Below are 69430 nucleotides of genomic sequence, written 5' to 3' on the forward strand. Positions count from 1 at the left end.
AGTAAAAGAAGGTAAAGAAAGGCTCTATAAAAATAACACTGTAGACAGCTATTTCAAGATTAAAGAATGTTCTCATCTGATGGTTAAATCAAACTTTTCCTTGTAATTTTGACAGGTTCCTGCACTATCTTGAAGGGATTCATCTTAACATTTCAAAAGAGACTGTGAACACTTTGGCAGCTGGCTTCCCTTAATGTTCACATTACCAAGGCCTTGTACAGATTGTTATGTACTCCTCAAGATACATTTTTATATGGATTCGTGGAAGAATTTATTTCTTACTGTACATTTAAAACAGGCTCTTTGTATATTTTTTATTAGTGTGCAGATATTTAAAGTGAAAAAATTTGAGTTCCAAATTGTATTTATGATTATGGTGGTATTTTTTCTGAAGTTTTTTGTATTATCTGACTTAGCTTTGTTGTAGTATTTTTGCATGTGAGTGAACTGTTTCTAGAAGAGACAGTTCACTAGGATATTACTAAAGATGTATCAGTGTTAAATAATCCATAATTTTTCTCTTTCCTGATAGCTTTAATCCACCTGTCTCCAACCCAACCCTTAGTAGTCAGTCAAGCTGTATATATGAATCATCTAGGTGGTGATCTTTAAAAAATAAGGTTATGCAATACAAAATTACAGAACACACAGAAAACTTCCTAGGGAAGAAATTATGCTTCGGTTTTCAAAAAGTAATATCTTCCTGATAAATTTATTTTTAGTGTATTCCTCCGGCATATTTTACCGTTGGATCAGCATGTTGACAAAGTGAAAACAAGATTATGAATTGTCGTTTTCATAAATCTTTTTTAGCAACCATACACATGTGATATCTTGTATATTTTTGCCAACTCAAATAATTTGCCTTGTACATTTTTCTTGTATTTTTATATCAGTGATGTTTTATTTCATAAAGATATTAATGATGTTAATATATCTATTTTGGACAAACTGCTACCCATCAAAATTGTAACAAAGGAGGAGTCTACCATATATAGGCTTTCTAGATCATAGCCATCTCCATTGAAGGTGATGCTTTTGGAGAAAGTGTATCTTTTTAATTACAAAATTGTGAAATCCCACATTTCACTTAAAATCTTTTTTGCGATCATATAATCAGGTTTATCTGAAAATAGTTTCCTATTCCACGTGTTTATATTATGTTAGCCTAGAATTCAGTTACATTATCTGGTGAATTATGTTTTCAGCCAAAAAGGTAAGGATCCTAATTTTGTACGGATGGAAAATATTGATGTATACCTGTTTACAAATGTGTACGAAGATATGTTTTTACCTCGTTTGTTCAGTTTACTTTTTGTTATTGATAGTATATGGATTTAATTAAAGGCTAAAGCTAAGAGGCTTTATGCAATGTTTAAATAGGTGTTCCAGGTGCAATCCTCTGGGTAAATATGGCTATTTTATAGGTTTGGATATAAGCTCTTAACAGGTTTTGTGCTTGTACGAGAGAGAATAGATCTGAAGTTTTTGGGTTTTTAAGTATATGGATTTCTTTCTACTGTGTACTAGTGTTCATTCACTATTTGTAGAGCACTTACCTATTACTTTGGTCTTTTATTATTAGAAAATTCTGGTAATCCTCAATAATTGAGAACCAAAGTAAAAGGATTATAGAATTGTATTTAATAAGGTCAAAAATTAAGAAACAGTGGGGACATTTTCCTCCCTAATGGTATACATTTAAGACTTTTTTTTAGGTTTAGCATGATTTGGGGAAAAAATTAGGAATTCTTAAAGGTGATAAAGTCCTGTAAGATTTAGATTCACTTTTGAGATAATGTAACCAACTTCTGATGGCTTTTCAATACTTAGCATCTTACCCTATAAAGTCCTAAAATGAGCACATTTTCACTTAAAGCGATTTCCAGGAATAGAAGGGAGGTAGAATGCCATACATCTGGCATGAACAACCAGATGGCTGGTGAAGCTATTTATTCAAATATAGAACAATGGCAAAGGGGGGGGCAGGGATTTGAAGGAAAGAAGATTTCAGACATGTGTTGTTTGGGATATCTACAACATATCCAGGGTGGAGAGGTTCTTATACAACCATGTAGGTAAATGTAGAGATTTACAAGAGTGTGCTAATAGGTGTAGAGTGCATCCCAGATTCCCCATATTTTATATATTTCTGATTATGAGTTTTTTTCCCATCAAGTATATTTCACTTTTTAAAGGAAAGATATATTGCTTTGACATCAGAGATTTGGGTTCAGGATTGGTGAGATATGAGGGCCTGAACTAAGACAAATAAAATATAATGGGAGATGTGGGGGGGAAATTAGGTGCTACTTTTTAAAAATGTTTGAGAGAGCGCGTGCACACACACAAGTTGGGGAGGGGCAGAGAGAGAATCCTAAGCAGGCTCCATTCCAAGTGTGGGGCTCGATCTCACCACCAGGAGATCATGACCTTGGTTGAAATCAAGTCAGACACTTAACTGACTGAGCCACCCAGGTCCCAGTGCTACTTTTCTCAAAAGATGGTCTGTCCAAGTAAAATATTTCAAAGTGAAAAAAAAAAAAATGAACCTATGAGACAAAGCCTCTTTGTTCCGGGTTTCATAGACCCCGTTGATGAAAATCACCTTTGGAAGCAGTACATCAAACCACATGCTACTTCCAGAAAAAGAGGACTTACGGGGCGCCTGGGTGGCTGTCAATTGGGCGTCCGACTTCGGCTCAGGTCATGATCTCAGGTTCGTGGGTTCGAGCCCCACGTCGGACTCTGTGCTGACAGCCAGCTCAGCCTGGAGCCTGTTTCAGATTCTGTGTCTCCCTCTCTCTCTGACTCTCCCCTGCTCACGCTGTCTCTCTCCCTCTCAGAAATAAAACATTAAAAAAAGTTTTTTAAAGAAGAGGACTTAAAAGTTGTGTTCTCTGTTATAATCAGTGTTATTTCCATGATGAGCACCGCCCAGAAAAATCATGACACCCTATTTTAACAATATAACAATGCAAATCCTTTAGGATGGAATTTGCTTTTCAGAGGAGATAACTTTGTTTCTTGTTTTGGCTGTTAAGGGGTCATCTTCTCGTTTAACACTAAAACCCGAAAGGCACACATTCTCCTCTAAGATCTTTATTGGTCTGGCCTAGGCTTATTATTGTGTGACCAATTCAACAGCTGAAAGCCTGGCTTTAAATATCTGAATACAAACATGTTTTCTTCTCCATAAACATTGTTAAAAACAGTTGGTTTTACAGCTTTAGAGGTAATAAATACAATTTAATATACATAACATTAGAGCTCATGACGGTAACCTCAGAATTTTAAGGTTCGGTGTCAAAAACTGCTAATTCGTAGAAGGCAATAGCTTGTAATAATGAATCATAGAACTCTTCTGATCTCTGTTGTTCAGTAGATGAAAACATCTGTCTGTAGCGGACGATCTTCTCTGATGGGAAGACGACCCGAGGCCCCTCCTTCAGCACGGACTCTGAGAGGAGTTGTTTTACTAGCTCTTTTCCACTAGTCCGTGTGTCACCAATCATCAGTTCCAAGTGCTTCCCCACTCCATTTCGATTCATGCTCAGTACCCGGTGCTGGCCGTCCTGGGCAAAAGTACTATTTAATAAGGCGTACAGCATGGCTTCCATGATATGAAAATGTAACACCAAGGGAAACCGAGAGGAGTTCTGAATTGAAAGTCCTATTTTTTCCAGAACATAGAAGTCAGCGTTAGGCATCTTTGAAATGACTGAAGAGATCTTTAAAAAGGAAAGAAAAAAAAAAAAGATAATTAGTGACAAGAAATAATTAAGTTTTGTTTTGTTTAGGTCCCCTCTCCCATTTGTGTTTTTTTTTTTTTTTTTTTTTTTAATAGGACTTACATTAAACTCCTGCTAACAGTTCTGAAGTAACTGAAAAGGCATTTAATAGAGGCATCAGGACAACCAAGTTCTGGTCATCTTTCTATCAGGAAGAAGTGGAGCTAAGACAGACAGACCATTTCATCCTCCCAAGTACTAGTTTCTTCATCTGTAAAATGGGCTTCATAATTCTTTTTTTAAATGTTTATTTTTGAGAGAGAGTACGTGAGTAAGCAAGTGAGCTCAGGGGAGGGGCAGAGAGAGAGGGAGACTCTCAGAGGATCTGAGGCAGGCTTTCTGCTGTCATTGCAGAGCCTGATGCTGGGCCTGGAACTCACTAACCATGAGGTCATGATCCAAGCCAAAGTCGGATGCCCAACCGAGCCACCCAGGCACTTCATAATTTCTAAAATCTGTGTTAGACAACATAACAGGGTCCTGGGTGGCTCAGTTGGTTGAGTGTCCAACTCTCGATTTTGGATTAGGTCATTATCCCATGGCCATGGGTTTAAGCCCTGTGTCAGGCTCTATGCTGTGCATAGAGCCTGCCTGGCATTCTCTCTTTCACTCCTGCCTTTCCCACTTGCTCTCAAATGAAAAATCTTTTTTTGTTTTTTTTTATTTTAAAAAAGATTAGACAAATTAAAACTTTTATTAACCTTTTTTTTAAAAAAATTTTTTTTAATGTTTTATTTATTTCTGAGAGGAATAGACAGTGTGAGCAGGGGAGGGTCAGAGAGAGAGGGAGACACAGAATCCAACAGGCTCCAGGCTCTGAGCTGTCAGCACAAAGCCTGACGCGGGGCCCAAACCCATGAACCACGAGATCATGACCTAAGCCGAAGTTGGACGCTTAGCCCACTGAGCCATCCAGGTGCCCGAACTTTTTTTAACCTTTTAAAAATGTCTAGGCATGGGGTCTCTGGGTGGCTGAGTGGGTTATGGATCTGACTTCTCACAGTTTGTGAGCTCAAGTCCCGCACTGGGCTCTCTGCCTTCAGCTCAGAGCCTGTTTCACATCCTCTGTATCCCTCTCGAAAATAAATAAGCATTTTAAAAAATAAATAAAATAAGGGGTGCCTGAGTGGCTCAGTCGGTTAAGTATCTGCCTTCGGCTCAAGTCATGATCCCGCGGTTCATGAGGTCAAGCCCTGCTTTGAGCTCTGTGCTGACAGTTCAGAGCCCAGAGCCTGCTTCGGATTCTGTGTCTCCGGCTCTCTACTCCTCCCCAACTCCGCGGTCTCTCAAAAATAAACATTAAAAAAAAAGTCTTTAAATAAATAAAATAAAAACATCTAGGGTAGAGCAGAGGGTTAGAATAACTAGCCTATAATCAATCATCTGCAAGTGATTAATTCTATCAGATGCTTGATTATACCAGTTTTCATATGTGTAATCAAATGGTAATTATTCCCCATCTCACAAGGTTTTGAAGACTCAAATGAGGCAATTAGTGATAGCATTTTTGAGAAACAAGCTTTATATAGTGATAAAACTCTTAACGTTCAGAAAATCATATTTTAACACTAATCTTTCTCAGGATCTGCCTTTGATACATGAATGTATTTCATGAACTAAATGAAGAGTCAACTTTTAAAAATCATAGGTGACAAAAACATGGGTGAATAATAAGCACCTGGGAGAGCCCATCCTTAGTCCTGTGTTACATTCCTCTTAGGACTAGAGGATTAAACTGCACAAGGAGTTCTAGAAGGTGGGAATTCGGAGGTGCAGCCGCTTTACCTCTTGTAAATAGACAGATGATAAGTATGTTCCTTTCATCAGCTGGCAACACTCACTTTGCTGCCAGTCCAGCACTGCCAATTTACGATCCATGTGCACCCAGGCAATTCTTCTAGTTCCAAAAACGATGGATACGATACTGTTAACTGCCTAAAACAAAAGGGCTGGTTTAATTACAAGTATAAACATTTTAACAGATACAAAATTGAAGCTGTAAACTCAGAATGCCAGATTTGTTTCTGTAACAGAAATGTCTTTACAGTTTATGAACTGAGAATTGTTAGAGAGATGCAGGAGTGATATTAAGAGACCGCCAGTAGCAGTCAGTTTATAAACAAAGAAACTTTACTTATTCTCAGCACCTTGTCCGAGGTCGGCATTCAAATATTCACCTGCTGCTGCGGACGGCACGCGCTAGGTCCTGGGAAACAAGGAACACACCCGTCCGTTGTAAGAAATGCCAGCACATGACAGTTACACTGTAGGGAGGAGACCTGGTCCGGGAAGACTGACTGGAGGACCAGGACAATGCGTAAATGCTAAGTGGGCCGTTATTTCACCCCATGTCCACACAGATAGGCTGTGGTACAAGAGCAAGTGGGGAAAGTGCAGGGGGATGGGCAGATTTCTGCAGAAGTATCTTGCTTTATCCTGAGAGCTCCAGGAAGCCACCAAAGCATGTAACCTTCAGGTACCAGATGAGACATTTCAGCACCATCACAGATCGCTGTGTGGAAGATGGACTATAGAAGGCTAGACTAGAGGTGGTATTGGTTAGGTGCCTGTTCTATGACAAAGCGTGACAAATCGGGGGCGCCTGGGTGGCTCAGCTGGTTAAGCGACTGACTCCTGATTTTGGCTCAGATCATGATCTTGCGGTTCGTAAGATCAAGCGCGTGTTGGGCTCTGTGCTGACAGTGTAGAACCTGCTTAGGATTCTCTCTCCCACTCTCCCCCTCCTCTGCTTGTGCACCTGCTCTCTCGAGGGCTCTCTTTCTCTCTCTCTCTCTCAAAGGTAAACTTAAAAAAAAAAAAAAATTAAAGACCGTGACAGTGAGGACAAGAAATAGATTAGAGATAATGGGGGTATAATTGCCATGCAGGATGGAGGAGCTTAGGATAAACTTGAATGGCACCTGTTAAAGATGATGACAGGAAGGCAGAGAAGGACAAATATCATATGTTTGCACGTATAGGAGGATTAGGAGGAACTTGACGGAGGAACAAGGGGGAGAAGAAGGGCGGAAATGGTGGGGGAAAGGGAGAGAGGCAAACCATGAGACACTCTTGAATGCTGACAAAAACTGAGGACTGATGGATGTGGGGGGGAGGGGGGGATGGGCATAGAGGAGGACACTTATGGGGATGAGCACTGAGTGTTATGTGGAAACTAATTTGACAATAAACTATTTGTAAAAAAAAAAAAAGATGATGACAGGAAGCATATCAACCTGGGAAGGCAAGGGGGCGGTGATTTGTATTTTAATGTACTGCATTCAGGTTGCCTGCAGGGCTTCTAAGGGGAAATGTGCAACAGACAATTGGGTGTGTGGATTTAACTCTGCGTGGAGTCTTGGCAGGAGATGTAGCACAATGGCGTCACTTATGGATAAGTAATGTGCTCCACACATTCAAAGGCAAAAAAGCAGGAACATTTTCTAATTCATCTCCCTTTCACTGCTAAGGAATGGATACGTACACATGAAGGGCAGAAGAGTCTGGATGACTCTACAAAATACAGGCCTTCCTTTGGTTCTTTTCTTTACCTCAGTGTTGTCGAGATTTACCGTACAGAAGAATTACTGCACCGGGTCACACACAGCACTTCACGGGCAAGATTTTTTTCAAGGACGGCTCCATGCCTTTTGTCATACAAAATAACTTTAGAACTGTTCCCTCTAAATAAGACTGCAACTCCACTGTAATGAGCGAATATACAGTATTTGTAGCAAACACTTTGAAGGAAATCCAACCCCTGAAATATTTGGTTTCAAATACATTCCAGATCAACTCTAAGATTCTATCAGGAGTCTATGGATGGACTTCATGAAACTTACAAACCCTCTGAAAGTATATGCAACATTCTATGTAGATGTGCTTTTTTTTTCTGAAAAAGAAGGTCCATAGCTTTCATCAGGTTTCCAGAAGTATCCAAAATCCTCCCAAAACTGAGAACTACTGGTCCAGAAAAAAGTGTGCTTACTACTGGCATAAGATGAGAGAATATTTTATCACATATTGTCACACAGGACCTAAGTCCCTCCTCCAAGGTTTAATGTCTGATATGCCAAGTAATTCTAATATTTGTCTTAAGGTGCTTGGGTGGCTCTGTCCATTAAGGGGCAACTTCAGCTCAGGTCATGATCTTGCAGTTCATGAGTTTGAGCCCCATGTTGGGCTCTGTGCTGAGAGCCTGGAGCCTGCTTCCAATTCTGTGTCTCCCTCTCCTCTGCCCCCTCTACCGCTCGCACTCTGTCTCTCTCTCTCTCAAAAATAAATAAACATTAAAAAAAAAAAAGACAACATTGAAAAGGATTTGCTTTTAGGATGCTTTTTAAAAGGGGGAAGGGAGAGAAAGAAGATTACATTAAATCCTGCTGGAAAGACCAGTATAATGTTCTAAAGTTACTCCCTGGAAAGAGGATCTCTTTTGCACTGAGGGTGGGAATGCAAACTGGTGCAGCCACTCTAGAAAACAGTATGGAGGTTCCGCAAAAAATTAAAATAGAACTACCCCACAACCCAGCAATTGCACTACTAGGTATTTATCCAAGGGATATAGGTGTGCTGTTCCGAAGGGGGACATGCACCCCAATGTATATAGCAGTGCTATCGACAATAGGCAAAGTATGGAAAGAGCCCAAATGTCCATGGATGGATGGATGGATGGATGGATGGATGGATGGGTGGATGGGTGGATGGGTGGATGGGTGGATGGATGGATAAAGATGTGGTATACATATGGGGCGCCTGGGTGGCTCAGTCGGTTGAGTGTCTGACTTCAGCTCAGGTCATGATCTCACAGTCCATGGGTTCGAGCCCCGCATTGGGCTCTGTGCTGACAGCTCAGAGCCTGGAGCCTGTTTCGAATTCTGTGTCTTCCTCTCTGCCCCTCCCCACTCGTGCTGTGTTTCTCTGTCTCAATAATAATAAACGTTAAAAAAACTTTTTCTTTAAAGCTGTGGTATATATAATGGAGTATTACTCGGCAATCAAAAAGAATGACATCTTGCCATCTGCAACTACGTGTGTGGAACTACAGGGTATCATTCTAAGTGAAATTAGTCAGAGAAAGACAAATACCATATGACTTCACTCATATGATGAGCTTAAGATACAAAACAGATGAACGTAAGGGAAAGGAAGCAAAAATAAAATAAAAACAAGAAGGGGTACAAAAACTTAAAAGAGACTCTTAAATATGGAGAACAGAGGGTTGCTGGAGGGGCTGTGGGAGGGGGGATGGGCTACATGGGTAATGGACAAGAAATCTACTCCTGAAATTATTGTTGCACTACGTTCTAACTAAGATGTAAATTAAAAAGTAAAAAAAAATATATAAATAAAAAATAAAATAAAGTCACTCCCAGGCCATAACCATCTTTGCATCTTAACTTCTCGTTACGCTCAATAGAACCCTCAGGTGCAGCCAGCCTCAACATTCCTCTTAAACAAACCTTGCACGGGGCACCTGGGTGGCTCAGTCGGTTAAGCATCCGACTTCGGCTCAGGTTCCGAACTTGCGTTTTGTGAGTTCGAGCACTGCATCAGGCTCTGTGCTGACAGCTTGGAGCCCGGAGCCTGCTTCGTATTCTGTGTCTCCCTCTCTCTCTCTGCCCCTCCCCCACTCACACTCCTCTCTCAAAAATAAATACAGATTTCTTAAAAATTAAAAAACAAACAAACCTTGCACAGACCTATCCTTCTACAACTGTTCTTTTTTCTAGAATGCCCGCCTCCTCCATCTAGCCTAACTGTCCCTCTCCAAGATCCAGGTTGAGTTCTACCAGCAAACTCGGCCCGACGGTCACAGCCCCAGTTCCCTGTCGTCTCCACTGCCAATTTACTATCTGTACATCTCATTCTTCGGGACTGGTAACACCCCAACTAAACTACAGGCTGTCTTGGTGCCCAGAAGAGTGCTTTGCAAAGCAGGTTCTCAAATAGGTAGGCCGTATAATGGACATTAAGAAAAATGTTATACCTTCAGTCTCTCTCTCTTTATCTCTGGTTTGATGAGCTTTCTCAAGTGCCGGGTGTCTTGGAACTTTCTTTTTTCCGCTCTCATCTCTGGACAAAGAATGGAGTGACAAACTTGAATGATAGTTTTATACTGAAACAAGGGCACATTCATTAAACTCTCTAGATTCTGAAATGGCCCAAACTTCTCTCTGTGTTCTATAATATTGGTGGATTTTCTCCCACGAAGCAATCTGAAAGCTTCAAGTTCTTTATTAGATGCTGTATTCAACACCTGCAGGATGGAAGCCTGCTGCTCCGAGGAGAAGAGCTTGTCAAGTGCATTTCCAGATTCCTTTGTATTTTCATCACAAAGAGCAACACTGGGAATAATCTTATTCGGTGCGGTGGATTTTTTCCGACAGCAGGAATTAGGGAGAGCCTGGACCAAGAATGGCCCTAATGGAACTGGAAAACATCGCCACTTTCCTGAAAGGAAAAATTAGCAAAATGTAAGCTGGAACGTCCTACTTCTTTTTAGTATTTGTCGTGGCTTCACCAGTCTTTGCAAAGGGACAGAGACTTTCCCATAATGTTAGTAGTGGTGTACCAAATTCACAAGAGAAGTCTTCTGATTTTTGTGGGTCTACAAGTTTATGTCCTTCAAGAAGCGTGCGTTTAAAACAATGACTTCAGGGGCACCTGACGGCTCAGTCGGTTAAGAGTCTGACTTCCACTCAGGTCAGCATCTCACCGTTCATAAGTTAGAGCCCCACATTGGGCTCTTGCTGTCAGCTCGGAGCTCCCACCCCTGCCTTGGATCCTCTGTCTCCCTTTCTCTGCCCCTCCCCCATCGCGATCTCTCGAAAATAAACATTAAAGTTTTTTGATAAAAATAATGTTTCAATAAATAACACGGACTTCAACTGCTTAACGTTCTTGACATTTTTAACTTTGGAGGGATCCTTTCGTAACGAATAAATCTCGTTGGGAATATTTTCACATCCGTTTTCACTAGTTTCTTTCTCATCCGGGGGAAACAAACATAAAATGTTATACGTGTCTAAGAAATGTTTCAGCTGAGGGGTAGCTTGAAGGGCGGTTTTTGTTTCTCGGGTACACTTTTCGAGATTTCTACTGTAATTATGTTTCTGCATAGTGGAAGAGCAAAAACCATATAAGAAACAAGTCTGTAAAACCAATGGGAAGTCACCCTGACCCTGCAACCCCGGGGGAAAAAATACAGCCAGAGGCCCGCAAACGGCTGTTAAGACTCTGAACCGCGCGCGCCCGCCACCCAGGGCGGGAAAGAGGCCCTCCCGAACCCCTCCCCCGGGGAGCACGGTCGCTCCGAGCCGCCCCGCAGCTCAGCTAGGACTCCAAGACCGAGAGCTGCACAGGGGACCCGAGGGAGGAAATACGCCAGGACAGCGGCTACGGACAGACGGGAAATTAACCTAGTATTCCGGGCACTCTACCTCCCGCCACGAGGAGACTACGCACGCTCATTCTCCCAAGCAAAGCGCCAAGTACTCACAGGCCAACCTTCCTCCGCCGACTTCCGGTCCCTAGGTGCTCCGCCCAAAAGTGTCCGGCCTCTCGGCGGAAAAGGTTCCGGTCTGCGTTGCGTTCCGGCGCCGTTGGGCGGTACGTGCGCCCTGGGGAGCGGGTGAGTTGCTGGTGGGCTGCACCCCGGCCGAGGCAGTGTTCTCGGATCCCCAGCCCGTGGGCAGCCCGCAGATTCCTGACACCGCTGGCCTCTGACCGCCGCTGAGCCGAGTCTCCGGGAAGCAAATGCCTAGGCCGGTTCTGGTTTGTGGTTGGCAAGGTCCCTCCTTCAGGGAGGCTCCCTGGGTTTGTTCCGGGTACATGAACTGATAAGGAGCTGTGGGGGCCTTGCCTGGGGCCCAACGAGCGGGATCTGGTGGGGAGCGTAGACAGGCACACAAGTAGCCCTGTTTCTAGGCAGTAAGGGACGACTGGGAGAAGGGGGGGTTCGAGGAAGGGCGAGGTAGGAGGAGGTTGGAGCAGCGTTCCATTTCTCACGGTTGGGGGCGGGGCAGATGAAGCTGGCACAAAATTTGTTTGGGCCTTGAATGCAGAATGGAGCAGTTAAATAGCTCCATTAGGTAGCGCAAAGCTACTGAGGCTTTGCAGGGTCGGACCAGAGGTGCGTTTCTAGAAAATTCCCATGTATTAAAGTGCCAGACTGGGGGCGCCTGGGTGGCTCAGTCGGTTAGGCGTCAGGCTTCGGCTCAGGTCATGATCTCACAGTCTGTGGGTTCGAGCCCCGCGTCGGGCTCTGTGCTGCTAGCTCAGAGCCTGGAGCCTATTTCAGATTCTGTGCCTGCCTCTGTCTCTGACCCTCCCCGGCTCGCTCTCTGTCTGTCTCTCAAAATAATAACACACACACACACACACACACACACACACACTATTTTTTACAAAGTGCCAGACTGGGGGGCGCCTGGGTGGCTTGGTCGGTTAAGCGTGCGACTTTCGCTTAGGTCATGATCNTAAGTTTATTATTTTCAAAGGAGGGGGGCAGAGTGGACAGGTTGGGAAGCAGGCTCCACAAACAGCACAGAGCCCGACGGGGGGACTCACACACACAAACCGTGAGATCATGACCTGAGCCCAAGTCGGAGGCTTAACCAACTGAGCCACCCAGGCGCCCCCATTTGGTCATTCTTTTAAGGGCACAGTCATACTGAATGAGTCACCTGCACCCACTCCAGGATGACCTCATTTTAACTAAGTACATCTGCAGTGACCCTATTTGCAAATAAGGTTGCATTCTGAGGTGCTGAGGACTAGGATTTCCATGTCTCATTTCATTTTACTTCATCATCATTTCATTTCACATATAGAGAGAGAGCCTGAGTAGGGAAGGGAGAGAGAGAATCCCAAGCAGGCTCTACGCTCAGCGTGAACCCCAACGCAGGACTCAATCCCACTATCCTGGGATCATGACATAAGCCAAAATCAAGTCCAACACTTAGAGCGCTTGGGTGGCTCAGTGTGTTAAGCATGTAACTTTGGCTCAGGTCATGATCTCACGGTTTGTGGGTGTGAGCCCCCCCGTCGGGCTCTGTGCTGTTTGTGGAGCCTGCTTCTCATCCTGTCTACCCCACCCCCCTTCTTTGAAAATAATAAACTTAAAAAAAAGTCAGACATTCAACCAACTGAGCCACCCAGGTGCCAGGTGCAATTCAACCCATAACACCTCATTAAGCAGAATAAGCCAGGAGCAAAAAGGAAATTGTTTGATTTAGAGGATTCTGCACAAAAAACTGAGTTTATTTCTTTTTTTTTAAATGTTTTTTATTTATTTTTAGGAGAGAGAGACAGCGTGAGCAGGGGAGGGTCAGAGAGAGAGGGAGTCACAGACTATGAAACAGGCTCCAGGCTCTGAGCTGGCAGTCAGCACAGAGCCCAACGCGGGGCTCGAACCCACGAACCGCGAGATCATGACCTAAGCGAAAGTCGGACGCTTAACCGACTAAGCCACCCGGGCGCCCCAAACTGAGTTTATTTCTTGTTACAGCTCGGAGCCTGGAGCCTGCTCCTGATTCTGTGTCTCCCTCTCTCTCTCTGCCCCTCCCCTGCTTGTGCTTTGTCTCTCAAACATAAATAAACATCTAAAAAAATAAAAAATAAGTAAAAAGAATGACCAGATGAAGGCCATGTGAAAATGGAGGCAGAGGTGGGAGTAGTACATCTACAAGCCAAGGAAGGCCAAGAATCACCAGTGGGTCATCACAAATTAGGAGAGAGGGAAGAGATTCACCTTCAGAAGGAACCAGCCCAGGGGCACCTGGGTGGTTCAGGTGGTTAAGCATCTGACTGACTTGATTTCAGCTCAGGTCATGATCTCACGTTTTCAGGGGTTCGAGCCCTGCATGGGTATCTGGGCACTGACTGTGGAATCTGCTTGGGATATTTTCTCTCTCTCTCTCTCTGCCTCTACCCCATTTGCACTCTCTCTGTCTCAAAAAAAAAAAAAAAAAAGGGAGCTAGCTCTGCTTACATTGTGATTTCACTCTTCCAGCCTTCAGAACCGAGACAGAATAAATTTCTTTTGCTCTAAGCCTGGGGTAGTTTGTTACAGGAGCCCTAGGAAATTAACACCTGAAGCCATATGGAGCCAGGGCGATTGATGCTTTCAAAGACGACGATGTTCACCGGCAAGATGCAACAGATAACTACACAGCCTTAGACAGTTTCTCATCCTCCTTGAACTTCGGCTTCCTCATTTGTGAAATGGAGGTCATGGTACTAGCCTCACGCAACAGCTAAGAGGATTTCTTGTTAGAAACTGGACACGGAGGGGCTCCTGGGTGGCTCTGTCTGATAAGCATCAAATGTCAGCTCAGGTCGTGATCTTGCAGTTCGTGAGTTCGAGCCCCGCCTTGGGCTCTTGGCTCAGAGCAGACCCCATTTTGGTTCTTTGTCTCCCTCTCTCTGCTCTCGCCCCGCTCAGGCTCATGCTCTCTCCCTGAAAAAATAAACATTAAAAAAAGAAAAAAACTGGGTGCAGGGAGCCCAGCACATCGTCAGGGTTCGGTAAATGTTCGCTCCCCCTTTAAAACGTTTCTTCTTCCTGGGAGCTAATTATTAATGAGCTTGAGGGGAAACTCCCTCATTCCTCAGGGCACTCATTCAATATTACTTGGAACGGAAGCTGGAAGTGGTCAGTAAAGAGGCAACTGCGGTCGTGATTTACTGTAAACCAGACTCTGGGTGTTCAAAGTGAAAGTTGTCACTCTCCGCATAAACCAGCCCCTTCTCGCTTCCACACTTGTATGGCAGATATCCTGGCTCCTCCCACACCTTCCCTCCTTCTGTCCAGCCTGTCACCGGGTGTCTATGTTTTTGAAACCTTTTTGACCATGATACGGGACACACAGACGTATGGTGTGACACAAAAGCTTCGTTAAAAAAAAAAAAAATACTTGTGCAGGGGCGCCTGGGTGGCTCAGTCGGTTATGCGTCCGACTTCGGCTCAGGGCGTGATCTCACAGTTCGTGGGTTCGAGCCCCGCATCGGGCTCTGTGCTGACAGCTCAGAGCCTGGAGCCTGCTTCGGATTCTCTGTCTCACTCTCTGCCCCTCCCCCTCTCATGCTCTGTCTCTCTGTGTCTCAAAAATAAATAAAACATTAAAAAAAAAAGCTAGGTTAGTTGGAACCACTAAATCAGTATTCATGTCATGACTTACTACCGCATGGTAATGTGCAAAATTTTATTTATTTTTTTGCAAAATTTTAAAAACACACGAAATTCTATCAACCTGACCTGCATTGTCTCTCACCTGGGCTCTTGCAGTGTCCCCCACCAATTTTCCAGCTGCCTGTTTGCCTAACCCCTTCGTGTCCTTTGTACACACCCTGTCTGTCCTTGCCGACAGCCCCAGGGCTGACCAAATGAAATCCCTGCCCTGTGGTGGGGCCTCATCTTAATATTCTAGCTCTTTCTGTCTCTGTTCACCACCAGGCTCCCTCTCTGGCACCCAGGCTGCACAATGCTGCCTCTCCCAATAGATCCCTGACTGTAGGCAAGTGGCAATGTCTTCAGGGAGGGCGAGCCAGTTAAGGTGACCCATTTCCCTTTGCTACGGATCAAGAGGGGTATGATTCTGTTTGGAGCATACCAGGGAAGAGAAGCAGCCGCCTCCCCTTTCTTTCCGAGGCTCTGGTGACCAGGAGGAGGAACCGAGAGCATCAGCCACCTCTGCAGGACAGGCAGTGCTGACAAGAGCCATGAAGAACAGAGGCGCCTGGGCGGCTCGGTCACTCACACGCCCGGCTCTTGATTTCAGCTCAGGGCATGATGTCCTAGTTTGTGGGATACAGCCCCTCATTAGGTTCTGCACGGAGCCTGCTCGGGATTCTCTCTCCCCCTCTCTCTCTGCCCCTCCCCTGCTTGCGCTCTAAATAAATAAATAAATAAATAAATAAATAAATAGATGACTCCACTAGAAGAATTCCTACAAAATAAGAAAGAGGAAGGCAAGCCAACTGAAATAAAATGGGCAGAGGATTGGAATGAGTACTTCACCTAAAGAGGGCATGTAAATGACCAATTAGCCAATGAAAATGCATTCTTTTATTAGTCATTGGAGAAATGCAAATTAAAATCCACGCTGTGATGGCACCACGAAGCCATGAGAACAGCTGAAGGGAAAAGGCATCATACCGATGGATAGATGAAACTGGAGGCTTGGCAAGGACCTGGGCCTCAAACTTGCCGATGCAAGTGGGGATTGGTAGAAGTACTTTGGAAAACCGCTTGGCGGTGTGTACTAACGCTGAACGTATGTATCGCCGATGAGTCAGCCCTCCCATCGCTGGGTGCATATTCAACAGAAGGCGAACATCCATGCACTAAAAAACACGGAATGTATGTATAAAATTGGGAGTATGTGGCAGTGTTTGATTTACAAAAAACGCAGTTTCCCACGGTCAAACCTCCTACCAGAATGTTCATAGCAGTGCCCTTTGTACAAGCCAAAACCCGGGACATCTCCAATGTCAAAAGATGGTATATTGAACAAACTTCAGATGCATCCTGCATCACGGAGGAGTTTCACAAACATAATGTTGCAGGAAAGAAGCCACACAATTTACATAAGGTGCAAAAACAGACAAAAGAATATCTGGTGATAAAAATCAAGTTTCCTATGGGCACTAGAAACTGAAGGGGAATGGGAGCCTTTTGGAATGCTGGTTTCTGTGTTTTTGTGGGGTTGTTTGGTTTGTTTTCGTTTTCATTTCATTTGGTTTTGTTTTTAGCTCTGGGTACTAGTTAAATATGTGCGTGCAGTTAGTAAAAATTCATCAAATTGTGCATTTATTATTTGTGCTTTTCTGTTTCATTTCAATAAAAGTTTACATAAAATTGGGGGCGCCTGGGTGGCTTAGTCGGTTAAGCATCTGACTTTCACTTAGGTCATGATCTCATGGTTTGTGGGTTCGAGCCCCGCGTCGGGCTCTGTGCTGACAGCCAGCTCAGAGCCTGGAGCCTGTTTCCAATTCTGTGTCTCCCTCTCTCTCTGACCCTCCCCTGCTCACGCTGTCTCTCTCTCTCTCTCTCTCCGAGAAGTAAATAAAACATTAATAAATTTTTTAAAAATTAAAAAAAAAGTTTACATAAAATTGTAATTCTCCAAGTTACCTGAATTAGATATGCATCGTATAGGTTTGAATGTTTATTTAGTGATATAACCTATTCCATTTAGCCATCAAAGTTGTTTACCTCCCAAACGTAGCCTGTATATCCCCGAAAGGGCTGCTGATTCTTGCATAGACCATTCTGGGTAAGGAGCACACAGCATCTCTTTGCTCCCCCCTCCCCAGGGATAAAAAGGGGTAGAGGAAAGATAATTATCCTAGTCTTACTCAGGCAGAAGTTTTGGATTTTTTTTTATGCTTTTATTTTACATTGTCTTACTGTCTTTTTTTTTAATGTTTTTATTTATTTCTGAGAGAGAGAGAGAGACGGCATGAGCAGGGGAGGGTCAGAGAGAGAGAGGGAGACACAGAATCCAAAGCAGGCTCCAGGCTCCGAGCTAGCTGTCAGCACAGAGCCTGATGTGGGGCTCGAACCCACGAACTGTGAGATCATGACTCAACCCACAGTCAGACACTCAACCAGCTGAGCCACCCAGGCGTCCCTCTTACTGTCTTTTTAAAAGATATTACACAGGGGCGCCTGGGTGGCTCAGTCACTTGAGTGCCTGACTTCGGCTCAGGTTCACGAATTCGAGCCCCGCATAGAGCTCGCTGCTGTCAGCGCAAAGCCTACTTTGGGTCTTCTGTCCCCGCCTCCCCACCACGTCCCCTCACCCCCGCCTCTGCTATTTCCCCACTTGTACTCTCACTCTCGAAAATAAATAAATCTTTAAAAATAAATAGATTATAAATAAACATACACAATTAAAATTATAAGGCAAATGGTCAAAATAAGAAGCAGTATTCAATTTGAAATCCAGAATCAGAATACTTGGGTTCATGTTCTGACACTACTACATATTGTGTATGTATATCTCAGTTTACTTGTGTAAGAACAGTTTTCTCTTTTGCAAAATAAGGTTCAAAGTACCAGTCTTACAAGGTTGTTGCGAGGATGAAATTATATAAATCATAGGAAAATATAAAGTGTTACACAACAGAAAATAACTTTTTTTTTTCCACAGTGGAAGATATGATTAAGTGGACAATTGATTCTATAGATTGAGATGAAGTCTGATTGCCTAAGAAACCACCTCAAGAGGAAAATACCTAGGGGCACATGGGTGGCTCAGTCAGTTAAACATCTGACTTCAGCCTAGGTCATGATCTCACCGTTCCCAAGTTCAAGCCCCACGTCAGGCTCTGTGCTGACAGCTTGGATCCTGAAGCCCGCTTTAGATTCTGTGTCTCCCCTCCACCTCTGCCCCTCCCCTGCTTGCAATCTATCTGTCTCTCTCAAAAATAAAAAGAAAATACTTAGATATTTTCTAAAATAACCCTCAGGGCACCTGGCTGGCTCAGTCAGAAGAGTCTATGACTCTTGATCCCAGGGTTGTGGGCTCCAGCCCCAGGTTTGGTGTAGAGATTTCTTTAAAAATAAACTTAAAAAGTCATTTAGGTATAACTAAAGGAAATAGAAGTTTTAGATTTTCAAGCCCAATTTTAAAACTACTTCAACGGGGTAGCACTCCACCATTCAAATCACATTTCCAACAGATGTCACCCTAATCCCTTTGACTGTGGGTTTTTTTTAAATGTTTTTAATTTATTTTTGAGAGAGAGAGATAACATGAGCAGGAGAGGGTCAGAGAGAGAAGGAGACAGAATCCGAAGCAGGCTCCAGGCTCTGAGCTGTCAGCACAGAGCCCAACGCGGGGCTCGAACCCACGAACTGTGAGATCATGACCTGAGCCAAAGCCAACACTCAACCGACTGAGCCACCCAGGCGCCCCTGGCTGTGGTTTTGAACAAACCTCTGTGACTGACTTCTCACCCAGTGCTCCAGGTAATGACATTAAATGTAAACACTCAGTCATCGTGCATTAATTCAGGACTTATTTTCTGGCTCTTCAGGTGACACGATGGGATAATTCAACTCCTTGTTGTATTTTACTCAGAATGCAAGCCCTGAACGCCGGGTTGCCTGTGCAACGGTCTCAACTCCATCCACAGTTCAACCAACATCTTTTGGGGCGGGGGGAGTGTGGCAAAATACACAGAACATAAAATTCGCCATTTTAACCATCTTAAAGTACACAATTCAGTGGTATTTAGTGCTCACAGTGTTGTGAATATCAACTATCACCACTATGTAGTTCCAGAACATTTTCAGCACCGTAAAAGGAAACCTTGTACCCATTTAGCAGTCACTGTCCCATCTCCCTCCCCCAGCCCCTGGAAACCAGGAATCCACTTTCTGTCTCTATGGATTTGCCTATCCTGGACATTTCACATAAATAGATCAACCAGCTGGGCGTGCCGGGCGGGGGGGCTGTTGGTTAAGCATCTAACTTTGGCTCAGGTCATGATCTCGCGGTTCCGTTCATGAGCTCGAGCCCCTGCTTTGGGTAAAACATGAGCCCCTCTTCTCCCTCCCTCTCTTTCTCTCTCTGCCCCTCACTCACTTGTGCCCTCTCTCTCTCTCTCAGAAAAAAAAAAGTCAGAGTGCCTGGGTGGCTCAGTCAGTTATGCTCAGGTCATGATCTCTTGGTTCATGGGTTTGAGCCCCACGCCGGGCTCTGTGCTGACAGCTCAGAGCCTGGAGCCTGCTTCAGATTCTGTGTCTCCCTCTCTCTCTGTCCCTCCCCAACTTGTGCCCGTGTGCTCGCTCTCAAAAATAAATAAACATTAAATTAAAGAAAAAGAAAAGAAAAAAAAAGAAAAGTGATTAACTAGCATTTTGGGGGCCCAGCATTTGCTAAGCACCAAGAATACAAAGATGAACATGATGATCTTCTGTTAACGAGATCACTGACAACTGGGACGAAATAGATTTTAAAAAGTCGTAGTACAATATGATGATTATTGTAACAGAAATATGAACAGTGTGAGGAAATAGACGGGGGAGATAGGGCAAACTGTAAGAAGTAAAACTTCAGGGCGCCTGGGTGGCATAGTCAGTGGCCAACTCTCGGCTTCGGCTCAGGTCATGATCTCGCAGTTTCATGGGCTCAGGCCCCACATGAGGCTCTGCGCTGACAGGGCAGAGCCTGCGTGGGATTCTCTGTCTCCTTCTCTATTTGCCCCTCCCCTGTTCACTCTGTCTTGGTCTCTGTCAGAATAAAGAAATAAACTTAAAAAAAAGAGTAAGAGTTGAACTTGGACATAGAGGCAGGAGTTTGCTAGAACAGTGGGGCTGGGCAAGAGGGTAGGGTAGAGGAGGAGAGAGCTGCAGTAGTAGAGGAACTAACTTGAGCAAGGCACAACAGCATAGAGTTGGACAGTTCTGTGCTCAAAGGAGGTGGACAAAGCACACCCTAAGCATGTTTCCACCCCAGGGCCTTTGCACTTGCTGGCTCCTTTTTCTGGGATACTCTTCTTTCTGATAGGTCCCTGATAACTTCAACCTGTTCCTTCAGATCTTTGCTTCAATGTCATGTCCTCTGAGAGGGCTTCCTTTATCTCCCTATCAAAACCACAGTTGGCTCAGTTGTTTAGGCATCTGACTCTTGATTTTGGCTCAGGTCATGATCTCACACTTTGTGAGATCGAGCCCCCTGTTGGGCTCAGTGCTATTAATGCTGCTTGGGATTCTCTCTCTCTCTTTCTCTATCTCTGTCTCTGTCTCTCCTTCCTCTGGTAGCATGCATTCTCTCTGAAAAATAAGTAAATAAACTTTATAAAAGAAAAACAGCATCTTCTGTCCCTCTCTATCTCCTTACTCTGTGTTCCTTTTCAGGCTTTATCACTCTGGGACCATATTGTACATAGGTATATTTGTTTCTCTGTTGTTGATTTTCTGTCTCCCCTACTCGAAGGTAAGCTGCAGAAAGTCAGGGCCCTTTGCTTCGTTTATAGTTATATTCCTAGTTCCCATAACAGTGTCTGTCACATAGTGTACCCCCATAAATTTTAATGAGTGAAGAAGCAATCACTCTGGCAGCACTGCAGTGGGGAGTCCCTCAGGGGCTCTGATCTGCTTCCTGTTGAAGACAGAGCAATATTGAATATACCAAGCAATAGGTAAACTCGATCAGATTCTTCTGATTGGCTGTCACAGACTATGAGTCTGGAGTTCTCTCCTGTCCAGTGAGAGAGCAGACGCAGAATTGAATATGAGAGAGGCTAACGTCCAGAAGGAGAAAAGAGCCTCTCTGTATTTATTGATCTCACAAGATATTATCCACGTGGTGAACGTGAAGAAAACAATCAGATGATAGTTAACTGGTGTGTGTAAGAAGCAAAGGGTCTGGGGGGCAGGTGGAGTTTGTGATAGTAAATTGGCGCTAGATGGAAAGCAATTTCCTGCAGCTGACATAACAAGTTACTGGTGATTCTATTACAATGTATCACTAGCTAACCTCAGGCGCTTTCGCCCTGTGATGGCGGCTTTCCACCCTAAGCTTTTCTCTAACTCGTCTATGTAACCCTAAGCTTTTCTCTAACTCGTCTGTGTAAGTAGCACTTATTTCCCCACAATTGGCTGCTTGATTTTCCGCTGTTTCACACACCTGCCTATAATTTCCCTTCAAAAGGAAAACATTTTTGTGACCCCAAGTCATCTCACCTACTGTTTATTAGTTTTTACCTATATTCATTTCTTTGTTTATTCTGCAAATGTGCTTTGAGTCTCTGCCGCACAGTAGGCAGGTGGTGGGATGTGACAGAGGACACACTGGCCTGCTCCTGTCCCCCTGAAGCCTGGGTATGTAAGGGAGACAGGAAACCGGTGAGCAATTACAGGCGATCCAGGTGCTTGAAAATCTTAGCGTTGACCAGGGGAAACGCTCTGGGCACAAAGATACTCATCGTAGCATCATGTGTAACAGCGAAATATTGGTCACAATCTATGCCTTACAACAAGGAAACATACATATCTCATGGAATATTGCAGGGCTATTAAAATATCATGATACATCTGTAACAGTATGATAAGAGACATTATGTGAAAAAAGTAAAAGAAAAAACTATATGAAAAAATATGATCCCGACGATATGTAAAAAAATGTATGAAAGTCCAGAAGAAGATCTAGGAAAATGTTAATAAAGACTGATGGTAGGACGATTGAAAGAATAGTAGATCAAACTGTTGCATGCCATTACTTTTTTTTTTAAGTTTATTTATTTTTGAGAGAGAGTGCACTGCATGGTGTCGGAGTGTGTGGGGGGAGGTAGGAAGGGGGAGAGGCAGAGAGGGAGGTGAGAGAGGGAGAGAGTGAATCCGAAGCAAGCTCCATGCCGTTGAGGGACTCCATCTCACCAACCGTGAGATCATGACCTGAGCCCAAATCAAGAGTGCGATGCTCACACAACTGAGCCACCCAGGCATCCCAAGTTTTGTAAGTCAACTTCATACCATCAACCAAATATATTGATGAAAGGGGCCCAAGGCCGACTTGGGTTCAAATCCCAGCTCTAGTACTAAGAACCACCCAGTACGCATCATCTAAGTTGTGTAACCTGGGACAAATTTACTTAAATTCTTTACTGGGGCCTCAGTTGCCCCGTCTGTAAAATGGATATAAAAATAGTTCAGACTTCAGCGTTGTATTTAAGATTAAATGGAAGAATGCCTGACATACATCAATCCCTGAATAAATGGTGGTTGTAATCGTAGATGGCATTTTTTTCCTTCTTTACTGTGTTTTCCAAATTTCCTATAATTAGAGTTTGAAAGAGTTCTCTAGTAAATATAATTATTTAAATTTTCAGAGGGGTTGTGATCTGTTCTCCAGGGATCTTGAGCCAAGTCCAGGGCTGGGAATGCGGTTGAAAGCTTCCTTCCAACCCCTGCAGTGGCTGGACTCAGTTCAGCAGATAGTGACCCTCAGAGCAGGGCTCAACATTTGTGCTCCGGCGAACCCTGGGAGCTTTATTTACAGAGGACACTCAGTCCCAGGGCCTGAACTGCCCCTCACCCCTGCAGCTGCTACAGACTGAGCCCAGGAAGAAGGCTGCCTCAGCCCACCCTGCCCCGCATAGCCTGGCTCCTGATCCCAATCACGACAGCCTTTGGCACCGTTATCTTCTTCCCTTAAGAGTGGCTTCTGTTCCCCAAACACAGACCCAAGTGGAACACTGATCACGTCCCATACCCATGAGCAGGCTGTAGCGTTTCTGTTTGCAGTGATGGAATAGTAGTGGGAACGGTTGTGATAGTTGTGCGGTGTCGTAAATGTAGTCAGTGCCCCTAAATTGTACACGTAAAAAGGTTTAAAAGGGCCAATGTTAGGTTACAGAGATTTTACCACAGGTTTTTGAAAAGTGAGAAAAAAAACATCCAGACGAAAGGGAGGGCAGAGTTGACCTGTGGGATTTGGTGACATAACCTGGGGCTGACATCAGGAGACCTCTATTTTGACCTCCATTCTGCCGGTTCATCTCTTTGACCTTGGGTAACTTAACTCCTCCTGCTGTCCCCAAGGCAGTCATGGAACTCAAATGTGATCTGAATGGTGTGAAACTCTCTGTAAAACAATCAATAATTCTTAATTAGCATTATCGCCTTAACCTTGCCCCCCCCCCAAGAAACCCATTAGAAACAAAATACAATAGTACCTTTTTTCTTTAATATTTGTTTATTTAGTGTCTGAGGACGCATGAATTTCCACCTTAAGGCTTGGAATTCTGTAAATGGAAACCTCCAGAAATAAGGACAGGTAGAGGGCAAACAAAAGGAATCTCTCAGTCTCTGGCTCCTCACCATAAAGGAGATGCTCTATTTTTCCTGGGGTTGTGGGGAAGGAATATTCAAAGGTGCGTCAGCTAGGAGGGCGTGGGGTTTTGCCTTGGCATTGGGCAGCAGAGAAATGATGTCCTTGCCCTGTCTTGTCTTTGCTCTCTACCTTCCCCCCCATCTTGCCTTCATATCTTAGGTTGCCTTTCCCATCTGTCTCTTGGGAGATTTATTTCTGTCTTTTTTCATCTTAAGCAGCGGAAATGAATCATCTTTCAGCCCGTTTGGTAAACAGCCCCATGCCCTCTGACCCCCTCTGGGCTCTGTCTGGCTCCCCTGGAGCTGTCCCTGGGCTAGGTCTCACCCCCCTCCCTCCCCTCCACCCCAGACCCTCCTGGCTCGTTATTTTTGGTAATGTCTCTCTCCTCCCGGGAGTGGAGGCTTGACCTCTTCCACCCTGTGGAAGATGGGAAATGATACACAGCATTCCACATGACGGTCCCAGGAGCTGAGCAGAGGGGGACAGGGAAAGCACAGGAGCCACGGTGTTCTGGGGCTTTCTGTGCCACACACTCACCCACCCACCGGCACATCTCAGTGACCCTATTAAGTGGGTCTTCTCAAATCCTCATTTTACAGATGAGGAGTACAGGGCTCAGAGAAGTGAGGGAATTTGCCCAAGGCAAAAAGGGGGTGGAGCCAAGATTCAAAGCCTGTATTTTTGGATTCATTCCATTATACTATGTTGCCCTAAATTTCCACATGTATGTCCGCATGTCCGTTGAATTGGGGATACAGGCGGGTCAGCTAGAACTCGAGCTGTAATGATCAGGATGAAAATGTAACACCCTGTGCATTAAACTATAAGCATATGACGGATGGGTGTTTACCTACAGAGGGGAGGACACGTGTGAGCAGTGTGTGCCTTCCCAGGCACCCAGGGACCACAGAGTAAGGGATCAAGGAGGGCCAGGGATGGTGCAGGGAGACCTCAGATTCAAGACCACCTGAACCCTGCCCACACCTCACAGTGATGGAACCTCACAGATAAAAGTGCCTAGTGGAGTCCACGTTGGTGACACCACGCTTCCTGGTGAACAGAGTCTTGCAACTATTGGACTGCTAAAAATGTGCAGGTGCTGTTTCTAGGAGTTCTGTGGGATAGAGAAAGCTGCTGACCTCAAACTATCTAGCGCGGCCACGTGTGTGTTGGAGGTGGGGGAGGGATTAGCATAAATACATACATAAGTGATGCAGCCTAGAGAGAAAGTGCTCAGGGCCAAAGGGATGGACGAATCCTAGAACAGGGGGCTGGCAGGACCAGAACCTGGAGAGATTGCTCTAGGCTGGCTACTGGGGTGCGCTTCCTGGGGAGCTCTCTAAGTCGATGCAAGCGCTACATCAGTAGAAAGCTTTAACGGAAGTTAGAGCCTGTCTAATTTTCCAAGGGGTCCAGAGAAGGGGAAACCGAGGCCAGAGAGACTGACTGGGATGTCCACATCCCGTAGCTGGCAATCGGCCGGCCGGGTTTTGCTCCTGGGCCAGCGTGAGGGACCCCCTGTCCGGCACTCGGGTCCCTCCCCGCGGGGCGGGCTCCGGCCGGGCGCTGAGCGCTGGGAGCTGGGGTGGCCGGCACGCCCCGNCACACCTTCGCACCCAGGCCCCCTCCCACCCAGACCGCGAATCTCCGACCCGCGCCCCTGGCCGCGCTCTCCACAGCCGATGCCGCGCGCACCCGAACCCAGATCCCCTGACCTCCTCCCCACTCTGGACCCCTGCACCAGACCCGGACCCCGANTCTTCGTCCGGACCTAGCCATCTCCCACGCTCTCGGACCCAAACATCCCTCACACCGAGGGGTCCCAGGCCCACGGCTCCTGACCTTCCAGTGACCCCTTCCCTGTCCCCGGACGCTCCCGGCGTCCTCCCACGTTCCTGCTCCGTAGCGCGCGGACCCTGCGGACGTCGAGGGGCCGCGCGACGGACTTCCCCACCTGCAGCTCCCGGTGCCGGCCCCTCCCTCCGCGCTCTCCTCTCGGTTCCCCGGAGTCTTGTCACTTCCACTTGGTGCTCGCCGCAGCCTCTCGCGCCGCATCCCTGCACTCCTTCCAGGATCATTCTGGTCGCCGGCGTGCCCTAGCTGGTGCGCTGACCAGAGGGTTGCATGCTGGCATCTTAGTTAACAAGGTAGGGGAACCGGGAGAGAAAGGTTCCCCTGGGCACGGCCGCATGAATTCTAACCCCCAAGCGCTGCCTCTCCCAGCACCGCCAGCCCAGCCCAGCCCACCTAGCTCACCACCCAACTCCCCTGCTCCCCTCTTTGCCCCGCAGATCCCGACTGGGCCTCCTACAAGCTGGGCATCTTCATCTGTCTGAATTGCTCCGGCGTCCACCGCAACTTCCCAGACATCAGCAGAGTTAAATCCGTGCGCCTTGACTTCTGGGATGACAGTACCGTGGAGGTAGCTAGGGGCGCGTGTGGACAGCCTTGCAACCGCAGAGCTGGGGTGGAGGTGGTGGGCAGGGCTCCCCATTTTGCAGAGGAGGAAACTGAGCTCCAGAGAAGAGCAATAGCTAGCAAGAGAAAACACAGCCTGTTAGCGTTCCTGCTGAGACAAAGGCCCTGAGTTCAAGGCCCTGAGCTTGTTATTTCCCTCAGTTTCCACATCTGTATTGTAAGGATACCACAGCCCCTTCCAACAGTTGCTATAAGGATTAAGTGGAGGCTCAATGCAAGTCCAAAGTAGTCAAGTAACAGCTGCTGTTATCATGAGCAGAAGTCCTGGACTGGAACAGAAGTATACCCATCTGTATACCGCATCTGCAGTTCCCCACCAGCCCCCCCATAGCCAGGAAGGGCACCATTTCCCTCTCCTGATCTATGCAAATGGATGCAACCTGGATGATAATACCACTTTGGCTAGAAAACCTTCAGAGAGCAAGCAGTTCTAAACTGTGCTGGTTGGCTGAGGATTTCAAGGACTATTGGAGGAGCAGGCTCATGTTTACAGAGAGCCCACGTGGGCCAGGCACCGTGTCAGATGCTTTATTCATCGGACACATAGTTACTGTAAGCTTACTAGGTGCTGGGTATTAGGAAAGAGCAGCGAATAAGATGAAGTCTCCGCCCGTGTGGAGCGTATGTTCTTCTAGTACAGGGGAAAGACAGGAAACCAGCAAGCCAGCACATAGACCTGAAGGTTGTTTCTTTGTCCTTATAACCCCCTTCTTCACCCCCTCCCCCCGCCATACCTTCTTCATTTTGGCACTTGAAATCCCTGAAGCTCAGGGGGTGAAGTATTGCCCAGGGGTCACTCAGTGAATAATGGAACAGCTGGGATATGAAATCTGCTCTGTTGGGATCCAAAGCCATGCAAATCCTGTGTCACAGCCCAGCAGCCCCAAGGGAGGGGAGAAGGGTCCACTCAGCTCAAAGGATGTGAATTAACAACCTGATGTTTCCTCCCACATGCGTCCTCACCCCAGATATGCTACCTCTGTTACTGAGTCTTGGCCAGGGCCACTCTTGGCATATCCGCTTCTGGGTACTCCGGGTGTCATAGGGCCCCAGTGATCATTCTGGTGTATGAACTCAGCAGGGCCGGCTCCAATTTCTTCCAGCCTCCAGCTACATCTGTCCGCTGCAGGCTTGTCGGGACTGCTGCTGGTGGTCCTGGCCGTCTGTGGGGGTGGGGGGGGAGTGGGAGAAGGAACATGAGCTTTGGAGTTAGGCAGGTTTGGGTTCAAGTCCCAGCTCGCCACGATCTAGCTGTGTCACCCTGAGTAAGTCATCTAATCTCTCTGAGCTCCAGTTGCCTCACCTCTAAAATGCAGATGTCAGTATTAACATTGTTGAGGGGATCGAATGAAGTAATGTGTAAGAACTGTGAAGTTCTCTGCCAACACTAGGCGTGGTTGTTACAGCACCTCATTGTTCCGGCCTGGGGCTTCCCAGCAGCATGAATGACAAGCTGGGGGGGACACGGGGACACGGGGACACGTCAGACTCGAGCAGGAGTGTCTCCTGACTGGGCCCAGGAGCCAGTGGGAAGAGTGGCCTTCTGGGTAGACCATAGTTTCATTTCACATTTTTTCATGTTCTAATATTACCCCAACTTGCTGCTGTCTTGCAGTTTATGACCCACAACGGGAACCTCCGTGTGAAGGCCAAGTATGAAGCCAGAGTCCCTGCTTTCTACTATATCCCCCAGGCCAACGACTGTCTGTGAGTGGGTGATTTCTTGGTCTCACCTCCCCCACTGCTGCTCCATTTCTGGTGCCTTTGTCTGTAGTGGTCTTTTCTTTTTCTTTTCTTTTCTTTTCTTTTCTTTTCTCTTCTTTTCTCTTTCTTTCCTCCCTCCCTCCCTCCTTCCCTTCCTCTCTTCCTGGAGGGGCAGAGAGAAAGGGAGACAGATGATCCAAAGTAGGCTTTGTGCTGACAGCAGAGACCCCAGTGTGGGGCTCAAACAGACTATCGGATCATGACCTGAGCTGAAGCTGGATGCTTAACTGACTGAGCCACCCAGGCACCCCCGTGGTGGTCATTGCTATGGACCTGGTGGGTCCAGAGAGACATTTGGTGCTGTCATGGAGAACACGTAGACCTGGCCTAATTCCCTCTCTGCCTTTATTGCTTGGATTGTCACTTCCCTGTCTGGGATTCTGTTTCCACAGCTGTGAAATAGGGTGTTTTCTCTGCGATCCCTTTGCCTCTGGTGGTGGCTAACTAGGTAGAGAAGAGAGATGCTGGCATTTTAGTAGAACTAATGTGTTTCAGCTATTTCGTCTGGGGTGTTCTGCCAGGGGCTTCCCACAGGAACTCAGCATAGCCCCAGCGCCACTGTCTGGACCCAGATCCCTAAATAGTAACCATATAAATAAGAGTAGCCGCTAATATTTATTGAGCTTTACCTAGGTACCTGTGCTAACTGTTTATGTGCATTAATTTGTTTAATTCAGCAACTCTGAGACACCACTGCCATGACCCCCATGATACAGGTGAAGTGCCTGAGGCTCACAGAGACAGAGCTGGGACTGACTAGCCCCTTTGACACCAGGGCCTCGTGCTGGGTACCTTGGCACTGGGGAAATTCAGTTTAAGGGCGGGAGGCTGTGAAGCATCACGAGGTTTCAGGTCCCTACATGTGAGGGGTTAGTGAGACCCTGGTACCTAGTGACTTCAACCTCTGCAGGACTGACTGCCTGAGGCTTAGCCTCCCTCCCAGGGACTCAGCCTCACTGCCAGGGTTGCCAGACAGTCTCTCCCCCCCCCCACCCCCGTTATAAATGTGAAGAGGGTACCCTCCGGACAGACACAGCCTCATGGGGGGTATGGCTTGCAGAGAGCAGGCTGCATTTCAGCCACCATTGTCCTCTAGCATCAGCAGGAAGCTTTTGGCCAGTGCACAAACTGTACAACTGTACTGGGTACCCTGCCATTTCCCAGTATTTAAACAACCCAGGGGCTGCCCCTACAGCATGGAGTGGCAAGGGAGGCACAGTTTTGTATTCCAGGACCCCAGTATTGTTTCCTGACTCCATCACTCAGTAGCTGTGAGAAGGTGGACAAGTTACCCAACTTCTCTGAATCATGGCATTCTCATCTCTGAAATGTAGATAATGAAGCCCATATCATGGCATGGTGGTAGAGATTAAATGAGATATTTTGTGTAAAATGTCTCACAGGCCACCCAACAGACTAGTTTTAATCTATTTCTTCAGAATGCCCAGCTGGGGGATGTGCCACGCTTAACTTGAGAGGGTCTGGCTCGCCTCGCCTCACTGCTGCCCCCCAGCCCTTTGCTGCAAAGGGAAAGGAAGAGGCACTTGATGAACACCTACTCTATGCTAAGCTTCCTGCCCGCACTACAGACACTGCTTGCTGTGACTTCAGCCACAGCCCTGTACCTTATCCCCTCTTAGCAGGACACTCATGGCCTCTTCCCTGTAATTCTAAAAGTCCTCTAAGTTCCCCACCTCTGGGACCAGGCCTGGGGCCGCAGTCTGCATTCCCTCTCCCGGCTCTGATCCTGTAGCTCAGGATTCTGTGGTGGGCTTGGTGACTCTCCACAATGTTCTGGGTGTGAGGGCTGTGCTTTAGGTAGGACTCTTGGTTGTAAGTGACAGAAACCCAGTTCAGACCAATTTAGGCATGAGGGGATTTTATGGGTTCTGGGAATCAGACCATAGGAGGGACAGGCGTGGAGCCACCCTCAGGAAGGACAAGCCAGGGGCTCAAACGCTGTCAGGCCTCTCCTACTCTGTCTGGCTCTCATTCCTGCACCTTTCTTTCGGTCAGACTTCTTTCACAGAGCTAGGGGCGAGGCCTCTTTCCGGTCCCCAGCTCCAGATCCCCGGCTCCAGTTCTCAGCCTCACCTGGAGAGGGCTTCCAATCCACCCTTCTCTTGGTTTTGCTCCGCACAGCCCAGGGCAGCGCTCTGATTGGCCAGTTCAGGCCAAGTGCCCAGCTCTAGGTAATTCCCTAGAGCTTGGGGGTAAACAATGGAACATTTCCCTGGAAAAAGCAAGAGGGCACCAAACAGATGAACTAAGTTTTCTGCAGGATTCATGGAGGACAGTATCAGATGAGGCTAACATGAAAGTCCTACTATGTGCTGATCATAGTACTAGGCTCTTTTACATATATTTAAACCCCTCCTCAACCCTGAGGGGTAGGTAGGTATAATATAATTGACATATTCCCCAGGTTCAGAGGAGTTAAGTAACTTGCTGTTGGTCACACAGTGGATAAATAGTAGAGGAAGACCAGGTCCCACGCGGTCGGATCCCTAGTCACTGCTCTGTCCGGTGTGGCATGCCCAGATTTGATGGGCAAGCCAGAGGAAGAGGTTCACGGACTCCTCTGACTTCAGCTTATGAACATGTAGAGGGAGGTGGCAGTGTAGATGGTCCAGGGGAGCCGGTTGACATAGAGGGCTGGCCTGGGGTTGGAATAGCCCAGTGTTTTTTTTTGTTTTGTTTTGTTTTTTTTAATTATTTATTTTAGAGAGAGACAGAGAGCAAGCAGAGGAGGGGCAGAGAGAGAGAGGGAGATACAGAATCCTAAGCAGGCTCCAGGCTCTGAGCTGTCAGCACAGAGCCCAGTGTGGGGCTCGAACCCACGAACCATGAGATCATGACATGAGCTAAAGTCAGACACTTAACCGACTGAGCTACCCAGGCGTCCCAGCCCAGTGGTTTTCATATAGCTCCTTGGGGGAAATCTTTTCCCTCAGGAGACACTGGCAGTATCCCAAGACATTTTTGGGTGTCCTATCTAGGGGTGGGGGGCTATTGGCCACTAGGGGATAGAGGCCAGAAACGCTGCTAAATGTGCTACACAACACAGGATGCTCCCCCTCCCCCACAACAAAGAATTAGCCCCAGATGTAACGGTACCAAGGCTGAGAAGCCCGGGGTGGTCTGAGCCGGCAGTTGCTGTGGTGCTCCTGCCCTGTGGGAAGAGGATGCCTCAGACACAGTTGACCTAAGGTTCTCTCTTTCTAGGGTCTTAAAGGAACAGTGGATTCGAGCAAAGTATGAAAGACAGGAATTTATGGCTGATGGGAAAACCATCTCACCCCCAGGTAAGTTCTTTTGTGGTCTGCATTCTAATGAGTCCTAGACAATAAAGTGTCTGAATATTAGGACCCAATCAGGAGATATCTGCCGGCCTCACTCTGGCCACAGAGGCCATGGTGTGGGTTCCTCTGCCTCTGAAACAGCAACATGTCAGCTGCTGGGGTTTTATGGCCTGAGTGGTTTTGAAGCATTTTTATCTCAGGTCCCTGCAGGGCCACAAATGTGTATAGAGTCTTAGTACAAAAGTACAGGAAGACTCACCCGCTGGGCAGAATAACTAGAAGAAGGCACCCCTGCTCCTGGTGAGGGCAGCCCCTGCCGTGGCACAAGGCTTGCGAAGGCGCACGGGAGGGATTTCAGCCTCCCTTTTCACCTTCGTGTGGGGCACAACCTCATCACCGGCCCTCCAACCGTGGTGGTTTCTGCCCAGCCGCTCTGAGTCCAAGCCGACACTGACCCAGAGTACAAAGTGTACAAAACCACGGCGAGGGCCGGCAGCAGCCGGTGCTCGGTGCTCCTGGCCACCAGGAGCACGCGGTATTCTTCAACCAGCAGGTGCCTAGAGTTCGCTCGTTATTTCCGCCCTCTGGACAGTTGCATTAGGCCGACATCCGTGTGAAGTCGGGCAGGACCACATGGGCGTATTTTAGAATCATCCAGATTCTCAGGACTCAGCCTTCTTAAGGGCTCACTCTCTCTGTCTTCTTATGAAACAGCCAAAGAAGGAAGTTAGGTAGAGCCCAACCGAAATCATAAGACATTGCAAATTTGGTCCCAGATGGAACCCTGCCTGCTGCAGCTGAGATAGCTAAGCTAGATTTGAGATGTTTTTTGCACTGGGCGGAGTGTTCATTGTCCCCTCAAGAAGGTAGAATGTTGAGGATGTGGGTGTTCACTCTTTCTCGTCTTTGGCGGCCAAGGCGATCGAGAAGGGTTCCTGTGGAAGCGGGGAAGAGACAATGCACAGTTCCTGAGAAGGAAGTTCGTTCTCCTGGCAAGGGAAGGCCTCCTGAAGTACTACACTAAAGAAGAGGTAAGAAGCCAGACCGGTGAGTGCTCCGGCTCCCCGAGGGCTGGCTCTCACCCCTCTGAGGCTGCGTTTGAATCAATGGTGCCGTGCATTATGACTAATCTCTCAGCACTGCATTCTGCTACTCTCCGTTGGTGAGGCGAGCCGCAGAGTCCACAAAAAACACACCTTCTCTTCACCTCGAATCAGATTAAGCCTTGGATGATCACTTGAGTTTACTTCATTTATTCATGGACTCGAGAATTTATTTAGTGAGCACCTACTATATACTAGGCATGGTTGTGGGCACCGGGGATACAGGAGCGAACTAAACGAAGCTCCAGGTCTCACGGGGCTTTCATTCTAGTGAAAGGGGATAGGTGGCAACCAAAATGTACATCGACATATGATCTATGAGGTGGTAGGAGGTGCTATGAAGTAAAATAAAGAGGGTGAGGAGTTAGAGAGGATTATGGGAGTAGAGTTGACATCACACAGTGATCAGGGAAGGCCCCTCAGATGACATTTGAGCAAGTCATGTGCCTCTGTGGGGGAAGAGTAGAAGAGGTAGAGGGAATGCTATGTGCAGAAGCCCTGAACATGGTCATGGTCATGGCTGGCACACACACATGCATGCCAGTTAGAAATGGTGCCTGTGAGAGGGTGCAGCTGTGGGGCCCCAGTCTAGACAAGCAGAAGCCTAGATTGCAGTTTTCCCTTGCACCTTAAGCCAGGGAATTTTTGTTTAGTGCACAGCCTACTCAATCATAAGCCACAGGCCTGACCTGAGCTGGGAGCGTGGTGGATTTGTAGGGCATCAAGGAAACCAAAGTGGACTGTGCAGAGGGAGCAGAGAGAAGGATGGAAAGAGATGAACCCATGCAGGTAAGGACCTTGTAGGGCCTGGTAAGACTTGAGATTGTTTTGTGCTGTTTTTTTGAAACAGCTGTATCAAGATATAAATTCACTGGGCGCCTGGGTGGCTCAGTCTGTTAAGTGTCCAACTTCAGCTCAGGTCATGATCTCATGGTTCCTGAATTCGAGCCCCATGTCGGGCTCTGCACTGTGTCAGCATGGAGCCTGCTTGGGATCTTCTGTCCCCCCCCCCCTCTCTGCCCCTTTCCTGCTACTACACTCCCTCTCTCTCTCTTTCAAAAATAAATAAACATTTTTAAAAAAGAGATAAATTCACATACTATGTAGTTCGCCCATTTGAAGGCATATAATTGATGGCTTTTCATATATTCAAAGAGTTGTGCAACCATCACCACAATCAATTTTAGAACATTTTCATCACCCTCCCCCCCCAAAAGAAATCGCACACTCATTGGCCCTAATCCTCTACCCACTCAGCTAACACTGATCTACTTTCTGTCTCTGTAGATTTGCCTGTTCCGGATATTTCATACATATGGAATAGTGGTCTTTTGTAACAGACCTCTTTCATTTAGCATATGTTTTTCTTTAAGGTTATTTATTTTGAGAGAGAGAGAGAGAGAGCGCGGGCGAGGGGGCATAGAGAGATGAAGAGAGAATCCCAAGCAGTCTCCACACCTTCAGTGCTGGGCCCAACTCAGGGCTCAGACCCACAAACTGTGAGATCATGAACCTAAGCCAGAGTCATGAGTCAGAGGCTTAACTGACTGGGCTACCCAGACACCATTTAGCGTATAGTTTTCAGGTCCACTCATGTTGTAGCATGAATTAGCACTGCATTTCTTTTTATTTCCAAGTTCTGGCCCACTGTATGGGTATTTATTTCATCTGTTCACTTAGTTGATGGACATTTGAGTTGTGTTCACGTTTTGGCAAGTGTGATGAATGCAGCTCATAAACCTCGGAATACAAGCTGGGTGTATACTGCCAGGTCATACGATAACTCCGTATTTAATATCTGGAGGGACTGCCACGCCGGTCTCCAAAGCCGCTGCTCCAACATGTGTCCCCACCAGCAATGTATGAGGGTTCCAGTGGCTCCGCGCCCTCCCCAACGCCTGCTGTGATCTGAATTTTCTATTGTGGCCACCTTGGGGGGTCCTGTGGTAGTATCTGATCGTGATTTGGATTTGCATTTCCTTGGTGGCTAATGATGTTGAGTGTCTTTTCATGGGCTTATTGGCCACATGCACATCATCTTTGTAGAAATGTCTGTCTCCTTTCCCCATATTTTAATTATCTTATTGGCTTTTTATTGAGTTTTTTATAATTCTTTCTTCCAGGTAGAAGTCCGTATTGGATATATGATTTACAAAAAAAAAAAAAATGAGGCTTTTTGGATTCTACTCTGAGATGAGAAGCCACAGGAAGGTTTTGGGCAGAGAAGTGATGTAATTTGATTTAGACGCTTTACATTTTGCGACTCTAAGTCTTGCAATGGATGAACATTTTGTGGGGACAGTTTCTTCATTTTCATTTCATTTTATTTATTTATTTTTAAATATTTATTTTTGAGAGAGAGAGAGAAAAAAGACACAAGCAGGAGAGGGGCAGAGAAAGAGGGAGACAGAGGGCCTGTGCTGACAGCACAGAGCCCAGTGTGGGGCTCGAACTCACAAACTGCGAGATCTTGACCTGAGCCATAGTTGGAAGCTTAACTGACCGAGCCACTCAGGTGCCCCCAGTTTCTTCTTTAAAATTTAATTTTATTAAAAAATTTTTTAAGTTTAGTTATTTTCAGAAAGAGAGAGTGAGGGAGGGGCAACATGGGACTCAAACCCTCAATTCCAAGATCCAGAGTCACATGCTCTACCGAGTGAGCCACCCAGGCACCCCAACTTAAACTTTTAAAGGAGCACTCTGGCTACTGTTGGGCTCAGGCTGGGGCGGGGAAGGGTCAAGAGTGCAAGGAGAGAACGCAGTTAGGAAGCTATTGCAATAATCAAGGGAGGAATCAGGGTGCCTGGCCGACTCACTGGCAGAAAATGTGACTCAGTTTCAGGGTGATGAGTTCGAGCCTCACATTGGGCACGGAGCTCACTTAAAGAAAATGAAAATAAATTTTTAAAAATCAGGTGAAGAATAATTGTGGATTAGACCAGGCTGGTGGTGAAGGAGGTGGTGGTGAGAGGTGGTCTGATTTTGGAAGTAGAAGCAGCAGGATTTACTGATGGATTGGGGGCAGGTGTGAAAGTAAGGAGACTCCAGGGTGGTTCCCAGCTTTTTGCCCTATGGAACTAGATGGACAGATTTGCCATTTGCTGAGCTGGCAAAGACTTCACTCCCTGAAGGGATGATCAAGAGCCTTTTTTAGATCCTTGTTAGTCATCTAGGTGGAAGCATTCAGAAGGAAGTTGGATATGTGAGTCTGAAAGTTTGGGGACAGTTTGGAGCTGGAGTTGCCAGCACTGAGACTGTGTGTGTGTGTGTGTGTGTGTGTGTGTGTTTCATGTTTACTTATTTATTTTTGAGTGAGAGAGAGAGAGGGGGAGAGAATCCTCAGCAGGCTCCACACTGTCAGCACAGAGCCTAATGCGGGGCTGGAACTCCGGAACAGGGTGATCATGACCCGAGCTGAAACCAAGAGTCAGACACTTAACTGACTGAGCCACCCCAGCACTGAGACTGGCTGGGATCACCTGGGCAGGGATTATGGGTAGATGAGAAAAGAAGTCCAAGGACTGAAGTTTTTTGGGTTTTGTTTTGTTTTTAAACCAAAAAAATGTGTTTATTGGGAAAATTTCCCACTTGTCTTGATTCAGGGGGTTTGTGGTGCTGCCTCCGTTGGGGGGGGCACCCCTCCTGTGGGCTGGCAGAGGGCAGTGGGGCGGTCCACACACCACCACCGTTTGTGCACGGTCACGAAGGTGGCGATCTTGTGGCATCCTGGGCACCGCAGGTCCATGAAGTGGGAGTTGGGGCTCTGCACCAGGGACGATTTCTTGCTCGCCCTCTCCTCTTCCGGGGAAGGGTGGAGGAGGTCCCTTGCAAGGAGCATGTTCTTGTGGGCGTGTCATCACCGCCAGGAGGGGGGGAAAGCAGAAATCCTACAACCGAGTCGTTTAGTTACTTGTTGCCGAATGACATACCACCATAAAAGCTCAGTGGCTTAAGACATCAAGTTATTATTTCTCCCAATCCCCGTGGCCGCTACAGTGTGCTCCGTGTGGCATCCGCTGGGTCCCCCTGCCACAGTGCCGGGTGAGAAGGCCCGGGAAGCCTTGGCTCACAGGTCTGGTGCCTTGGCCACCGCAGGTAGCCTCTGTCTCTCCATGTGCTTGTTCCGCATTCAGGAGTCCGGCTGGAGCCTGCCGGCAGCTTGGCCGCAGGCCTCCCCGCAGCACGGGGTGGGGTGGGGGGTGGGGGTGCCACTCGGTCGCAGAGGCAGAGGCGCGAGGTCAGGAACCACAGCAACTGGAGCGGCCAGCACGGACGCAAGGGGAGGGGCTGTAGACTCCCCCTCTTTATGGGTATGACGGCGCGTGCGCACTGCGAGGGAAAGGCTTGGGAAGGACCGTCTTTGGAGATCATTTACCACACTGAGCCCGAGACACTGCAATATTTAGAGGGCAGAAGGGTGAGAAGTTTCCAGGAGAGAACGTGAAGGAGTGGCCAGCAAAGGCAGAAGAGGGCAAGCTCTGAGCACTTTACCCATGACCTGATTCCGTTTCTTATATGGAGCCTTTTTTTTTTTTTTTAATTGCCCCTGTGGCCTTTCTAGACGGACTGGAGCAATGCCAGCAGGTCTGTCCAGTGTGACTGCAGCCGGGGGTCAAGTGAAAAACGGTGGTGGGTGAAGAGTATTAACCCTCCAAGTGAGAATTAGGGATTTCTTCTCAGTCTTCAACGTAAAGTACTGGAAAAAGTTGTAGGTACAAAAGGCAGGAGAAGAAGGGGCTGCTGCAGAGAGAGGAGCAGCTGCTGAGACTTGGCCTCAAGGAGAGTCTCCTCCTTGGCTGGCAAAAGAGCGTCTGCTTCTCAGCCCTAAGCCAGTTCAGTCTCACACGGCCTAAACACGGAATGAGTTGCTTTTGTTCTTTATTTCTTCCTGCAAAGGGATTTTTTAAAGGTTTATTTATTTAATTTGAGAGAGAGAGAGAGAATGCGAGTAGAGGAAGGGCAGAGAGAGAGGGAGAGAATCCCAAGCAGGCTGGACGCTCAGAGCAGAGTCCAACGTGGGGCTTGATCTCACAACCGTGAGATCATGACCTGAGCTGATATCAAGAGTGGGAAGCTTAATCTACTGAGCCATCCAGGTGCCCCCAAAGAGAAAGTTTTTAAATTGTAAAGGTAACTCATCTTTATGTAAAAATTTTGGGTAATACAAAAGAGTAAGTACAAAGAAAGTGAAACTCAACATAATAAAATAGGACAAAATAAAATAGGACCCAGGACACATTTTTAGAAAAAAACCCTACAACGTTGGGGTGCCTGGGTGGCTCAGTCTGTTGAGCGTCCAACTTTGGCTCAGGCTATGATCTCGTGGTTTGTGGGCTTGAGTTCCGTGTCAGACTCTGTGCTGACAGCTTGGAGGCTGGAACGTACTTCAGATTCTGTGTCTCCCTGTCTCTCTGCCCCTCCCCCACTCACTCTCTTTCTCTCTCAAAAATAAACGTTAAAAAAATAAAATCCTACAAAGCAAAAAGAAAAGGAAAATCCGTTGGAAAAATAGGTAAGGAAAATAGGCTGGCAGTTCATAGAAAAGGAAACCAACATGCCTGATCAAGATAAGAGATGCTCAGGGGCACCTGGGTGGCTCAGTCGGTTGGGCATCCGACTTCGGGTTGGGTCATGATCTCGCGGTTCGTGGGTTTGAGCCCCGTGTCGGGCTCTGTGCTGACAGCTAGCTCAGAGCCTGGAGCCTGCTTCGGATTCTGTGTCTCCCTTTCTCTCTGACCCTCCCCTGTTCACGCTGTGTGTGTGTCTCTCTCTCAGAAATAAGTAAAACATTAAAAAAAAAAAAAGATAAGAGATGCTCAGTCTCTCTGGATGTCAGGGAAATGCACATGAAAGCTGGAATGAGATATATGCTACACACTCTCCAGAATGGCTGGCATTCAGAGGGCTGACGACTCCATGCATTGACAAGGACAGGGAGGAACCAGGACTCCCATACGCTCCTGATGGGACTGTGAAATGATACAACCACTTGTGAAAACCATCTGGCAGTTTTTAATAAAGGTAGATACACACATAAGCATATAACCCAGCCATTCCACTCCTAGGTATTCACTGAAGAGGAATAAAAACATATGCCCATAAAAAACAATTGGATGCAAATGTTCATAGATGCTTTATGCATAAAAACATCACCAAAGTGTGGAAAGGACCCAAATGTCCATCCACAGCCAAATGAACAAATTGTAATATATCCATAGACTGAATATTACTCGCAGTAAGAAACAAACTACGGATAAACGCAACAATGTAGATGAATCTAAGAGATATTGTTCTGACCAAAAGAAGCCTTATACAGGAGTGTGCACTATATAATTTCATTATAAGAAGTTGTAGAACAGGTAAAACCACTTTGTGTCAATAGAAAGGGGATACATGATTGTCTGGGGCTGGGGTGGGGGGAATTGACTGCCAAGGGGATGAGGGAAGTCTTGGGGTGATAGTGATGTTTTATATTTGATTGTGGTGGTGCCTACGTGGGTATATCCATTTGTCAAAAATCAACCTGAATTCTTTTTTTTAAATTGTTTTTTAAATGTTTTATTTCTTTCCGAGAGAGAGAGAGAGAGACACTGTGAGCAGGGGGCGGTCAGAGAGAGAGGGAGACACAGAATCTGAAACAGACTCCAGGCTCTGAGCTAGCTGTCAGCACAGAGCCCGACGTGGGGCTCGAACCCACAAACCGTGAGATCATGACCTGAGCTGAAGTCGGACACTTAACTGACTGAACCACCTGGACGTCCCAACCTAAATTCTTAAAATGAGTGCCATTTATTATTTATAAATTCTATCCCAGTAAAGCTGATTAAATGAAAATTAACAGTGATATCCACTTTCATAGCCATCATATTGGGAAAAAATTGAAATCTTACAGTCACGCGTTGGTGGGGATATAGGGAAAGGACCACTCCTCTGTTATTGAGTGTGGTGTTCATTTCTATTGTTCGGTATTCTATATTGAAGTAAATATTGGTACAGCCACTATGGAGAGCCAGTCAGCAGAATAATCTGGTACTTTCCAGTAGGTCAAAGATGTGTACACCTGTGATCTACAATTCCATTCCTAAATATATACTGTGACCTGGAGAAACTCTCACATATGTGTGCCAGGGACATAAGCTGACTGCAACATCACTTACGATTGCAAAAAATCAGAAGTAATTTCAATATCTGTGAACAGGAAAATAGACTGGTAACTTTTGGTGTGGTAGTTCACAAAAGCAAACTAGGTTGCTGCATCTCAACATGAATAGAACTCAAAAATATAGTATCGAGTGATAAAAGCAAGATCTGGAATGATACATATAGTATGATGCCATTTATCTACATTAAAACCACAGAAAACAATACTGTGTATTGTTCATAGATAGGTATATGTGTGTAAAAGTATAAAAAGTTAGAGGCGTCCTGGGTGGCTCAGTCCGTTGAGCTTCCGACTTCTGCTCAGGACATGATCTCACAGTTCATAAGTTCAAGCCCTGCGCCAGGCTCTGTGCTGACAGCTCTGACCCTGGAGCCTGCTTTGAATTCTGTGTCTCCCTCCCTCTCTCTCTTCCCTTTCCCCCCCTTGCTCTTTCTCACTCTCTCTCTGCTCTCAAAAATAAATAAACATTAAAAATTTAAAAAAAATAAAAAGTGAGCTAGAAGAATAAACATCAGACTCATACAGTGATTGCCTGGGGGGAATATGGGAGAATGGGATAGAGTGAATAATGGTGAAAGGGATTTTTGCGTTTATTCATAATACTATATTTCTTTTAGAACAGGGAAGACTATTCACAAAATTAGATTCTCTTTTTTTGTGCTTTTAGTATTTCTAATAGTAAATATTCAAAAAGGAAAGTCTTCCAGGGGCACCTGGGTGGCTCAGTTAGTTAAACGCCTGACTCTTGGTTTTGGCTCAGGTCATGATCTCACAGCTTAGTGTGTTCAAGCCTCACATGGGACGTTGAGCTGGCAGTGCAGAGCCTGCTTGGGATTCTCCCTCTCACCCCCTCTCTCTGCCCCTTCCCCACTTAGGGCTGTCTTTATCTCTCTCAAAATAAGTAAATAAACTTTAAAAAAAGGAAGGGGCGCCTGGGTGGTTCAGTTGGTTAAGTGTGCGACTTAGGCTCAGGTCATGATTTCACGGTTCATGAGTTTGAGCCCTGCATCAGGCTCTGTGCTGATAGCTCAGAGCCTGGAGCCTGCTTCAGATCCTGTTTCCCTCTTTCTCTGCCCTTTCCCGCTCATGCTCTGTCTCTTTCTTTCTTTCTTTCTTTTTTTTTTTTTAACTTTATTTGGAATTGCTCCTATACCTTTTTTCTTTTTTTACATCTTTGATTTTTTTTTTCCTTACAAATAGTTTATTGTCAAGTTGGTTTCTGTATATGCTCTGTCTCTTTCTTTCTGTCTCTCAAAAATAAGTAAACATTAAAAAAAAAAAAGGAAAGTCTTCCAGTAGTCTTTTAAGAAAACCATTGCTAAGAGTGTTGGTGTAAACATGTCTATATTTTTATGCACGTTCAAATTGACATATGTTATATATATGTGTAGAAATAAGGTACATATACTTTTTTGTGTCTGTATGTATAATTTCTTATATTAGTAGGTTCCTATTCTACATCCTGTTTCCTGGGACTTGATATTTCTCACCCATGGATATCATGGATGCTTTTTTCATATAAAAATATTGATCCAAATTACCCTATAAAAATTCTTTGTATTTCACTGTATGAATGTACCATTATTTATTTATTTACCCATTATCCCTTGTGTATATTTACATTTTTGTAACGTTTATTTATTTTTGAGAGACAGAGCATGAGCAGGGGAAGGGGAGAAACAGAATCCAGAGCAGACTCCAGGCTCTGAGCTGTTAGTGCAGAGCCTGACGCGGGACTCAAACTCATGAACCATGAGATCGTGACCTGAGCCAAAGTCGGACGCTTAACCGACTGAGCCTCCCTCGGGAGGCGCCCCCTCCCTCATATATATATATTTAAATAATAGTTTTCTTCTTCTTCTTCTCCTTCCTCCTCTTCCTCTTCCCCCGCCACCATCACCACCGCCACCACAACTACCACTACTACTATTGTTTTAAAAGCACAGCAACAAACATCTTTTGGCATACATGTTTGCACAGTAATGCAATTACTACCTTGGGATAGATTCTTAGATGTGAAACTGCGACTCAAGGCAAAATACTGAACATTTTAGCAAATACGACCAAATTGCCCTCTAAAGAAGATTATCCAGTAAATAGAACAGTGTTCAGTGACAGAAACGTTCTGTGTCTGCCCTGTCCAATACCTCGCCACCAGCCACATGTGGCTACTTGAGCACTTGAAAGGGGGCTAGGCATAAGGAACTGAAGTTTTATTTTTATTTAATTTTAATTTTAAATAGCCACATACGGCTAATGGCTGGCATAGGTCTAAAGTGTCATTTTCCTTTCTCGTCAATTACGAAGAAAAGCACCCTTTTCCCTTCCTTGCTTAACCTGTGTTCCAGACCCTGGCAACACAGTGGAGCATGGGAGGGAGCTCCCCAAGACCCCCCCACACCTGCTTTCATCTGTTTATCTGTTTTATTGGTCTGGCTTCCATAGAGGAATTGCTTCAGAAAAAAATCTGTGGCTAAAAAGCCTGACCAGTCCTAAGTTCATACCTGTCTAAGCCCTTTTCCAGCTCGGCAAAGCCAGTCTGAGTAAGTAGGAACGGTGGCATGACCGAAATGCAGGGTAGCAGCGGAACCTTGTGCGCCTTGCTATTAGAGCAAGAACATAGAAAAGCCATGAAAGGTTACAGACAGGTCATCTGTTGGCATTAAGGCCTTGGTGAAGGTGGTGAGATGTCACCTGCTTCCTCTCTTTCAGGGTAAAGGCCCCAAAGCTGTCATCAGCATCAAAGACTTGAATGCCACTTTCGAGACAGAGAAGATAGGGAACCCCCACGGGCTGCAGATCACCTACAGGAGAGAGGGCCACATCAGGAACCTGTTCGTGTACCACGAAAGTGGGAAGGTGAGCTGACCCGTGTTGCTACAGCAGCCTCCAGCCCGCACCCCAGGACCCTGCAGGCCCGACCCGCCAGCGCCCTGGCTCAGCTGCCCCTCCGGATTTGCTGCTGCCGTTTGCCTTCGCGTGTTGTCACGTTCCGGTCTGAAATGGCTGTATGAGGAAGGCAAACGAGATTAAGGAGAGATACCCGGCAGGTATGGTGGCTGTGTCTGGACAGTGCACAGCCACTCAGGGGAGTCTGGTTAGTAGGAGGGACTATGCCCAGAGATGATGGATCCAGGTGGAGCAGGAATGGATGGAGGATCTGGTGGCAGTGAATTCTGGGGCCTTGCTTCTCGGCAGGTGGTCCTATACGAAAAGCATGGCATCACTGGGGAGCTTGCTAGATTAGAGTCTCAGCCCACCTGAGCCTCCTGAATTAGAAGTTACATTTTAACAGGATCTCTAGGTGATCCTTAGGCATATTAAGAAATCAGGGAGCCCCTGGGTGGCTCAGTTGCTTAAGTGTGCAACTTCAGTTCAGGTCATGATCTCAAGGTTCGTGAGTTCAAACCCCACTTTGGAATCTCTGTTGGGGCGCCTGGGTGGCTCAGTTGGTTAAGCATCCGGCTTCGGCTCAGGTCATGATCTCATGGTTCGTGGGTTCAAGCATGTCGGGCTCTGTGCTGACAGCTAGCTAAGAGCCTGGAGCCTGCTTTGGATTCTGTGTCTCCCTCTCTCTCTGACCCTCACCTGCTCATGCTGTGTCTCTCTCTCAAAAATAAATAAAACATTAAAAAAATTAAAAAAAAAAAAAAGAAATCAGGGGTGCCTGGGTAGCTCAGTCACTTAGACAGCCTACTCTTGACTTCAGCTCAGATCATGATCTCACACTTCGTGGGATCCAGCCCTGCACTGGGTTCTGTGCTGACAGTGCAGAGCCTGCTTGGGATTCTCTCTCCCTCTCTGTCTCAAAATAAATAAATAAACGTTTAAACAAACTCAGCTCTGCCAGAGAACAAGCCAGTAGTACAGGTCCAGGAGAGTGAGTGGGTCACAGTGAGCAGAGTCATGTGACTGGGGAGTCATGTGCTATGTGGAGGTGGGGAGGGGTAAAGGTGAGGCCTGACATTTTGTGAGCACCTGTTAATTCTGTGCCGGGCACTGTTTGTGGCTATCACTACACATCATTTTTTCCTTTTTTTTTTTCTTAAGTCATCTCCACACCCAACATGAAGCTTCAACTCACAATCCCAAGATCAAGAGTCACATGCTATACTCCCTGAGCCAGGCAGGCGCCCCACAATGCATCTTTTCTTTTTCTTTTTTAATTTTATATGTTTGTTTATCTTTGAGAGAGAAAAAGAGAGCATGAGTGGGGGAGGGACAGAGAGAGGGAGACATAGAATCCAAAGCAGGCTCCAGGCTCTAAGCTGTCAGCATACAGCCCGACACGAGGCTCGAACCCACAAACCGTGAGATCACGACCTGAGCCGAAGCCGGACGCTCAACCGACTGAGCCACCCAGGTGCCCCATGCAATTCACCATTTCTCAGTCCTCGAAACCACCCTGGAAACGTTTTAACCCTGTGTCCCTGAGGCCTGGGCACATTAACCCAGACTCTGGTTCCCAGGTTACCACCCCGCGTGCCCCTGCTGGAAGGAGAGTCCTTGGCAGCAGGGGCCAGGAACCTGCCCCAGGGACCAGATCTTCCCAAGTGGCCCTAGCACTGGAGTGCTGTCTTCAGCGTCTGCGCAGAGTTCCCAGTGGTGTAGTCTGAGGAATAGGGGTTCGGGATCAGAAACTGGAGCCCTGGGTCTTCCACTCTGGGCTGTGTTACTGGGGCACGCCCCCTCCCCCCTCCATCTGCTTGTGTGTAGATCAGAACACCCGCCTCTCAGAGGGGTTTTGAGGGTTGAGTGACCGTGAACCGTGAATGTGAAAGCATTTCAGTACGGTGAAGTGCATTTCAAACATTAACCGCTGCTAATTATTTATTTGCTCATGATGGTCGCAGATGTAAAAGGCAAAAAAATCTTACGGGCAATTTCACGTCTCTATCACTTGTTCATTCATGAGTGCGCTCTCAGTGGGTCCTTATTGGGCCTCTGCAGCATACAGAGCACTGCTGTAGGCCTAGAGAGTGTGGTGGTGAGCAGGACAGAGCCGTGGGTGGGCCTCGAGGGTCTCAGTCTGGGGAAGGAGTCAGATGGGGGAGAGGCACCTGCCGATACTGTGTGACAGGCTGTCAGTCGTGCTGCGGTCACACAGGAAACATGTAAGTGGCCTAGTCTGGGGGGACGGGCAGTCAAAAAGGCATTCCAGAGGAAAGAGTTTCTATTTAAAAGTTATGGGAATGTGTTGAAAGAGAGGACACTCAAATCAGCCCAAAGGGAGCATGAGTGGGAAATAGACAGGGGTGTTTATTTTAAGGGCAACAAATATGGGTCAAGAACTGTGTGTGTGTGTGTGTGTGAGAGAGAGAGAGAGAGAGAGAGAGCGAGCGAGTGCGCACTCTTAACAGGGGCACATTGTTCTATAACACCAGAGGTGCAAGTAAATGTTGTGCTTATTTATTTCTCTAAATTCAGGGACCCCCCAAGGGCACCTGGGTGGCTCAGTTGGTTAAGCGTCTGACTTTGGCTTAAGTCATGATCTCACAGCTCATGAGTTTGAGCCCCGCATCGGGCTCTGTGCTGACAGCAGAGGGCCTGCTTCTGAGCCTCTGTTTCCCCTTTGCCCTCTGCCCCTCCCCTGCTTGCACTCTCTCTCTCTCTCAAAAATAAAAATAAATAAACATTTAAATTCAAGGACCCCCATTCTCCAAAGTGGCAAGAAATCTAAGATCAGCCCTCTTTCTTGACTTCCTCCCTTGGTTTTACCAGAATCTTAGGACTGGGAGACATGGAGGAGAACCCTGGTTCTTGGTCCCTGGGGGGCTCTCTGCTGTTGCCCCATGTCTGCATTGGATGCCAGGGGCCACCCCGCTGTGCCAGTCACTGTTCGAGGGCTCTTGCTGAGGTGTCCAAGGTCTGTGATACTTACAGTATCTGGCCCCTCCCATTTGCGCGGTTAGAGCATCTGACAGCTGGCGTCTGGCCATCTCTTTCCTTCAGTGCCACGGTTTCTCTGTTAGAGACACGGAAATAGAAGCTGCCTTCAGGAGCCAGTAGGTAATTTAAAAGTGAGGTGGACGGGGTGCCTGGGGGGCTCAGTCCACTAAGCGTTGGACTCTTGATTCCAGCTCAGGTCATGATCTCATGGTTTGTGAGATTGAGCCCCACGTGAGGCTTTGCGCTGACAGGTTGGAGCCTGGAGCCTGCTTCGGATTTTGCATCTCTCTCTCTCTCTCCCTCTCTCTCTCTCTCTCTCTCTGTGTGTGTGTGTGTGTGTGTGTCCCTCCCCTGCTTGCACACTTGCTCTCTCTTTGTTTCAAAATAAAGAAATAAACTAAAAGAAAAGTGGACGGCTAGAAGGCTATAAAGCAGGAAAACCTGTATAGAGGATTGACACAAACAAAGCTTCAGGAACCAAACAAACATGTATGCAGGTTGGATTTGGCCCCACGGTCTCCAGTTAGCGGCCAAAGTGAAGGTCTGGGTGAGTCTTTTCTGGGACGCCCCCGTGCCTTCAGTCCCTGGGAGCTGAGAAGGTGGTTAGCTCCCGGGACAAGAGAGCTTGGCCTCCGGAATACTATTTCCGAACCCTAGGCCAGCGCGCCTGGCTGGTGAGACAGAAATGGTAATTATGTTGCATTCTTGGGAAACCATAGTCAAATGAATTTCTCAATCACCATATTATATCAAGGTGCCTCACTGCAACTATTTGAACAATCTTTTGGTTCCCCTATTCCAAATTCTTGGGAGAAGGAAACTGGTACGCCCCGCTTAGCCTCTACATGGGCCCAGCCCTGGCCCAGTTGCTGTGGCCAAGAAGGGGCAGCTCCTAGCAGCAAATGTGGTTGCATTTGTGGGTGAGCAGTGAGTGGGTGAGAACAGGTGGGGGTGGTTCTCATAGAAGCAGGGCTTGGGCTCAGCAGAAAGCCACTATAACAACTACACTAAACTTGGGGGTGTGCCGAAGCTCTGTGTGGGGTGAGGGAGAAGGGGTTGCCGGGCGGAATGTGCGGGGAGGATGGCAGATGGTTTTGTATGGAGGGAGCTCAGAGGGCAAAGTCGTCATACTTAGATTTTTCTCCTGAGGGTAGAGGGGGCTCTACGCTGGGCTTGGTTACATTTGCAGTGAGAAAATCGCTCTGGCTGCTGTGGGGAGGACCCGTTGCAGAGCAGCAAAGCCAAGGCAGAGCCCGCTAGATGGGTGGCCCACACCGCTGAGGGTGCGTTCCCCCCGCGGCGTGCAAAAGTCCAGGCCAGCTTGGCCCCGAGCTGCGCGTCAGGCCATGAGCATTTCTATTGGAGGAGAATCCCCAGGTGCACCTGCCCCCACTTGACGGCCCATCTTTGACATCTGAGGACACTTGCTCCCCCAGTGATGTCCCACCGGCCAGCCAGTGCCACATCACCAGAGAGCTTGTTAGGAATGCAGGATCTCAGGCCCAACCCCACCCCCCCCAATCCCAATCTGCACTTTAAAGAGATTGTCAGGTGGTTCTTAGCATATTAGGCCATTGCCAACTCTAGTGCACTTCACCTTCCTCCTTCCCTAGGGCTCTGGACGGCTCCCTGTCAGTGGCTTCCCACCTGCTCAGGGGAGCCCCCAGGCTCTGTGATCAGCACACAGGCAGGCGCTGAGCAGAACTGAGGGGTGTGCATGTGCTGAATGGAAGACCCGCGGGCTCCCTGCCAGCAGACTCCACCCCCCACTACTCTGTCTCACAGGCTGTCTGTCCCCATTTTTCTCTGCAGGAGATAGTGGACTGGTTCAATGCCCTCCGAGCAGCCCGTCTGCAATACCTGAAAATGGCCTTTCCTGAGCTCCCAGAGTCTGAGGTGAGCTAAATGTGGACCCCACCTTCTGAGTCTCCCCCCTGCCACCTCTGCTTCTTGTCTGCTGACCCCCCAAAATACTCAGAGGCTAGGCTAGCTTTGTTTGTGGACAAGACCTTGAGATGTGAGGGTGGAAACTCAGACGGAAACCAAAGGCTTTCTTCAGGGAGTTATGGCCTCACACGTGGCAAGATCAGACTCTTTCTCAGGGACGCATAGCCACTGTCCCCAGTGTCAAGGGGCTTGGGATTTGGGCCTCTCTTTCTGACTCCTTCTCCCACTGAAATGTGCAAATGATCCTTAATGTACTGTTTACAAAGTGCTTTGAGCCCCTTTAATCTAGTAATCCCTTGCAGCGGGCAGTTAGGTGGGGTGATCATTCCCATTTTATTGAAGAGAAACCAAGTCCCAGGAAGGTCAAAGTGAATACCCAAAGGTGCTCTTCCCACTCGAGTGTCCTTTGCCCCTTTGTGTTCTGGTCTTGGGAAGGTGATGGGATCTTCTCCATTACCGTTCTGACAGGAACAGTCTGCCTTCTGGGGCCAAGGTAATGGTGACCCTGAGAACTTCAGTTTGGTTGTCCTCAGACATGTGGGGTGTCTGACTCTCAGGTGTGTGGGGCAGACGATGCCACCTTGGGTTCTCACAGGTGCCCTGTCGCTAACTTGCTCTTTGCCTGCTGCTGGTCACGCCACTTCTCCGTGCATCGGTTCCCACGTCTGTAAGATGCGGTGGGTCTGGGTCATCTTCAGGGTCCCTTCCAGCTCTGAGGTCCTATGGTCTGGTGTCTGCTTTAGGCCCTGCTCTTAAAGGGCTTTGTATATTATGGGGGTGCAAGCACCATATTAATCCTGGATTTTTTTTTTTTTTGAGAGAGAGAGAGAGAGGGAGAGAGAGAAAGATAGAGATAGAGAAAATCCCAAGCAGACTCTGCACTGTCAGCACAGAGCATGACGTGAGGCTCGAACTCACAAACCATGAGATCATGACCTGAGCCGAAATCAGGAGTTGGATGCTCAACCGACTGAACCACCCAGGCGCCCCCCTGCCCTGGGATTTTCTTGTTCCAAACTGTTAGACCCCCCTTGAAAGCCTCAATTCTCCTTCATTCCAAGGTTTGCAGGGGGCTAAGTTTGGAAATGGGTGTCCACTCCAGGCTGGGCAATGCACCAAAATAGCAGCTCCCTGGGAGTGACTCCAGCCAAGCCTGGGGCAAGAGCCTCTGGGTCTGCAGAGTCAGCACCCAGAACGGGAGGCCATTGTGGGTGCTCCCTGCTGACTGGGGATCTCGGAGGACAGAGTGCAGACTCTCAGCCTGAGTCACTGGCCTGGTGCTATAATTTTGCTGACCCCTGCAGAGGGACTCGGTCTTGGGCCAACTCCTCAATGTCCTCTGGCCTCCCCTCGCCCACCGCTGCTCTCCTCCCCACGCTCATCTCTCTGTTGCCTTTCCCCACCCCGTGTCCAGGTGTGGTGTGAGGTTCTGGGCAACCGCCTGGACCTGCCTCGAGCTTAGGGATGCAGAGGCCAGACAGCCGAGGAGTTCCAGTGTGGAACGTGGTCCTAGATAAGAAACGCGTGGCCCCTCAAGTCACGTCGCCTCCCCTCTCTGAGCCTTGGGTTCCTCCTCTCGTCACCATGGGGACAGCGCCTACTTTCCAAGGCTGTTGTGAGACTCGAGTGAGCCAAGGCTTTTGAGGTTCAGCAAGGAGCGCTCCATCCATGTGATCTTCCTTCTTCCAGTTGTTTCCCTGGGCCTAGCCGAGCCTTGCCCTGGCCCAGGTTCACACTATCAAGCAGCTTGGCACTTTTTATCCCAAATGAAGGAACTAAAGCCTGCAGAATGTAGTTTAGGGAGAAGAGAGTGGCATGGTTTATTTTTTCACCATTTTCCTCCCTTCAGACTTCCCAGCCTTCACTTCCCCTTTGCTGTGTCCTGGGCTCTGGAGCTCTGGAGAACAACCCTTTGCTCTGGGAAGCCTCAGCTGTCCTAGGAAGCTCTAGACTTGCCAGATTGAGCCGCTAGGGTATAGGGGGCCAGCGTTCATTCCTGGAAACTTCTCTAGGTATCAGTTGGCAAGCTGGAAGGGCTCCTGGAGATTATACAATCCAGTCTCCTCATTATGCAGAGGGAAATGGGCCCAGAGAAGGACAAGGTCTTACCCAGATTGTACAGCTTGTCAAGATCAGACCTGCAGCTAGAACCCAGGTCTCCCAGCTCCTAGTCCGGAGCTTTCTCTACTTGCCTATTCTGCCACCATCTCCTGTGGGCCTGCGTCAGAATCCCTGTCAAGGACCAGGTCTCGGCCAGGGGCCTGGTCAGAGGGCTCTGGCATGAGAATACTTAGTGTCATGGTGAAGTGGTAGGAGCACCATTAGTGTCCTTCTAGTGTCTGCAGACCTTGGTGTGAATCCCAACTTTCCCACCCGCCAGTGGCATGATTTAGGGAAAATCCCCACCACCCACCAGGGGCCTGGTTTGTTCAGACGTCCAACGAAGATTAACGTACCCACCTCGCAGGGTGGTTGAGAAGTTCATCCAGAGCCTGACACCGAGTAGACCCTCAGAGTATGTCCCCTGATGGCACCAGGAGGGTCTCCTCGGAGCCTTGCCGATGTCTACCTCTTGGGGATACTGAGGGGATCCTTAGACTAGGTCCTTACACCGAAATTCGGCTCTGCTGGTAAGTGCTGCAAACATCTGAGATGCTGTCGTCTGCCTCTGTTGAAATATTAATATTGCATGCATCCCATGTTCCAAATATAACCCCGTGAACCATGAGCACACATCCTTCCCCATTCCAAACTTCCCCTTTGTTGGGGAGCCTTGAACCCCTGGCATGTGAGTCGGGGGGTCACTGTATGTCTCTCTTCCCCCAGCTCGTGCCCCTCATCACCAGGAACTACCTCAAACAGGGCTTCATGGAAAAGACGGGTCCAAAGGTACATCTCACCGCTCTCTGTGCGATTCACAGGGCCCTGGTTCCAGCAGGCGGTAGTTCAGAATTTGGGAAGTAGGAAAGTGGGGCCCCGGGGGGCGGGAAGAGGAAGGGAAGTAACCCAATGTTTGTGAGTGCTTGGGGGCAAAAGACCAAATGAAGACAGGTGTGCGGTGCAGCACCTGCCGGCGCGCCTCCTGGCCTCTTCCTTTGTCAGCATCACCAGCAGCTTCCTTCCCCTTAACTCCTTCTAATGGAGCCAATGCCTGGGGCAGCAGAACTGAAAAGGGACTCTTTGGAGGACAGCTTTTGCACTTTCCAGAACCCTTGGGTGCCTTGTGCTGGGGGGGTCCACCAGGACCATCCGAGGGAGACAGGGGCTTGTGATTGGTCTGAGAAAACATACCTCTGCAGGCACTCTCCCCAGCACACACACCCTCCCTCCAAGTCAGCCTCTGCTCTCCTTCCCTAAACCTGCCCCGGGCTCCCAGCGCTGCTCATCTGCACTCCTCTGAAGGAAGGGAAACCTGGCCACTCCTGGGCCTCCCCAGGAGTCCTGCGGTGAGGGCGTCTCAGACCAGAAGTCTGGCTGGTGAGGGTTCTGGTGGTTGGAAGAGGGAGAAGGGGGAGAAGGGAAAGCAGAGGGAACCTCCTAAAAAAATGAAACAAAATCCCCAAAGCAGCAGCAATTCAGTGCTTTATGTTTTAAAGGTGTAGTGTGTTGACAAGATGGTTGTCAAGACTGCGGTGGAAGGGGTTGGGCAGTCAGCGTGAAAGAAGGCCCCCAGGCAGCTTAGAAAGGAGAAGAAGGGTTGCACGTTTTGTTTTCTGCCTTCACCAGCCAATGGCACAGCCAGTCCGCAGAGGTTCTTGCCAGGGGCTTTCTTTCCCCTGACCTCGGTTACAATTCCGCCAAGGCCAGCGCTTTCGGCCTTGCTGAGCAGCGGCTACTGATTTCCCCAGGTTCCTTTTTCTGAGACTTCTTGTCCGCCACCTGAGAAAGCGGAGGGCGCCTCTTCCTACCCACAGTAGCACCCAGAGGCACAGGGGGTAGCCGGCAGGGGGGTCAGAGGGTGGGCAGAGCCTCAGGGAGGAGCCCTGGGGTGTCTGGAAGGGACTGGCTGGCTCCCAAGGTGTAGNCTTTTGCAGCAGAGAGAACCTTTCAAGAAAAGGTGGTTCGCCCTGGATCCCCAGGAGCGGAGGCTGCTCTATTACAAGAACCCACTGGTAAGAGCCACTGCTGGCCCCTCTCCAGTGCACCCCCAGACAGGAGGGGGTCAGTCCTAGTGGGGGGCCATGGGGAAGCCACAGGGCTGGGGAAACCTGGCGAGTGACACACCTCCTCCTTTGCTTGCCTCTAAGTCATCCCCTGTGAGGGGAGCTATTCTCTCGCACCTTGCAGGAAGTCCGCGTATCCTAAATGCTGCCAGTGTAGTTAAACAGCTGGGCTGGCCGTTTCTTGTCCTCCGGCCTCCAGGGCTCACTTATCACCAGGAGGCCAGTGGTAGGACTGCGGGCTTCTTAGAACTTTCCGGCCTGCCTCTTAGTGGTATGCCTTGGGCAGAGCACTTAACTCTGTGCCTGTTTCTTCCTCTGGAAAATAAGCCTTCCTCAGAGGTTGCCATGAGGATTATAGGAGTTACTTAAGGTAAACCCTTGAATTCTTGGGACATATAAGCTGTCCATAAATAGTAAGTATTTTTTAACAGGTCACATGTGTGATTCATATTGTGGTTTCTTTACTCTTTCAAATTCCCCGCAGCCAGAGACCCCTGACACGCACATAAAACACAGCCTGGGGATGTCATGGCTGCAGGCGTCCCTCTGCCCCAGGCGTGGCCTCCGATGACCACGCGTCTTCTATTTCTAGGACGCCTTTGAGCAGGGCCAGGTTTTTCTTGGGAGCAGCGAGCAGGGGTACGATGTCTATGAAGACCTGCCCAAGGGTATCCGAGGGAACCGCTGGAAAGCCGGCCTCACCATCGTCACCCCCGAGCGGAGGTTCATCTTCACCTGCCCCAGCGAGAAGGAGCAGCGGGAATGGCTGGAGAGTTTTCAGGATGTCCTCTCCCGCCCCTTGACGCCCCTCAACTTCCTCAGTAAGACGCACTGCCCCGGGGGGGGGGGTTGGTTCTGTTGGGCAGGGGTGGAAAGGGGCCTCATGGTGTTCAGCCATGAGCCCTGAAGCCGAGGTCCTGGCTTTTCCCATTTTCTTCTTTTCTTTTCCCAAAGAAAAGTACAGGCAGTGCACATTATTGTCAGAAAGCCCTCTCTGACCATGCAGAGCTCCTCTGTGGGGAGCCCTATCCCAGAACCGTTGAGTCCAGGAGCCAGCAGCTTCCCTCCCCTCCCCCCACCTTCTAGTCCCTCTCCCCGTGAGAAAACCCTGGCCTAGTATTATTAGCTAAGGTCACACCCACTGGGCAGCTCCCTGGGTGGTAGGTTCCTCCCTCCTCACAGAGGGAAGGCTATTTTTAGTGGCCGTCTTTTCTCTGGATCCTCCCTTCTGTCTGCTTCTCCCCCCTTCTTCACCCCAGATGTGCTACAAGTAGGTTTCTTTGTGCTGACAAGCCCTGTGAAAAACGGGAAGACATTCTGAGCCAGGGCAGGAAACTTCTGGCCCAGGGCCTGGTTTGGGGGCACCAGAGAGAACTTCTGTGTTTGGAAAAGTACAGAATGAGTGAGTGGGTGACCCCTCATGGGCCCTTGGGAGAAACCCTCGTGCCCTTTGAGTCTGACCACTATAAAATACTCTTTTCATTTTCCAAAATCTTTTTTTTTAATGTTTATTTTTTATTTTTGAGACAGAAGCAGAGAGCATGCACAAGCAGGGGAGGGAGGGGCAGAGAGAGAGAGAGAGAGAGAGGGAGGGAGAGAGAGACACACACAGAATCTGAAGCAGGCTCTAGGCTCTAAGCTGTCAGCACAGAGCCCACAGCAGGGCTCAAACCCATGAACTGTGAGTTCATGACCTGAGCCCAAGTCCGGAAGTCTGTCTCTTAACTGACTGAGCCACCCAGGTGCCCCTTCACTTTCCAAAATCTTAAAGCCAAGAACCTGAGAAACATACTTGGAAGTTGTTAGTGAAGGGCATCAGCTGGTGCTTTCTTTTCCCTGTGGGCCTGTGTGTCTGAGTCTTGATATTTCTGTGTCTCTCACTCTCTGCTTTTATCTCCTCTGATGTGTGTGTGTCCCCTCTGCCTTGCACCCTTTCGGTCGGTTTTGCGTTCCGGTTCTCTGTCAATGTGCCCCTGTCCCCTCGCTGTCCCTGCTCTCCGGCAGGACTGCATTGCCGTGGTTATCACCTGCACTCTCTTCTTGTTCCTCTGGCAGCTGCATCAACAGAGGGTGGCCACGGCTACAGGTGACCCATTAGCTGAGGAGCTGGCCACTGGTCACCTGGAGCTTGTGGTGGGAAGGACACGTTCTTACCTTGGCCTTGGTTGCCCAGCTGGAGGGCCCCATAGTCAACAGCCATCGCTGGCCATGAACTCTGCCCAAGACTGAAGCTTTGACCTTTACCTGTTGGCTCCCTGGGCCTTCCCACTGCCCAGCCCTGGGGGCTTTGGGGATCTGGCACATGTCCTCAAGGCCCAGGACATCTGAAATGAAGGCACTGCAGTGGAAAGCCACCCACCGTGTCATGCAAGTGGCATTCTTGCTCAGAGAGAAAAAAAGTTTAATCTGGATGGAACCATGAGGAACTGATCAGACAAATTCACATTAGGGACATTCTAATACAACTGGACTGGACCTTTCAAAAGTGTTCGTATCATGAAAGATAATGTAGTAAGGAATGTGTTAGATTCGAAAAGACTAAGGAGGCAAGAAAGTGCAATTTGTGATTCTTGATTGGATCCTGGGTTTTTATGATTTACTTATCTTTTTAAAGATTTTTATTTTTAAGTAATCTCTACACCCAATGTGAGGCTCGAACTTACAACCCCGAGATCGAGAGTCTCACACTCTTCTGACTGAGCCAGCCAGGCGCCCCTGGTTCCTGGATTCTTTCAAAGCAGCTATCAAGGACATAGTGGAGATAACTGGGGACGTTTGAGTCTGGATCTATGCTAGCTGAGTGTTGTAAGCCTGATAATTATGTTGTATTTCTGTAGGAGATTGCTCTTGTTCTTAATGGATACGTGCTGAAGTGTTCAGGGGTAAAGTATAATCATTTTTAGTCTATACCTGACTCTGAAATGGTTCAGCAAAGACTTAAGTATATGTGTACATGTATATCTAGAGAATATATACATATATATATATAGTCTATGTACACATACAGAAGACAGGAAATATATATACAGGGAGAGAGCTAGAGAAAGCGAGCCACTGTGAACATGTTAGCAGCTGATGAATCCTGATGAGTCTTTATTGTCCTCTTGGGCAAATTTTCTAGAGATTCAAAAATGTTCAAATTTAAAAGTGGGAAGTGGGGAAAATTTTTAAAGGGAACATCCACTTCTCACCCTTCAATAGCATGTTTTTCATGAATCAAAAATGTCCTTGGAAAACTCCCATCTTTGTGCACATTTTAGAAGAAATGAAAACCCAGATAATGATAATAAAAGAAAAACAATGTCTGAATTGATTATTGTCCTGCTTTGGGAGGAAAGAAGGAAGCCAAGGAGAACTCCACTGGGCCCCAGGGCAGAGAGACAGCCATCCAATCTGCATGCCCGCTCTGGCCTGGCCATGAACTTGAGATTGCTGGACAACTCACTTTCCTACCTACGTGCCTTGGTTTTTCGCTTTCAAATGAGGAAGTTGGACTGACTACTGAAATGCAATGGAAGCGACACGTCCTTCTGAGCAGCTCCCCAGTGCCGGGTTCTGTGCCAGGCCCTGGGCACAGGGCAGATGGTACTTGCTGTCACACCTTACAGGCTGCTGGAAGGCAGCTCGTACGCAGGGGGGACAATGGCACGCGTGCTCAGAAAGGACAGTACAGGCTGCTGTGGGAGCAGGCAACATAGGGTTACTCTCAACGAGGGGGAGAGGAGAGCCTCCATTTTCTCCAAACATTCAGAAAGTAATGTTGAGTTGAAACCTTGAAGGTATTTAGAGGTTAGTCGAAGGGAAGAGGGTGAGGAAAACGCTCATCGGAGGGAAGAAAATCTTCAAAGGCCCTTAGATGCGAAAGAGGAACTGAAAGAAACGTGGAAAGGCTGAAATGTTAGGGAAATAGATCTCCGACGTCCCTGCTCTGTGATTCTTTGTCCTTAAAGTGATGTGCAAAAAGATACTTACTGTTCTCTCTTCATTTTGGTGGAGACCCAGAGGGTTGGGAGGGTCTTGTTGTCTACTTTTTATGGGGGTTTCCTCTGGATCCCGCAGAGGGCAAGCAGAGTTATTGGAGTGTCTTTCCTGAGGCTTCCTGACAGGCCAGATACGATGTGGGTGCTCCCTCTTCTGGCTCCTAACTCACCTTGAAAATGTCTGTTTCAACACCTGCTGGGTGGTATATTAAGGGTCGCTCTACTCATCTGCCCCCCCCCTTTTTTTTTAAGCTACCCGTGAGCTCTGTCTAGAGAGGAAGTAAGAAGTACACAGGCAGTAAACAAAGCTACTTGGCATTAAGAAAGAAAGTCACATGATTAGACTTGAAATTGAGGAAAACACAGTGTAGCGTATGAGTAGGAAGCAGAGAGACCAACTGGGAGGCCAGGGCTTTAATCACAAGCATCACAGTCATGGTAATTGTGGGTCCGCACCCCAGCTCTACTTCCCACCTCATCTTTCCTTTTTTTTTTTTTTAACTTTTTAAATGTTTTTTATTTTTGAGAGAGAGACAGAGCACAAGTGGGGACAGGGCAGAGACAGAGAGGGAGACAGAATCCAAAACAGGCTCCAGGCTCTGAGCTGTCAGCACAGAGCCCGATGTAGGGCTCAAACTCAGGAACGGCAAGATCATGCCCTGAACCAAAGTCGGATGCTTAACCAACTGAGCCACTCAGGTGCCCTGCCACCTCCGCTTCCCTAAACATCCTTCTCCTGTCCAGAAAAGAAAACCATACCTCTTACCCACCTTACTAGAGTACACTGCTTCAAGGCATTAAAATCATTGGAATGCCAGATAAAGAAATCATTTGAAATAGTGACAAGCCTTTTTTTTTTTTTTTACATTCTTTTACATTGACTTGTGTTTTGTATTGTTTTATAAATGTTGGTATATATATATGGATTCATACCACCACATTCAGAATAAAGGATGGTTACATCACCTTAAAAACTCCCTAGTGTACCTCTTTATAGACACACCCTTCCCTTGCCACCCAGCAACCACTGCTCAGTTTGTCATCAGTCCAGATTTATATTTTCAAGGATGTCATATAAAAGGCATCATCCAATATGCAATTTTTGAGCCTGGCTTCTTTCACTCAGTAAAATGTCTGTGAGACTCATCCAAGTTATCACGTGTATCAGCAATTCTTTCCCTGTTGTTGCTGAGTAGTATTGCATCAGATGGATACACCACAGTTTGTTTACCCAGTGGAATCGTACTCAGCAACAAAAAGGAGCGAATTATTGATACACACAATAGACAGGAGTGAAACAGGTCACATGGTAGATGTACGTTTAACTTTATAACAGACTGTCAGACTGTTTTCCAGAGGGGCTGGACCATTTCACATTTCTAGTAGCAGTGTATGAGAGTTCTAGTTACTCTGCCTCGAAGTCCAATGCTCTATTGTGCCACAGAACCAGGCGGAGACTTCCAGTTATTCTGTATCTTCACCAGCACTTGGTATTGTCAGTATTCTTAATTTTAATGGTTTTAATAGATATGTAGTTTTACCTCTGTGGTTTTTATTTGCATTTCCCTAGTGGCTGATGATGCTGAACATCTTTTCATGTGCCTGTCTGCCAACTTTACATCTGTGGAGAAGTGACTGTGCCTATGTCATTTTTCAAAAATGTTTGTTTATTTTTGAGACCGAGAAAGAGAGAAGGGAGACAGAGGACCCCAAGCGGGTCTGTGCTGACAGCAGAGAGCCTGGTGTGAGGCTTGAACTCATGAACTATGAGATCATGATCTGAGCCAAAGTCTGACACTTAACTGACTAAGCCACCCACCTGGGCACCCCCGTATCTCATTTTTTAAAATTGTATCATTTGTTTATTAGTTTTGAGAATTCTTTTTTGTTTTAATTTAAAAAAATTTTTTTAATGTTTTATTTATTTCTGAGAGAGAGAGTGAGACAGCGTGAGCAGGGGAGGGGCAGAGAGAGAGGGAGACACAGAATCCGAAACAGGCTCCATGCTCTGAGCTGTCAGCACAGAGCCCGACGCGGGGCTCGAACCCACGAACCGTGAGATCGTGACCTGAGCCGAAGTCGGATGCTTAACTGACTGAGCCACACAGGAGCCCCTGTTTTAAATTTTAAATTTTATTTCAGACAGTGTGCATGTGAGCAGGGAAGGGGCAGAGAGAGAGAAAATGTTAAGCAGACTCCATGCCCAGTGTGAAGCCCATGGTGCAGCTTGACCCCACAACTCTGGGATCATGACCTGAGCTGAAATCAAGAGTCGAATGCTCAAATGAAGGAGCCACCCAGGCACCCCAAGAGTTCTCTATACTTTCTTGATACTAGTCCTTTGACAAACATGGGATGTGCAAATATTTTCTCCCAATCTGTTAATGGTTTTTCCCCATTCTCTTAACAGTGCCAGTAAAGGCTTCTTAAGGTATTGAGGTCAGGGTTTACAACTTTTTTTGTTTTTTGCAGATTTTTGTTGGTGACAAAGGTTGGCATTAAAAATGGGGCGTTTTCCCCAGGCGGCTGCTGAAGATGGAGGAGGGGCGGGTCCTGCTGCTCAGTGGCCGGGGACATCTCCTGGGCCACCTGGAGGCCGCTGTGGCTAACCAGGTGCTGCCGGCCTGGAAGGCTGTAGTGTGCTATGAGGGCATCAGCACATCTGGAAATTTCTACGAAAACAAGTTAAGTACTTGGCTTTCCTCCACCAGCAGCTGAACACCAACTGATCCGTGGCCGTCCCCAGAACCCAGCCGCACGGGAGGACAGTGTGCGGCGCGCTGGGAGCCAGGCTGCCCCGGACCGCCTCTGTGTGGTAGATGGCATCCTGCCACCCTATGACAAGAAAACGGGGATGGTGGTTCCTGCTGGCCTCAAGCTAGTGCGTCTGAAGCCTACACGGAAGCTTGCTTACCTGGGCGCCTGGCTCACGAGGTCTGGCTGAAGCACCAGGCTGTAAAAGCCACGCTGGGGGAGAAGAGGAAGGAGAAGCCAAGATCCATTACTGGAAGAAAAAGCATCTCCTGCGGCTAAAGAAACAGGCCAAAAACAATGTGAAGAAGACTGACAAACACACAGAAGCCCTCGAGACCCGTGGACTCCTGGTCTGAGTTCAATGAAATTGTTTATTCCTCAATAAATAAGTGTATGAATGAATATTAAAATAGGGTGTTTTGGCTTATGTTTGGATATTTTGAATTCATTTAAAGTGGTGTAGAACTAAGGATGATGTACATTTAATGACTTCTCCTTCCCCTGACAAAATATACTTTGTCCCTGAAGGAATCCCGTCAGATCAAAGCCCAGCCCTGGTAGATGTTGATGGCAGTCATATGGCCACTTCATACAGTGCACAGATTTCAGGAACTTGTCCTTTCCCGGCGTCACAGGAATGCGGATGAACACATTCGTTTGAATTTAACACTGATGCCAGACTCTCTGACAGAAAATGAGTCTTGTTCGTGTGTCTTTATATCTAGGGCTCACTACTTCCACCCCTACCCCTTTTCTGGTAACCAACCATTGCATGTTTTTTGCCTGAAACTTACAAGAAGTGTCCAAGAAAACACTCGAAGAGCATTGGTTAATCTGCTCTTTCAAGAAACTTGGGTGTCTTGTAGAAAAGGGAAGGAGAGGTGGCTAGAGAATGCTTCTCTCAAAGATTTTATTAAAAAAATTTTTTTTGAATATTTATTTTTGAGGGAGAGAGTGGAAGCGAGGGAGGGGCAGAGAGATAGGGGAGACAGGGAATCCAAAGCAGGCTCCAGGCTCTGAGCTGTCAGCTCGAACCCATGCACTGTGAGATCATGACCTTAGCCGAAGTTGGCCGCTTAACCTACTGAGCCACCCGGGCGCCCCTTCAAAAATTTTATTTTTTAAGATGGAAAATTTGAGCATGTGTCTTTGGTATTGTGTCTGTATTTCAGAAAAGACAGACATGGAGAAGCTGAGTTTACGACAAATGAGGAAACCAGGGGACACAATCCAGGTAATCATATACCAACCAGGATAGGCTAGGTAATGCTGCCCCCACTAAATCTCAGTAAGGTTAATGTATGTATTTTTCTCCTTTACTACGAGTTCTAGTGTGGGTCTGCAGGGGGTCTGCTCATCTTGGATACTGAGACCTAGGTCACCTGTTGATGGCCTCATTTCCATAGTCAGGGCACTTGGCAGACAGGAATATGATGATTTACTAGCTTTTTAAGCTGATGGAAAGGTACCAAGTACTCTGCATGTTTCAAGTGGGTCAGAGAAGTGCCAATCCACCAGGTGCTGGAAAGAGATGGAAACTTCAATGAGTAGCCTCGTACGTAGTTCTATTGACTACTACTTGTCATTTCACGTATTGGAAATAGCCACACATATGTATTATCTGGTACCTACTGTAGGACCTGGCGTGATGGGGTGAAGTAAAATATGAGATACTGTTAGTTCATTCCAACAAATCAGGGAGATGGGGGTTCTGGCCTCTGCCATTCAATTTTTTGCCGTGTAAACCTGAAAGTCCCTTTGTGTCTTTGGGGAGGACGGATGCTCTCCCAGCTCCAACGTTTTCCTGTTGCGATGAGCCTGGAACTGGAATAAGAGGAGAGGAGGAAGCAAGCAAGCCCAACCAGGGCGCAGGCGCACTACCTCAAGAAAAGAGACGAGAATTTTGGTCCGGATGCCTGTTGGGTAATGTGCTTTCATCCAGCAGAGGGCGGTAAGGAGCCAGTGGCACAATTCTGCGGTGCAATAGCAGCTGGAAAAGTCTAGGGGTCGCTGAACTTTGCGCGTTAGAATCCTCCCGGGGAGGTTTTTAACACCCGCGCCGGGCTCCCCCCTAGACGATGAGATCAGACTCTCTGGGAATGGAGCCCCAACACTGGTATTTTGAAAGAGCTCCCCAGCAATGTGCACCGGGTATTTAATTCCTTTCTACTTGGAGGCTGGACGACATCCAGTGGGCGCACTCTCACAAACAAGTTCTTGAATCGAACCCTCTCTTCTCGCAAGAGTNACAGCCCGGCCGCGCGGCCGCTCTAGCTCCTCCCCGGCACGTTGCCACCTCTTTCCAGCCTTTCCGCAGTCTGTCTCTTTGAACACTTTTATCCTGGGGGAAGACGTAGCCCAAGATCAGTCATCTTAACCATTTGTTAAAGTGTGCAGTTCAGTGGCGTTAGTTATAGCCACAGTGGTGTACAGCTCTCAGCAGTTTCTGTTTCCAGAATGCCGTCACCACAAACAAACTGCACCCCTTCAGCAGGAGCTTCGCGTCCCAGCTCCCCGCAGCTCCTGGTAACCGCTGGTCTGTTGTCTGTGCCTGGGATTCGCCTACGCTGGATACGGCATATGCGTGCAACCTTGTATTTGTCCCTGTGTGTCGGGCTCCTTCCACTTGCCATATGTTTTCAGGGTTCGTTCGTGTGGTAGCGCACACCTGAATCTTACTCTTTTTTGTGGCTGAATAATATCCCCTTGCGTGTGTGTACCACGTGTTGTTCATCCACGTACACGGATGGCCGTTTGGATTGTTTCCTAGCTTCTGATCATTGGGAGTCGTGATGCAGCGAACAGTGGTGTGTCCAGCCCTTATTCTCCGTTCTTTTGGGTAAATACTTAGGAGTGGACTTGCTGGGTTGTATGGGAATTCCGTGTTTCACTTCCTGAGGAACACAGCCAAACCGTTTTCCACAGCAGCGACATTTTACATTCCATCAGCAAAGTAGGAGGTTCTGATTTTTCCGCATCCTTGCCAACATGTGTTAGTTTTCATTTTCTTTGTATTCCCCTCCTCCTCCTACCACTTTGTTTTTAGCATGCCTTTCCCATTAGGCATGAAGTCCTTTCTCTCTATGGTTTTGATCTGGATTTCCCGAATGATTAATGATGTTGACTGATCATCTTTTCGTGTCCTTATTGCTCATTTAAGTATCTTCATTGGAGAAATGTTTATTCAGGTCCTTTGGTGTTTTTTGTTTGTTTCTTTGTTTTTTGTTTTTTAGTTGGCTTGTCTTTGGGGTGCCTGGGTGGCTCAGTCGGTTAAGCATCCTACTTGGTTAAAGCTCACATCCTGATCTCACAGTTGGTGAGTTCAAGTCTGGAGTCTGGCTCTGCGGTAATGGTGTGTAGCCTGCTTTGGATTATTTCTCTCTGTCTCTCTCTGCTCCCTCCCCTGCTCACACACACTCTCTCTCCCAAAATAAATAAATAAACTTTAAAATATTGGGTTGTCTTTTTCTTGTTGAGTGTTAGCAATTCTCTATAAATTCTGGATATTAAGCCCTTAGCAGGTGTATGACTTGCAAATATCTCCCCCCATTCTGTGGGTTGTCTTTTTACTTTCTGGCTAATGTCCCTTGATGCACAAAAGTTTTAAGTTTTGCCAATGTCTGATTTATCTATTTCTTTTTTTATTGTTCTTGCTTCTGGTGTCGTATCTAAATCCATCGCCAAATTCTGAGTTCATGAAGATTTATCCTCATATATGTTCCTAGAATTTTATGGTGATAAGTCTAATATTGAGGTTGCTGACCCGTGTTGAATTAGTTTTTCTATACAGCATGAGGTAGGGGTCCAACTTTATTCTGTTGCATGTGAAAATCTAGTTGTTCGAGTACCATTTGTTGAAGAATGTTTTTTCTCCATTGAGTGAACTTGGCACCCTCATAAAAAAAATCATATAGATTTTTGGCCAGAGATTAATGGGTTAATTTCTGGACTCCTACTTCTGGTCCATTGTTTTTTGGGGTTTTTTTGGGGGGGGAGGAGGTCTTATCCATATGTCAGTACCGCATTGTTTTCATTAATACAGCTTTGTAGTAAATTTTGAAATCAGGAAGTGTAAGTCTGACTCTTCTTTTTCCAGATTGTTTTGGCTCTTCAGGTTCCCTGAAATTCCATATGAATTTGAAGATTGATGTTACCATTCTGCAAACAAGGCTGTTGGAATTTTGAGAGGGATTGTGTTGTCTCTGTAGGTCACTTTGAGTATGACGTCTTTAACAATAATAAGCCTTCTTCCAGAAACATGGAATGTCTTTCCATTTATTTAGGTCTTAACTTTCTTTTTAGTGATGCTCTTGTAGTTTTCAAAAATACAAGTCCTTTCATCTCCTTGGTTAAATATATTCCTAGGTATTTTAGTCCTTTTAGGTGCTGTTATACATGGAATTGGGTTCTTAATTTCCTTTTTGGATTGTTCACTGCAGCTCCTTGAAACACATCTTTTTGTGTGCTATTCTTGTGTCTTTCAGCACAAGCCACCGAGCCCACCCAGGCACCCCGAGGATGCCTTTTACTTCTTGTCTAATTACTTGGGCTAAAGTTTCCAGTACAAAGTGTGGTAGCAGAGGTGAAATCAGGCGTGCTTGTTTTGTTCCTGCTCTTAGAGGCAAAGTTTTCAGTCTTTCAGCATTGAGTATGATGTTAGTTGTAGATTTTTCATAAATTCCCTTTAGTATGTTGAGGAATTTCCTTTCTTTCTTTTTTTTTTTTCAAATTTTTAAATGTTTCATTTTTATATATTTTTAAATGTTTTCTTTATTTCTGAGAGAGAGCTAGCATGAGCAGGGGAGGGTCCGAGAGAGGGAGATATAGAATCTGAAACAGGCTCCAGGCTCTGAGCTAGCTGTCAGCACAGAGCCTGATGCGGGGCTCGAACCCATGAACTATGAGATCATTACCTGAGCCAAAGTCGGACGCTAAACCAACTGAGCCACCCAGGCGCCCCAAGGAATTTCCTTTCTATTCCTGGTTTTCTGAGTGTTTTTATCATGAAAGGGTGTTGGGTTTTGTCAAATGCCTTGTCTGCATCAAATGAAAAGATTATGTGTTTTTTTCCCCTTCATTCCACTAATGTGTATCACATTGGTTGTTTTTTCTTAAGGTGTACCACTTTGCAGTCCTGTGATAAATTCCACTTGACCATGGTGTATTATCCTTTTACCATCCCACTGGATTTAGTTTGCTAGCGTTTATTAAGGATTTCTACATCAATATTCATACGAGATATTGGCCTGTAATTTTCTTGGAATGTGTTTATCTAGCTGTGGCATCTGGGTAACGTTGGTTTCACTGAGGAGTTAGGACATGTTCCATCCTCTTCGATGTTTTGAAACACTTTGAGGAGGACTCCTGTTAATTCTTCTTTAAGCATTTGGTAGAATTCATCAGTGAATCCATCTAGTCCTGGACTTTTCTTTGTTGGAATTTTGATTACTGATTCAGTCTCTTTGTTATACCTCTGTTGAGATTTTCTATTTCTTTTTTAGAAATTTCTTTTTTTAATGTTTGTTTATTTTTGAGAGAAAGAGAGAGAGCGTGCGCACGCACAAGCAGGGGAGGGGCAGAGAGAGACAGAGACAGGAATCCAAAGCAGGCCACAGGCTCGGAGATGTCAGCACAGAGCCCGACGCGGGGCTCAAACTCAGGAGCTGTGAGATCATGACCTGAGCTGAAGTCCGGCGCTCAACCGACTGAACCACCTAGGCACCCCTAGATTTTCTGTTTCTTTTTAAGTCAGTTTAGATAATTTGTGTTTCTAGGAATTTATCCATTTCATGTAAGTTATCTAATTTGTTGGCATAAAAAGTTTATAATATTCTCTAAAATTGTATTCTATAAGGTCAGTCTCCTTATAATGTCTCCACTTTACTTTCTTTCTGATTTTAGTTATTTATGTTTTCTCTCTCTTTTTCTTTATCAGTCTAGCTAAAGATTCATCTGTTTATTGATTTTTTTCAAAGAACCAACTTTTGTTTCATTGATACTCTCTATTGTTTTTACATGCTCCATTTTATTTATCTCCCGTAATCTATTATTTCCTTCCTTCTGTTAGCTTTGGGTTTGGTTTGCCCTTTCCCCACCTAGTTCCTCATGGTATAAATGCTAAGTGATTGATTTGAGATCTTTCTTCTTCTTTTTTTTTTTAACTTATTTTTTAAAATATTTTATTTAAAGACTTTTTTAAATGTTTTATTTATTTCTGAGAGAGAGAGAGAGACAGCGTGAGCAGGGGAGGGTCAGAGAGAGAGGGAGACACAGAATCTGAAACAGACTCCAGTCTCTGAGCTGGCTGTCAGCACAGAGGCTGATGCAGGGCTCGAACCCACGAACCCACGAATCATGATCTGAGCTGAAGTTGGACGCTTAACCGACTGAGCCACCCAGGCGCCCCTCTTTCTTCTTTTTTTAAATGCAAATGCAGGCACTTATAAATTTCCCTTTGAGTCTTTTCCGGAGTTCTGACATAATTAGTTCTGACAGTGTCTGTTCTATGATGTTTCTGTATGGAGTGACACAAGATATATTCATATTTATATGTTTATGTTTATTTACTTTGAGAGAGAGAAAGCACACGAGTCAGGAGGGGCAGAGAGAAAGGGAGAGAGAATCCCAAGCAAGCTCTGTGATGTTAGTACAGAGCCCGATGCGGGGCTCCATCTCATGACCTGAGCTGAAGTAAAGAACTGGACGCTTAACTGACTGAGCCACCCAGGTGCCCCAGAGGGACGTCAGGCTTATTGGAGATGCAGAAGGTTCTGGGTTAATTTCAGAATTTGGGGTTCCAGCATGATTTAGAAAAGTGTCAGAACAAAGTTATAAAAACTGGTTTATTGAGAGCTGGATGATGAATGCCTTGTATTTCTGTGACGTGACCTAGGACCCCGTGGGGGAGTCATGGGGTGTTCACCATTTGAAGTCTGGGCCCATCCTGCCTCTGAGGAGGGTCACCAGGCCTTGAAGTTGTTGCCAGAATGTTGGCTGCAGAACTTACTTCCCCTCCCAGCCAGGCAGCTGAGCAGATGAAGGTGTTTAAGTGGGGTTGTTTAGCGCTCTAATCTGAATATTGCCTTAAATGTGCAGGACGTCAGGGGCACCTGGGTGGCTCAGTTGGTTAAGCATCCGACTTCAGCTCAAATCATGATATCACGGTCGTGGGTTCAAGCCTCGCATTGGGTTCTGCGCTGACGGCTCGGAGCCTGAAGCCTGCTTCGGATTCTATGTCTCCCTCTCTCTCTGCCTCTTCCCTACTTGTACTCCGTCTCTCTCTCTCTCTCTCAAAAATAAATAAACATTAAAAATTTTAAAAAATGTGCAGGATGTCCGTAAGCAAACAAAAGGTGCTCGCATCTGCGCAGCACTTGAAAGTCTCCAAGATCCCTGTGCGGTGAATGGTTAGGTTGAGTCTCTGCAGTGTTGAAGAGAAGAAGCAAGAAGGGTCAGTTTTTACTTTGAAAGGAATAGTAAGGACACAGGATGATTCTGGTGACACTGGACCTTAAACCTCTCTCATTTGATTCCTTCCACTGCCCCTGTCACCTTGCTGGCTGCACCCACTCTGCCAAATCTCCAGGCTCTCACCATTTCCTCTCTGGCCTCCTCTGCAGAGTGACCCCCGAGCCCCTGCAAGCTTCAGTCTCCCCCCCCCACCCCCGCCATGGATGGGCTCTGATACCCTGTTATGGCCGCCAAACAATCAGTAGGCAGGCACAAGGTCTGGGAAGTCTACCTCCTTGTCCCCTGGACGTTTTTGTCACTTACTTGCCTGCTTCCTTTGTCCAGTGTCTACAGCCTCCCGGTCTGGAGCTGGCTTCCTGGGTCCAGCTTTGTGTTCTTCTTTGTTCTTTTAAAGGCGGCGGCACAGAAGAGCATCGCAGAAGTTGGGCAGGAGCTGGAAGGGTTGGTGGAACGGCTTGTGGACATTGTCGGGAGCCTTCAGAGTCGGACACACCTCCCAGAATCCGGAGCAGACGATGAAGGGAGCTCCCCAGGCTTGGTAGGTGCAGCCGGGAGGGGAAAGGGTATGCTGGGCGGGGCTGGGGACAGCGCCCAACTGGAGCAACCATCGGGAACGTGTTTGGAAGTTGAAGGATGCAGTACATCTTCATATGTTATTATTTTCTTATGGTCAGACGTGTTGAGCGGAAGCGTGGAATGCTTGAAGTGAGGCAGGGGAGCGTCAGGTGGGCTATGCCCCATCCTCAGCCCTGTACGTAACCAGCTCTGAGGTCCCCCGTGACCTCTGTGCAAGTCCTGCAGACGGTGTAGTCCTCGCCTGCATTGACCTTTCAGCAGCCTGTGGCCACACCTTCATTCCTGAAGCTTCCTTTTCCCTTAGCTTCTAGGACAGGAGTCTTCTGACCTTCGCCTGTTTCTCTCTGGCTGGCTTCCTCTCCGTCTGTCTTGCAGGCTCACTCTCTTTCTCTCCTCAGCAACGGAGTGCCCAAACTCCTCAAGGCTGACTTGTACATCCCTTTCTCTTCCCTGCTGCGTGGTCTTCCCCACACCATGGCTTTAATTACCACCCTGTATACACCATAGCTCCAGCCTGGATCTTTCTCTGAGCTCTGGTCTGGTGTCTTCCTTCTCCCCTTTTCCTCTTGGTGTCTCAAAGGTCATCACACTTAAAGTGTCCCAGACTGGGGGCGCCTGGGTGGCTCAGTCGGTTAAGCATCTGCCTTCAGCTCAGGTCATGATCTCACAGTTCATGGGTTTGAGTCCCACATTGGGCTCTCTGTTGTCAGCATGGAGCTTGCTTCAGATCCTCCGTCCCCCTCTCCTTCTGCCTCTCCCCCCTTCGAAAATAAATTAATAAACGTATGAGAAATGTCCCAAACTGTTTCCATCTCAGCGACTGGGCCTGTCATAGCCTCCTAAGGGCACAAGCCAGAAACCCGGGAATCCTGTCACCCGTCTCCTCACCAACCTAAACATCCCTGGGATCTATTTGCTACTGTCGAACTTTCTGGAGACATCTCTGACCCAAGCCTCTGAACGTTTCTTGCCTGGGTTGCTGCAATAATTAATTCGTCCACTCCGTTCCCACTGGTCTGCTCTCCTCAGGGTCCTCTCAAACACAAGTCTGATTTACAACATCTCCACTGCCATCTGCTTGTGGGGGATTAAGACCCAAATCCCGGCAGTCCTCACAGAACCAACAGGGCCCCGCAGGACTCCTGCCCTGCCTGCCTCTCCTGTCTCCTTCCATCTGGCTCCCCTCACCCTCCTCACCCTGGGCTCTTCAAGCCGCAGCCCCCATCAGTGCCTCCAGCGTGTCATGCCTCTTCCCACCACGAGGGTGCACTCCACGGACCGTTCTTCTTTTCACCCTGTCACCTAGGTAATGCCTGCTCCTCCTGCAGACCCCCAGCTAGATCATCACTTCCCAGGAGAAACCTTCACTGATTTCCTCGAACAAGTCCCCCTGTTAGAGGCTCTTACGACTTCCTTTGTAACAGTTGTCACAAGTTGGAACTCGATGATGATTGGTGCCATCATTTATTCATGTTTGTTCTCCCTCTTCCCCTGCCCCAGACTCTAAGCTTCATTAGGGTAGAGACCTTGGTGGCTTTTGTTCTTTTGTTCATTCTTGTCTGGCACATAGTTAGGTGTTCAACAAATGCTCATTGAAGGAGTGAATACACGGGTCTTCAGGGACACAAGGTGTTGGGGGGAGAAAAGCCTGAGAGTCTGACTTTCCCCCTTGGCATTGCCACCCATGTGTATTCTGACCTTGGTCAAGTCATTTCTTCTTTCTGAATCTCATTTTATCTGTAAAATAGGAACACTGACACGTGGCCTGCTGCCTCGCTGGTTTGATACGAGGACTAAAAGAGCTCTGGTATAAAAAAGTGCTTAAGTAGGGGCACCTGGGTGGCCCAGTTGGTTAAACATCTGACTTCGGCTCAGGTCATGATCTTGTGGTTTGTGGGTTCGTGGGTTCGAGCCCCGCATTGGCTCTGTGTTGACAGCTCGGAGCCTGGGACCTGCTTCAGATTCTGTGTCTCCCTCTCTCTCTGCCCCTCCCTTGCTAGTGCTCTGTCTCTCTCTCTCTCTCAAAAATAAATAGACATTAAAAAAAAAAAGTGTTAAGTGATGGGAAAATGCAGGTTGATAAAGTTCACCGTGGCACTTTAGTTCACCTCCATGAGCTGTAACTTCTTTTGTAAAACGGGGATAGCAAACCCACCCTGGAAGGTTGTTTCACATATTGGAAGTAAGCTGTGGAAAGCACTCAGTCCGTTGGGCCTGCTACTTTATGAGTGGTAAGAAGAATGGGAAATAGGATATGCAAAGTTGGGAAGGAAAGTCCGGGACCAAAGGGGGGAATGTGGGAGCAGATGAGAGGCTGTGTCGGGGAACAACCGGACCTGAGGTTACAGAAAATCAGGGAGCGTGTGTTGGAAGCCCGAGAGAGCCGGGAGGGCCTGGGTGCCGCCAACGTGGCTATGCTGGCTCTTGAGAAGAGAGATGATAGAATGGTTGCCTCCCGGGAAAGGTTATTCTGGCCTCTGTAGCTTATCTTGGTGACTATCTGTATTATTCATTTTGTAAAGCCCCTATAGGGTGGGCTTACAAAGTTTAATACCTTTTTTTTGGTATTAGCTAAGAAATCCATGTTTATTGTAGAAAATACTAGAAAATACATAAACAGTTTAAAGAAAGCAAATGAGGGGCACCTGGGTGGCTCAACTGGTTAAGTGTCTGACTTTGGCTAAGGTCGTGATCTTGTCTGTGAGTTTGAACCCTGCATTGGGCTCTGTGCTGACAGCTCGGAGCCTGGGGCCTGCTTCAGATTCTATTTCTCCCTGTCTGTCTGCCCCTCCCCTGCTCGCACTCTGTCTCTCTCTCTGAAAAATCAACAAACCTTAAAAAATTGTTTTAAAAAAAGTCATGGAAAGAGCCTAAGTGTCCATCAACAGATGAATGGATCCAGAAGATGTGGTTTATCTATACCATGGAATACTACATGGCAATGAGAAACAATGAAATCTGGCCATGTGTAGCAACATGGATGGACCTTGAGGGTGTTATGCTGAGCGAAATAAGTCAGGCAGAGAAGGACAAATACCATATGTTTGCACGTATAGGAGGATTAGGAGGAACTTGACGGAGGAACAAGGGGGAGAAGAAGGGCGGAAATGGTGGGGGAAAGGGAGAGAGGCAAACCATGAGAGACTCTTGAATGCTGACAAAAACTGAGGACTGATGGATGTGGGGGGGAGGGGGGATGGG

The 69430-nt window shown here is 47.3% G+C and overlaps 4 protein-coding genes and 1 pseudogene across 6 annotated transcripts in view; 4 read left to right on the top strand and 1 right to left on the bottom strand.

Moving 5' to 3' along the window:
- ATAD5 (ATPase family AAA domain containing 5) overlaps window positions 1–1380 on the top strand; it is a 44566-nt gene extending 43186 nt beyond the window's left edge. Inside the window, exons 22-23 of the mRNA XM_077749735.1 lie at window positions 1–11; window positions 116–1380. The exon at window positions 1–11 is cut by the window's left edge and continues 148 nt beyond it. Coding sequence (XP_077605861.1) covers window positions 1–11; window positions 116–194 — 90 coding nt within the window. The 3' untranslated portion in view covers window positions 195–1380. The remainder of the gene's footprint in view (window positions 12–115) is intronic.
- A 1706-nt stretch (window positions 1381–3086) lies between these two features.
- On the bottom strand, window positions 3087–11279 carry TEFM (transcription elongation factor, mitochondrial). Of its 3 annotated transcripts, none has more exons than XM_077749657.1 (4): window positions 11234–11279; window positions 9781–10244; window positions 5577–5726; window positions 3087–3731 (listed from the first exon to the last, which is right to left on the bottom strand). In XM_077749657.1, exons 1-4 carry the CDS (start codon window positions 11262–11264, stop codon window positions 3294–3296), a joined length of 1083 nt encoding a protein of 360 aa, XP_077605783.1. In that variant the 5' UTR covers window positions 11265–11279; the 3' UTR covers window positions 3087–3293. The 3 variants fall into 3 exon arrangements, with proteins under 3 accessions (XP_077605783.1, XP_077605782.1, XP_077605784.1); XM_077749656.1 differs by having other exon boundaries at window positions 11213–11264; XM_077749658.1 differs by lacking the exon at window positions 5577–5726.
- A 14551-nt stretch (window positions 11280–25830) lies between these two features.
- Window positions 25831–55556, top strand: ADAP2 (ArfGAP with dual PH domains 2). The gene is made up of 11 exons (XM_077749862.1): window positions 25831–25891; window positions 25933–26063; window positions 27735–27826; window positions 31109–31188; window positions 32104–32216; window positions 42163–42309; window positions 47152–47235; window positions 50113–50175; window positions 51321–51398; window positions 52042–52270; window positions 53505–55556. The coding sequence occupies exons 1-11, from the start codon at window positions 25831–25833 to the stop codon at window positions 53537–53539; spliced, it is 1113 nt and encodes a 370-aa protein (XP_077605988.1). The 3' UTR covers window positions 53540–55556.
- A 2364-nt stretch (window positions 55557–57920) lies between these two features.
- LOC144219639 (large ribosomal subunit protein uL13 pseudogene) lies at window positions 57921–58590 on the top strand (annotated as a pseudogene).
- A 1953-nt stretch (window positions 58591–60543) lies between these two features.
- RNF135 (ring finger protein 135) overlaps window positions 60544–69430 on the top strand; it is a 14797-nt gene continuing 5910 nt past the window's right edge. The window contains exons 1-2 of the mRNA XM_077749645.1: window positions 60544–60709; window positions 66048–66191. Of these exons, the coding sequence (XP_077605771.1) occupies window positions 60641–60709; window positions 66048–66191 (213 nt within the window). The 5' untranslated portion in view covers window positions 60544–60640. The remainder of the gene's footprint in view (window positions 60710–66047; window positions 66192–69430) is intronic.

Source organism: Crocuta crocuta, unplaced genomic scaffold, assembly GCF_008692635.1.
Source record: "Crocuta crocuta isolate KB4526 unplaced genomic scaffold, BGI_CrCroc_1.0 scaffold149, whole genome shotgun sequence".
Lineage (NCBI taxonomy): Eukaryota > Metazoa > Chordata > Mammalia > Carnivora > Hyaenidae > Crocuta > Crocuta crocuta.

What these genes read in the sequence shown, in the direction of transcription:
- TEFM (XM_077749656.1), bottom strand. Translation starts at nt 11,264, where the DNA reads ATGAGCGTGCGTAGTCTCCTCGTGGCGGGAGGTAGAGTGCCCGGAATA. An exon ending in TAGAGTGCCCGGAATACTAG is followed by an intron (nt 10,245 to 11,212) that starts GTTAATTTCCCG and finishes TTTTCCTTTCAG; the next exon opens with GAAAGTGGCGATGTTTTCCA. An exon ending in CATCTGTCTATTTACAAGAG is followed by an intron (nt 3,732 to 5,576) that starts GTAAAGCGGCTG and finishes TCCTTTTTAAAG; the next exon opens with ATCTCTTCAGTCATTTCAAA.
- ADAP2 (XM_077749862.1), top strand. Translation starts at nt 25,831, where the DNA reads ATGAATTCTAACCCCCAAGCGCTGCCTCTCCCAGCACCGCCAGCCCAG. An exon ending in GGGATGACAGTACCGTGGAG is followed by an intron (nt 26,064 to 27,734) that starts GTAGCTAGGGGC and finishes GCTGTCTTGCAG; the next exon opens with TTTATGACCCACAACGGGAA. An exon ending in TCTATTACAAGAACCCACTG is followed by an intron (nt 51,399 to 52,041) that starts GTAAGAGCCACT and finishes TTCTATTTCTAG; the next exon opens with GACGCCTTTGAGCAGGGCCA.